Source organism: Mercurialis annua, linkage group LG1-X, assembly GCF_937616625.2.
Source record: "Mercurialis annua linkage group LG1-X, ddMerAnnu1.2, whole genome shotgun sequence".
NCBI classification, from domain to species: Eukaryota; Viridiplantae; Streptophyta; class Magnoliopsida; order Malpighiales; family Euphorbiaceae; genus Mercurialis; species Mercurialis annua.
Genome location: NC_065570.1, coordinates 42,795,197 through 42,864,387, shown reverse-complemented (window position 1 = coordinate 42,864,387; position 69,191 = coordinate 42,795,197). Strand labels below are relative to the sequence as shown.

At 37.9% G+C, this 69,191-nt stretch overlaps 5 protein-coding genes across 5 annotated transcripts in view; 3 read left to right on the top strand and 2 right to left on the bottom strand.

Annotated features, from left to right (window-relative positions):
• Positions 1–438, top strand: part of LOC130015052 (uncharacterized) — a 712-nt gene extending 274 nt beyond the window's left edge. Inside the window, exons 2-3 of the mRNA XM_056104481.1 lie at positions 44–188; positions 271–438. Coding sequence (XP_055960456.1) covers positions 44–188; positions 271–438 — 313 coding nt within the window. The remainder of the gene's footprint in view (positions 1–43; positions 189–270) is intronic.
• A 12,893-nt stretch (positions 439–13,331) lies between these two features.
• On the bottom strand, positions 13,332–14,369 carry LOC126670259 (uncharacterized). Its single transcript, XM_050363953.1, has one exon. The coding sequence runs from the start codon at positions 14,367–14,369 to the stop codon at positions 13,332–13,334; it is 1,038 nt and encodes a 345-aa protein (XP_050219910.1).
• Positions 14,370–16,709: 2,340 nt separating this feature from the next.
• On the top strand, positions 16,710–17,627 carry LOC126665333 (NAC domain-containing protein 41-like). The gene has a single exon (XM_050358104.2). It carries the CDS (start codon positions 16,710–16,712, stop codon positions 17,625–17,627), a length of 918 nt encoding a protein of 305 aa, XP_050214061.1.
• A 4,819-nt stretch (positions 17,628–22,446) lies between these two features.
• Positions 22,447–23,546, top strand: LOC126665334 (protein VACUOLELESS GAMETOPHYTES-like). Its single transcript, XM_050358105.1, has one exon. It carries the CDS (start codon positions 22,447–22,449, stop codon positions 23,344–23,346), a length of 900 nt encoding a protein of 299 aa, XP_050214062.1. The 3' UTR covers positions 23,347–23,546.
• A 3,117-nt stretch (positions 23,547–26,663) lies between these two features.
• On the bottom strand, positions 26,664–28,674 carry LOC126665332 (polyubiquitin-like). Its single transcript, XM_050358103.1, has 2 exons — positions 28,568–28,674; positions 26,664–28,035 (listed from the first exon to the last, which is right to left on the bottom strand). Exon 2 carries the CDS (start codon positions 28,033–28,035, stop codon positions 26,890–26,892), a length of 1,146 nt encoding a protein of 381 aa, XP_050214060.1. The 5' UTR covers positions 28,568–28,674; the 3' UTR covers positions 26,664–26,889.
• Positions 28,675–69,191: the final 40,517 nt, after the last annotated feature.

The window sequence follows — 69,191 nt, the reverse complement described above, 5'->3', positions numbered from 1 at the left end:
TTATTTAAAAAATGTGAAAACTAAGTGTTTTTGTAATGTGCAGAGAAAGATTACTGGATAGCAGGAACGACAGCGGGACAGCATCTAGGGCGATCTTGCCCATTTTCCGATCTAGATGGTTTGCTGAGGGTTCCTCGTGGAAGAAAATTACAGCAGAGCATAAGGGATTCTACTTCGAGGAGTTCAAGGTTGTTAAATATTTAAAATTTTAAATTTATGTTTAACTTTCTTTTTGATTTCTAATTATATTTATTTTTTAATGGTTTGCAGAAGGGTTTTTGCTGGGACCCGACCTACCCTGAGGATCTGATTAGAGGGGTCTTCAACCGACATGCGGGCAATCGGTATAAAGATACTCTCCACACCATGAAGCCGGATAAAAAAGAGGGCAGTGTTAGTGCTGATACTTGGGCGTCATGGAAGCGAGACTGGGTGTAATATCCAAAAATATTTAAGCATTTAATTGGACTACGTGTCCAGTCCTGTTTCGCCAGGATGGCGATATTGGAAATAATTTTCGAGAAACTTAATATTATTTTTCAATTCTAAAGTTAGAATTGGAATTAGAAGGAAAAATGTCAAGAAAAGCTCGAAATAAGGTATAGGGACTAAAGTGGTAATTTAGCCACTACGACTTAAAATGGAAATTATTTCGCCAAGGTCCGCGAAATGTTTTATAATATATGTGGTAAAAGTTTCGGGTCAATCGGAGACCTTTTGAAATTTGGACGCGGATGCGTTTGGGCTAAACTGCAACTTTTGAGAAGTTTAAGGGCTAAAGTGTAAATTAGCCAATTAAGCCTCGAGAATAGAAATTAAAGGATTATTGACGGAAAATAATAATTTTGGGTTAGTATTATTTATTTGAATATAAATAATACATAAGTAATTAAGTTAAAAAGGATAATTTAACCGTTAGGTTAAATTAGAAAGTTTAAAAGAGATGTGGTTTGAGTTAAAGAAATGAAGGATCAAAGTGGCTAATTAGCCAAGATATATTAAGGAAACCAAATGAATCAAGAAAGGAAGAAGAAGGAGCAGAAGGTTACAGAAAAGAGAAAGGAAATGGCGATCGATTCGTTCCGCCGCCGTTTCGCCGTTTCTCGTCCAATCGAGTGATTCTTGCGCCGATGGATTATGAATCCAATTCCCTATCATCTTTAAGATTCAAATCGAGGTAAGCTTGACGTTTTGATTTAGGGTTTTGAGCGGTTTTACCGTTTTAATGATTTTGAGTTTGAATTCGACGTTTTAAGCTTAAATCTTGAGTTTTGATGTTATTAAACGTTGCGGGATCGAATTAGGACGTTAGGCACGTCGGAAATGGCTCGGGGAATGAACCCCGGGGCTGCACATCGACAGCCGTTTGCTGCACGAACGTGCAGTACACGTTCGTGTAGCATACTGAACGAACGTGCAGTACACGTTCGTGTAGTAGACTGCACGAACGTGTAGCACACGTTCGTGTAGTACACTACACGAACGTGGAGCACACGAACGTGCAGCGTACTACTGCACAACTTGCAGTACACTGCTGCACGAACGTGCAGTCCTTCGCCAAAGGGGGATTTTCGAATCGGGCCTTCTGGGCCCTGACGCGACGCGGAAACTTGATTTCAGACAGTTTCAAGTCGCATAAACAATCACGATTTGATTGATTATCAAAACGTAAACTAGGACGTTTAAAAGAGAAAGTTGAGAGTCGTATTTGAGATACGATCGTGATAACCTAAGTTTATAACTTAGGGTTTTGATACTAAACCTACGTTTACGGATTTAACGTATAGGTAACTTAATTAAGTAACTGACGTACCGACAAGCTACCAAGCCAGTTAGCTGGAGTGGTTACGTAATTGGACAACGCATGGAGCTTATGCTTGCGGGATTATAATAGTGCAGCTTCGGATAGCGGTCACTGTGAGTGGCAATTTACTTTCGCGTGTTATTATTATTAAAGCTATTTTCATATATTATGAATATTATTATTAATCTATCGCATTTAAATGATTTGCTCGTATAAGATGTTATGTTTGGTAAATTTGATTATATGAATGCTGTTATATTCATTGTTTTGAATATAAATATTTAGTGTGCGATCCGAAGAAATCAACTACCTATTGGGTGTCAATAGCTGTGTGATCACCAGTATTTGAGTCAGTCTAGCGTGTCTAGATTGTCTATGAGATTATGAGATGCGCGCATATGATATGAATGCGATACGCGTGAGAACTCGGTTACGGTGTAACCTGAGCCCCGTATCTAGTGGGTTGGACCCACCAGTGAGTTGGACTCACACTTGGAGATTAAGAGATTGGTCGCGGCTGACGTGGTTGAGTGTAAACACTCCCGGGTCGGACCATTTGGATCAGTTTGATTTGAATATTCCGAGTAAGATAAATTAAGAGTTTAAGATTAGGATTTCGGTCGGATCTGCTATTTGCAAATATGATGTTATTTTCATATTATATTGGAATAATTATGCATATGTTTGAGTATGCGATGTGTATTTTCATAATACCGATAATAAGTTGCATACTCACTCAGTATTTTCCCAAATACTGACCCCTCACTTTGATGTTTGCAGGTAGACAGAGTCGGATTAGACAAACCATCTCCACTGTGCCAGAAGTCATTGGACTTGCACAAGTATAGGTTCCTAAAGCTGCAGTAGTCAGTAGGTGTCAATATTAGATAGACATTTTGACTTCAAACAATATTTTATATTGTAAACGCTAGCATAATATTTAAATATTTATAAATGCTTTATCCGAAAGAGTTTTTCCGAAAATGTCTTATATATAATATTATATTTTTAAATGTGAAAAATTATTAGTGGTTTTAGGCTTGCTACGGGTTTTGGAGCTACCACTCCCATTCCCTAGCGCCGGTCTCGGCTCAATAAATTGGGTCGTGACACTGGGATACTGCTGAGGCTAAGAAAAAGTCCGATATAGCACGAGCTAATCGGATGAGTGAGCCGTCCGGATCTGGCACCGGACCTGTTCGACATACCGCAGGATCGCGATCGGCTACGAGGCATAAGACAGGTATGGTATGTTTTTAATATTAATAATCGTGTTAAATATTTTGTTTATCTATTAATTAATTTTTTTCATTTCATATGATAGACTGAGGAGCTTGGTCGAGAGCCCACTTTGGCTGAGTTGCATGTACGGTTGCACCTGACCAAAGCTGATCGGACTGTCTTTGTTGACAAGAGATCAAAGGATAAAAATGTAAGTTTATTTTAACCTTAAGTGACTGTTTAATATGACATATATATAACTTTAATTATATAGACGTTGTTTATAGGATGTTTACGTGTTTGTTGTGGGTGTTGTGATTGCTGTTACTTATAGTTGAACAGAGTGTCTGTAGTTTTTGCAGGATGTCCCTGAAAAATGGGTGATGATCAAATTATAGACAAAATGCTGCCCAATTTTAGTTAGAAATGTAGGTTTAACTAATCTATAAATTTGTATTTTTTAAATCTCAGGACCGTTTTCAGGCAGAGCTTGCTGCAGCAACACAGTCTCAGGCAGCTGGAGAAGGGAGTTCGTCGACTCCAGAGCCGATCGACGAGAACGAGCTGTTTTTGTCTCTCAAGGCAATCAAGAAGCAGCGAGTTTACGGTATTGGATCGGCTTCAGCATCCTACGTCGGCCAGAGCAGCGCTAGCCGATTGCGCCGCGGCGGATCATCCCAGCAGGGGAACGTTAGTACTGAGGACATAGAGCAGCGTATTGCTAGGGAGGTTGAGGAGCGGCTCGAGCAGCGGATTCGTACTGTGGAGGCGGGTTTTGAAGAGCGGGTCGAGCAGCGAATCCGTACTGTGGAGGCGGGTTTCGACGAGCGGATCCGTACTGAGCTTGCGCGGTTGATGACTACACTCCCACCCGAGTTACGCCCGCAGTTCCCACCACCCCCACCCCCTCCTGCTGATGACACCACCAGTTTAGAGTAGGCTTGTGATACACTTGGACATATTTATGCTTTTTGTTCGTATACTTTAACATATGTATTCATGTTTTTGTATACTTTTTGACGTTTATATATATATATATATATATATATATATATATATATATATATATATATATATATTACGGATTTGGTTATATATATTTATTGTTTCTTATGTATGTGAATGGTATATTTAACAGGTCTAACGAATAACAGAAAAAATATGAAAATACGCCGTAAAAAAATAAAATTTTGCAAAAAATAGGTAATTTAGCGACTAATTTTTTAAACTTTAGCGACGGATGGGTCCGTCGCTAAGTTAACATGACACGACTGTTTCTTGCAATTGGCGACGGACAATTCCGTCGCCAATTGCAAGAAACGACGATGGAATTAGCGACGGAAGAGCCGTCGCTAAATTGGCGACGGAAACTTCCGTCGCTACGTCGTCGGAAATTGGTCGGCTGGCCGACCAATTTACCGACCGTTTGTCTCCAACTTACCGACGGAATATTCGGTCGGTAAGTTGGCGACAGATGGTGTCTTGGGTCGCTATTACAATTAGCGACCCAAAATCTACCGACGGACGCCGTCCGTCGGTAATCCGTCGCTAATTGTAATTAGCGACGGATCTCAGGTGTTTAGCGACGGAAATATCCGTCGCCAAACACCTGTTTTCTAGTAGTGTTCCATCAATAATTGGAATGACGTTTCCGTGTTTCTCGAAATTATTGCGGATATTGCCGCCGGTACAAATATGCTGTGAAAATCACAGTAGGCCTCCATCTCGCATCTGCCTTCCCACAACTTCCCCCACGAAGGCTCAGGTGAAACAACAACATTTCCAAAATCATTCAATTTTTGTGTGTGCCGACCAACAAATATATGTCCGGCTTGTGATTTATCCATGCAAGGATGGATTGGGCTATTTTGAAAAGCTCGTTTTTTTCCATACCAAACTTCGCAAAAAGGATACTCATATTTCTGCACAACTTGAATTGTCGAAGAATTTCGACGTCTTGACGAACTCATACCTATATATTACACAATGCAATAATTCAAATAACATCAAATTTTAAAAAACTTATATCGTTGAAATAACTTCAAATTTTAAAAGAGCAACTACTAAGATTTTATAAAATTCACATGTTAGGAAAATTAGTACAAGTCGAAGCATTATGGCCGGCGATACTACATCTACTGCAAAAATTAGGGTCTCTGTCCTCTCTATAGGTCTGGTCCATATCATTTCTAATCCTTTGGTTTACCGGCCGTCCCTTCTTTCTTATCAACTTAATGTCTGGAATAAATGGCACCTCCCGAGAACCAATCCACATCTCGTCTGCAGGTAATTGATTAAATTGAGTATTCCACGCTTGTATGGCATTCTTGGTTTGGTACCGCCACCCTACGTAGTTGTGAGGGTTATAATTTTCTTGATGAATGACTGCCATAGCATGGGAGCAGGGGATCTGGCGGTGTTGGAACTTTCTGCACGTGCACTTCATCATTTGAAGGTTGACCTTCTGAATATTTCCTCCCTTTCTTCGAAAATTGTCTTTCTTAGTAATCACTCTATAAGTCAGGGTGTCCGGGTTATATTTCTTGAGTTTATGTGTGCGGGCCTTTAATGTTGTATTTTTCATATGCGTGTTGCAGATCGGAGTGAACATGACACGCCTTGGGCGATTATCCTTTTATACATTTCCCAACGCTTGACGAACATATCGCTGAGCCTGTCAAAGATAGCCTCTATCATCGCTGTGATTGGAAGCCCCCTTATATTCTTTGGAGTCGCATTAATGGACTCGGCGTAGTTCGTCGTCATTACACCGTTCCATTGCGCCTTAATGTCCCAACACAAAGCCCACTATTCTTTCTTAAGATATCTCTCATCGGTCAAATAAGCATACCCCGTCGGAGATCTTATTGCCATAGTGGCCATGTATTGCTTGTACTTTTTCTCTTGAAAAATCCGACCTACACGTTAATATGAGGTATTTGTTAGTGCAAAATTTATACAATTTTTTTGTTCAATAACCAGAAATGTTGACGAGTAACAGCAAAATACCTGCTTTCTCAGCCAGCATCTTCATATCATTATTTCTGATATGAGTGTGGAAATTAGCCATTAAATGCCGAATACAGAAAAAATGATCAATCCCTTCCCATTCCGGACGCTTCAAAATCGATATTAATCCGGGTGCACGATCTGAAACAATGGCCACCTTTCGGTCGCGAATGATTTGATCTCCAAGATGATTCAAAAAATATTCAAAACTCTCACTAGATTCGGATTCAACTATTGCAAACGCCACTAGCATTATGTGGTTGTTGCCATCTACCGCCGACGCTATCAACATATGCAATTTGTATTTACCATATAAGTGCGTCCCGCCGATGAATAGAACTGGTTTGCAAAATGGAAATCCGTCAACCATCGGAAAGAAGGTCCAAAACATTCTTTTGAAAATTCTAAATTGCACCCCACCGCAATCAGTTAGGCGACCTGTTGGAAATGGATATAGTTAGGATATAATGTAAATTTAATATGTAATTAAATTTATAAAAGTGATTTATTTTCATACCTTCACCATGCCAGAAGGATCCAGGATTCACGAGGACCACATTATCCATGAATTTCGTGATTTGCGTGTAGTTATATTCCTAGTCCCCGTAGACGCTGCTAATTGCTCTCTCCTTTTCATACCACACCCGCTTATATGGAAGGGCAAGTCCTAAGGATTCTAAAATCCCTGTCATAAGCGTCTTAATCCGAATATCACGCTGCCCCAACACTTGACTCTTAATAAAATCGGCAATTTGAATAATTCCAAAATTTCTGTGGTTACGAGTTGACGCTAGCATATCACATTTGTGTGGCCCGATATATTTCATCAACGTCCATGTGTTGGTTTTCTGGAGCAGGGTGGCACGCAGCCACCAATTGCACATTTTTTGATGCTTGCAAACTAGGACCAGTGTTGTTTTTGTTGTCCGGTGACTCTGAAACTCTCGTCCATTATCAACCGAATAAGTAATGGCACATGTTCGCACAGCCAATCGACTCGAGTAAATCATCCCGGTTCGAAATTTCATCCCACGCTGCCATTCAATGTTCGGCGCTTCCCATGTCTCGTCCACATCAAAGTCACTGAGATCGACACATCGTATGTGTTGCGGAAGTTGAGACTGGTATTGTGTAATATTACTTGGTTCTTCAACGATTGGACTATCCTCCATATCCTCTTCCTCACTATCATAGTGCTCGTCTTCTTCCTCTTCCACACTACCTCTCTCAGACTCACTAGAACATAAATCTAGTTGCATCGAAATTTCATTAGAAGCCGAAATATGATACTCCACGTAGAACTCTAACACAATCAACGTCGGCATTTGAGCTGTCTGGTTCAGAATCACAAATACGTGTTGGTCATCTTGCACTTCGAACAACGAGTATGAACATATCTCGTACCTTTCAACATGAGGTAGCCGAAAATAAATTTTCGTGACCTCCGGAGGGCTCACACTAGTAGATACTGCCGTTCTACAGATTTCGGCCAACTCCCCAAAATTTATTCTTCCATTAATCGGCACATGAACATATCTACCCCCCAAATATTCAAGTCCACGGGGGGAGTTTATGATGCTACCATCACACCATATCACAAATAATATACTGTTTGACGCCATTACTACAAACATGCGTAATAAATTAATATTAAAGTAATTTATACAAATGTAAATTTTTAGGATTAATTCATATTTTTTTATATAAAAAATGATAAATTTAATTCACTTAGATATATTTATAAAGTAATATTTTTAACAATTTATAAACAATTCATTTAATAATTTAAATTAATTTATTTAACTATTTAGAAAATCGTACATATTTAGCCACACTATTATACATTTTATCAAGTATTTATGCATAATGTTCATTCTATAATGTTTTTGTATTTTATATTCATACATATCGTTTTAATATTTTAAATCTAAATCTAATAATATAAATTTTAAATCTAATATTAACTAAATTCTAAATCAAATATTAACTAAATTCTAAATCTAATAATACACATTTTAATATTTATTAATAAAAAAAATTAGCTATCAAAAAGTAATACGGACTTACCTCTTGTAGTCCTCGCAAAATAATAATAATAAGACTTTAAGCTCCAAAATAAAATTCAACGCCAAAATAATCCGGTTAACCTCCAAAAATAATCCGCCAAACTAATTACCCAAATCCGCCCATTATATATAACATTTTTTTTAAGTGTGTTGAGTTGTGTGGTGAAACAATTCAACCCCCCCCCCCCCCCTTTAAATAGGGGATGCCGCCCGCAATGGCTCTTTGCGGGCGGCTTAAATTCCCTGCCATGTGGCAGGGAATGTTGACAACTGGCCCGCAATGAACCTTTGCGGGCCAGGGTGATTAACTGGCCCGCAAAGGCTCATTGCGGGCCAGATTTCTGCCCGCAATAAGCCTTTGCGGGCAGCGTGGGCCCCAGGCACAAAAATATAATTTTTGTGTTTTGGGGCACAAAACCAGGAATTCTAATATTATGGAGGCACTTTTTTGTCAAAAACCCTTTTATTTTTACCATGATCTATAAAAATTGTCATATAAAATCATCACCTTTAAAGAGAATTCAAATCTATCACCATTTTAAAGTCCGATAGTTTTTGTTGACTAGGCTAGCGAAAAATGACGTGACTGAAAATTATTGTAAAAGTTAATTATATATTAAATCACCAACTTATTTACGTGGAAATAATTTGACATTCGAATCTTTAAATTTATAATCAGGTGTCTGATTTGATACTTTAATAAGTTCCGTCAAAATTACGTCACACATATATGTTCAATATCGTACTCATCTAGGGATTTGGAGTCCAAGTGGGATTAGTGTCACACTAATAGTTTTAATTCAGAGGTTAAAACAAAAAGAATTAATGTCAAAAAATACTCTTAAGTTAAAGTTCAATCTAGGGTAATCTACATAAACCCTCTAAAAGTGCTATAATGTTATGTGTTTACTTCAGCATTTTAATTTTAGAAGAAATCTCCCAAAAAAAAGAAATTTTTTCACAAATTTCCGATAACCCAAAATTAACTAAAATTAAGAGAAAGTTGGACAATTATACCCCCAACACTTATGTTCCATCCTTCTCAATATACCACTGTAGCACAGAGGAAAGAAAAGACAACGCACATGAAATTGTTATAAACTTAACGATAATATAGATAATGCTTGTAGACTAAACTAATGAATATTTAGTGAACACTTAATAATGCAATAAGAGAGCAAATATTTGGGAGGATTTTACTACTTTTGTAAGTATATTTTCACTTGTAAATTTTACATGGAATGGAACCTATTTATAGGCAATTTCACCCACCATGTAATTAATGCATTTGCATGCATGTCAAATATGGAGGGTTGAAATATTTTCACCTAATTAGATAGGTAACTTTGAATTTGTCATCCATAATATTCACACACTATTCATAACACTCCCCCTTGGATGACAAAATGTTTATTCTAAATTACGCTATGTCGTACTGCCTCATTAAAAACCTCACTAAAGAAAAACCCAATGGGATAAAAACTTTAGTTAGGAAAAAAGAGTACAGTGTGTAATTTATCCCCCTCATTGCAACAGAGATAATCCTTCATGTATTTCGCAGATGGCGCATTCCAATATTATGAACATGTTTTCTAAATATTGCTGTAGGAAGTGCCTTCGTGAAGAGATCAGATGAATTATTATTTGATTGAACATACTGGATGTCAATTTCTTGATTCTTTATAAGTTCTTGAGTGTATGAAAAGAATCTTGGAGGTATATGTTTGGTTCTGTCACTCTTGACGTATCCTTCCTTGATTTGTGCTATACATGCAGCATTATCTTCATATAGAACAGTTGGACTCTTATGGACTGGAAGACCACAAGATTCTTGAATGTGTTGTGTTATTGATCTGAGCCACACACATTCCCTACTTGCTTCATGTAATGCAATAAGTTCAGCATGATTTGAGGAAGTGGCTACAATTGTTTGTTTCTGTGACCGCCAAGAAATTGCAGTACCTCCACTTGTAAATACATATCCAGTTTGAGACTTAACCTTATGAGGATCAGACAAATAACCTGCATTTGCATAACCAATCAATTCTAGATTTGAATCGTTAGAATAAAATAAACCAAGATCAGTGCTTCCACGAAGATAACGTAATATATGTTTGATTCCATTCCAATGTCTCTTCGTGGGAGCTGAACTGAATCTTGCTAATAAATTGACAGAAAAGGATATGTCAGGACGAGTGCAATTAGCGAGATACATAAGTGCTCCGATTGCACTGAGATATGGTACTTCAGGACCAAGAATATCCTCATTTTCTCCACAAGGACGAAATGGATCAGTTTCAACATTCAGTGATCGATTAACCATATGAGTACTTAAAGGATTTGCTTTATCCATACCAAAACGTTTTAAGATCTTTTCTATATAATTTGACTGATGCACTAATATGCCATTGTGCATATGTTCAATTTGTAAACCAAGACAATATTTGGTTTTTCCAAGATCTTTCATTTCAAATTCTTCTTTTAAGTACACACTTGCTTCATTGATCTCACTGTCTGTTCCAATAATATTTAAATCATCAACATAGACGGCTATAATCACAAATCCCGATGTTGATTTCTTGATAAAAACACATGGGCAAATAAGGTTATTCACATAGCCTTTATTTATCAAATAATCGCTTAAACAATTATACCACATGCGCCCTGACTGTTTTAACCCATACAAAGATCTTTGCAATTTGATTGAATACATTTCTTTGGGTTTTCTATTTAATGCTTCAGGCATTTTAAATCCTTCAGGGACCTTAATATAAATATCGCTATCTAGCGATCCATACAAGTATGCTGTTACAACATCCATGAGACGCATTTCTAATTTCTTAGAAACTGCAAGACTGATCAAATATCGAAATGTAATTGCATCCATGACAGGAGAATATGTTTCATCATAATCAATTACAGGTCTTTGAGAAAAGCCTTGAGCAACAAGTCTAGCTTTATATCTTGTGATTTCATTTTTCTCATTTCGTTTTCGTACAAAGACCCATTTGTAACCTACCGGGTTCACATCTTTAGGTGTGAGGACAACAGGTCCAAACACACTTCTCTTGTTAAGAGATTCTAATTCAACTTGCATAGCGTCTTTCCATTTATCCCAATCATGTCTATTTTGACATTCAATAACCGATCTCGGTTCGGGATCCTCATTTCCATTTATGATATCACATGCAACAGCATAAGAGAAAATTTCGTCAATATTTTTCATTGTGTCTCGATTCCAAACAATCTTTGTATTATTGTAATTAATCGAGATTTCTTTGTTATTCTCATTTGTGTCCTCTTCTAGGGTACTGCCTTGATTAATTACATTCATATCCTCTTCTGGGGCATTGCCTTGGTTAACCTCATTTATTTCTTCTTCTGGAGTATTTTCTTTATCTTGTGTTTCTTCAGGAACACCTTTCTCTTTGCTAGCATGATCGAGATTTTCTGCTCCTTTTCTTTTCCTAGGATTTTTATTTCTTGAACCGATCGGTCTTCCACGCTTTCGGCGTGTCTTTGATTCATGAGCGACTTTATTTTCAGAATTCTCTTTTGGAATCTCAACTCTAGCAGGGGCATTAACTGCTGGTATATATGATTTAGTCACTCTTTTTGTATCTGTAAATGCATCAGGTAATTGATTTGCAACAGCTTGCAAATGCACAATCTTTTGAACTTCTGTTTCACATTGTTTTGTGCAAGGATCAAGATGCAATAATGAAGGTTCACACCATGCAATATTTTTATCTGATTGTTTATTTTCTCCCCCTAATGGTGGGAACTCTTCTTCATTAAAATGACAATCGGCGAAACGTGCTGTAAAAACATCACCTGTTAAAGGTTCAAGATACCTAATTATGGATGCGGACACATAACCAACGTATATTCCCAATCTTCTTTAAGGACCCATTTTTGTGCGTTGTGGTGGTGCAATTGGCACGTATACAGCACAACCAAAAACCCTAAGATGGGCAATATCTGGTTCTTGACCAAATGCTAATTGTAATGGGGAGTATTTATGATATGCACTAGGTCTAACACGAATTAATGATGCAGCATGTAATATAGCATGTCCCCATATAGATATAGGTAGCTTAGTTCTCATCATTAATGGTCTAGCAATAAGCTGAAGGCGCTTAATTAGAGATTCAGCTAAACCATTCTGTGTATGTACGTGTGCAACAGGATGCTCAACTGTGATTCCAACAGACATGCAATAATCATTGAATGTTTGAGATGTGAATTCACCAGCATTATCAAGTCTTACCCTTTTAATTGTGTAATCAGGGAATTGAACACGCAATTTAATAATTTGGGCAAGAAATCTTGCAAATGCAACATTGCGAGTTGATAATAAACAAACATGTGACCATCTGCTGGATGCGTCAATCAATACCATAAAGTATCTGAATGGTCCACATGGTGGATGAATTGGCCCACATATATCACCTTGAATTCTTTCAAGAAATAAAGGTGATTCATTCTCAATTTTAGCCGGTGAAGGTCTCACAATTAATTTTCCAATAAAACAAGCTGTACATGACATATTACTTACTTGGGGAATTTTCTCACCTTTCAGTGGATGTCCTCGTGCACTGTCAATTATTCTCCGCATCATTATTGATCCTGGATGACCCAATCTTTCATGCCATAATTTTAGTATTGAAGCATCACAATACTTTTTCTTTTCAGCGATATGTGATTTGACCACATTTATATATGTATAATATAAACCAGAAGAAAATGTGGGTAATTTTTCAATTACATGCTTCTTACCTGAAACATTTGTTGTAATATGAAGATATTCCATATTATCATCATTTTTTGTCTCAATATGGAATTTATTCAGACGAATATCTTTAAAACTCAACAAGTTTCTTTGAGACTTGGGGGAAAATAATGCTTCATTAATGGTAAGTACAGTTCCCCCTTGTAATAGAACAGTAGCTCTTCCGGAGCCTTCAATTAATTTTACCTTACCAGATATTGTACTGACATTTGTCTGACATCTTTTAAGATTTGAAAAATATTTTCGGTGTTTGAGTATAGTGTGGGTTGTCGCACTATCCACAAGACATATTTCTTCATTACTGAACTTGGACGAAACAACATGCTGAGAATTATCCATATGCTTCTTAATTCAAACAAAGAAAAATTTATCATAAGAAATTATAGAATAACACAACAATACATAAGTAAATAATAAAAACATTACAATACATGCTGGATTAGTTTTCATTATTATTGTTCTCAAGAAAATCGGAAACATCTAAATGTGTCATGTCTATAGAGTCATTATGCATTAGACTGTGGTCAAAATCATCATCAGAAACAAAATTTGTTTCTATATTCTTTCCATTTTCCTTGAGGGAAGCTTGGTAAAGCTCAACAAGATGTTTGGGCGTACGACAGGTACGCGACCAATGCCCAGTCATGCCACATCGATAACATTTATTATCGACATTTTTCACTTGATGTTTGTATTGTCCACTGTTCCTGTTTTCTTGTTTCTCCTCCTTCTTATCCCACTTATGGTGGTGATTCTTATGCTTAAAGGAGTTATTATAACCGACATGGTTGTAATTATTTCCACCTCGACCGTAACCATGACCACGACCACGACCACGGCCACGACCACGACCACGAGGAGATCTATATGCGCTCGCATTTACTTCAGGAAATGGAGCAGAACCAGTGGGTCGTGCCGCATGATTTTTCATTAACAGCTCGTTATTCTGCTCAGCCACTAGAAGGTAAGAAATCAGCTCTGAATATTTCTTAAACCCTTTCTCACGATACTGCTGCTGGAGTACCACATTAGATGCATGAAAAGTGGAGAATGTTTTTTCTAATAAATCTTCATCAGTAATTGTTTCTCCACACAATTTTAGCTTTGAGCTAATTCGGAATATTGCAGAATTGTATTCACTAACACTTTTAAAATCCTGCAATCTTAAATGCATCCAGTCATAACGAGCTTTTAGAAGAATTACAGTCTTCTGATGGTCGAAGCGTTCTTTTAAACTATTCCAGAGAACAAGTGGATTATCTTCACTGAGATATTCATTTTTTAATCTTTCATCAAGATGATGGCGAAGGAAGATCATTGCTTTTGCACGATCTTGAGTAGAGGCATTATTTCCCTCTTTAATAGCGTCCTCATGACCAGAGGCTTGCAGATGTATTTTTGCATCTAGTATCCATGACAGATAATTTTTTCCAGATACATCAAGTGCCGTAAATTCAAGCTTTGTAAGGTTTGACATGATTAAACTATCACATGAAAAATAAATATAATTAGAACTAATATTTATTTATGCGATAAAAACATAGAAATAATAATCATTTATTTTCAAGAGTAAACAAACAAGTACAACCATCATATTTTTGGCTTATAAATATGCATAATCAACAATTATTACAGCAATTAGTAAAGGTAGAACAATAAATACAAAAATACCTAAATATAAATAAAATTCTTTTCACAGAAGATTAAATATACCAATGAGTATTAAATTAAGTAACATAATAATAATAATCCAAAATAGCTTCATTTTTGAATTTTTGAAGATTAAGAGATGAAAAATTGTGTAGTGAAAATAAATAGTAAAGTGAGTATATATAAAGAAAAATATAGCCGTTTTATTACCGTTATATAGCCGTTTGTTACCGTTATGTAGCCGTTAGGTTATTTTATATATTTTTTTTGAATAAAATTATTTAGATGAAGACAACAATGAATTAAATTAATTATGATATAAAAATATTTATATTTATACTAATAGTGTCAACTAAATAAAATCGTTTATAGCAAGGGGATTACCACTCAAGCATCAACGATTAAAATTAAATTATCAAAGGATTATTTATAGGAGGTTTAGCCTTCCATATAAAAATTAATAACATAGATATAAATATAATAAATTAAATATTAAGTAAATAAAATTTGTAGGAGGTATAACCTTCCATTAATTAAATAATTAGACAAGTATTAAAGTTAGAGATTTACTTTTGGAATACTTTACCGAATTTTCTTGAATTAGGGAATCGTAAACTGATAGAACGATCGTGCTGATAACGTGTTATAAACTTAACGATAATATAGATAATGCTTGTAGACTAAACTAATGAATATTTAGTGAACACTTAATAATGCAATAAGAGAGCAAATATTTGGGAGGATTTTACTACTTTTATAAGTATATTTTCACTTGTAAATTTTACATGGAATGGAACCTATTTATAGGCAATTTCACCCACCATGTAATTAATGCATTTACATGCATGTCAAATATGGAGGGTTGAAATATTTTCACCTAATTAGATAGGTAACTTTGAATTTGTCATCCATAATATTCACACACTATTCATAACAGAAATGAAATAGTTCCCATACCCTTTTTATATTTTCTTTCAAAAAACGCACATGATGAAGACAACGGAGCTCAAGTTGATCTTATTGCCAAGTTCTAAGAAGACGTTGCCTCTATTAGAGGAGAATTAATATGTACAAATTTTGTTTTCTAATTTAATGATTTTAACTTTTAAGTTCTTATAGTTTTGTGGTTTTGTGGTTTTATAATTATTTATTTATTTTTCAATATTAGCGCTTTTGTTCAATTGTTAACGTGGTAGACTGGATCTACCTAAGAATCTCTCACAAACATGACTGTTTTATATAATTTTTAATTAATGTAAATACAAATTTAATAAAATATTATTAATTGTAAAGAAATTATTGTCTAATTAGTTAATCTAAACTTAAAATTATCTAAAAAATTGAATATCAAATTCCTCTAAAAATTCATATGCAGTACTAAAAATATATAATATAATAATAAAACATAAATAAGCAAAACATTAATATCACTTATATATTATTGAAACTTATAAATTTTTCTTTTGCATGAAAAATAGTATAACACTTTGTGTTCCAAAACCTCTATATAAAAAGCGAAATAAGTAGGACGTCATATTTATGCACTAACCAAATACATACTTTTATTAATTAACCAAAAGATCGTTGGAGATATAAAAACATAAATATAAGACAGAATTTTACAAAAAATAACAAAATATTTTGTAAATATTTAATATTTTAAAGTAGGTAATTATCATGTTAAATTTTTATTTTACTTTATTTTTATTAGTTTGGAGATTACGAATTTATTTTGACATTTTTAGTTTCAAGAAAATACTATTTATATGTATAAATACGTGGGCATACGACTAGTAGGAGTGTAAGTTACCGGACTAACAATTCAAAAAAAAAAAAATTAAATCTTCTTGATGTAATTTAAAGATATAAAATATAAAGTGGTAGCATAATTAAAAGGTTCTTAAAACACGTGGCATTTTAAAGGAATGAATGGATTGGGGGGTAAAAATGTTTCCTTAAAGAAAACAAGTGAGTGTAATTAATGCTTAGACGCGGGAAGTGTAGTTTAAGCGCGCCAGAGAATGGCGGTGAAAATATGACCGTTAGGAAGGAATAGGTAACCCTAACTGATTTTCTTATAAATTACACTCTGTTTTCTTCTCCGCCTCTAATTCACTCTTCTCCGCCTCTAATTTCGACTCTTATCTAAATTTCCAAGAAAGAAAGTATGAAGTGGTTTAGTGGGTGTCCCCCTGGGATCAGGTTTTGTCCCAAGGACGACGAACTGTTCTGCCATTATCTCTACGGCAAAATCAAGGGTCTTGCTTTCTCCCCTCTCGAACTCTCTCTCGTTCAACACTGCGACTTGTACGGGGATCACGACCCCTGGACTATTTGGGAGAATTTCGGCGGGGAGTCCTCCACATTTATGGACGATCTTTTCTTCTTCACGCAGCTCAAGAAAAAAAGCAGCGCCAAACGATTCGGTCGAACCGTCGGCCGCAATGGAACTTGGAGCGGGGAGGGTAAGGGAGACGAATTTGAGTTGGGCAACGTGAAAGGGCTCAAGAAGCGCTTTCATTACGACAACTCGACGGTGGCCGAACAGGATGGGCGCTGGATCATGCACGAGTACAGCCTTCCGGAAGAAAGCGCCAACTGGGTACTGTGTCTACTGCGGAAAAATGACGCGGAAAAGAAGAAGAGAAAGCGGGATCAAAGTGTGAAACAGAGGAAGCCATCCAAGAGACAGGCCCTTTCTGAAGAAGTGGAAGCGATGGCGTTGAACATGCGTTCAGAAACTGGGCCGAGGAGCACTAATGCTTCAGATGGTTGTGCTAATGGTTCAGATAGTTGTGCCTTACAGCTCTGCCCCAGTAGCTCGTTTGGTTACAATTCGGCTCAAGCTGAAATTGGTGATGAGGCGTATCTGCAGCAACAGAAGTCAGCATTGGCCATGGAAGCCATGTGGATGCAGTCGGCTAATGCATCATACGAGCAGATGAGCCCAGTGGGGCCTTCTTCTTCTTCTTATTGTTATGGCGGAGATGATATGTTGAAGTTGGGTGGGGATGAAGATGGCATGTGGCACTTGCTTGATGATTTTTGGGAACAGAACATTGGCATAGACGATCTATTGGACTGATACTGAGTTAGATGGTTTTGGATTATTAGCTGTAGTTATATATTGTGAAGCATTGTTGTTACTTTACTTACAAGTCCTAACTTAGGACTCACTTAGCCTTTTCAATTAGTGTATTATGCATTAGTCTTGTTGTTATAGCATTTTTTGAGTAGTAGATGTATATGTTTAAATGTGTTTGGGTAGTTCAGATAGCATGTAATCAGAATTAGTTTGGAATATGTGATTCATACAAATAATATATAGTTTTGTTTCCACAATCACAATCCCTGTAGTTTAATGCCCATATGTTCACGTTGAGAAATTGTAATTATGTTGGTAGCTATGTTGTGTTTGATGGTGTTTGATTGTGTTTTCTTATTTATTTATTTATTTTCTCCTCAACATTCTAATCTATTCTTATTACCACTTAAATGAGGCTAAGAAAACCAAGAGCTGAGTCACCAGCATAATTTGATAAACATATTAGCAATTCCCGGAACTTCATTGTGTTATATGCAGTTGTTTGTGATGAACAATGCAGCCTTCATAGCGGGGTCTATGACAATAGAATTTGTGAATTTCGGTGCTCAGACTATGCAGGTTATGCTTGTCAAAAATAGCTTGTCACTTCTCTCTAGTCTTTCAGTTTGCAGAAATGTGCTTGAGAGTGATATTTCTGGGAAGCATTGTGCACCCAGCAAATCAAGTATTTTGCAACAGCTTAAGAGTTGGCATAATAATGATGGTGATCGATGAGACTGTTGGTTCGGTTTCGGACTTTGTTGGTAGAACCTGTTCTGAGGCAAAAGAGGAGGAGGCTGATTTTGATGAAGATGAGGTGTTTGAGAATAGACCTGCAAGAAGTTGAATAAAGGATTTTTAATATTAGTTCTTGTAGTGATTTTTTTTTTTTTTGCCAAAGGTTCTTGTAGTGATTTGGAATGTGGATTTATGAAACTTTATTATGCAGGCTAAATAAGACCATGGCCGGAGAAATTGAAGTGAAGATGCCCTACTGATAGACAAGCTCTTTGGGTCAATCATCTTTTTATAGCACTACACAAGGTATCATTCAACTTAAATTCAACTTATCAGAACTCACCGAGAACTTTAGTTATACCCTTTTTACTGTATGCGTTACGTCCATTGACCCTTTTTGACTGTATGAAAGAATAAAGAATCCATGTTGGTAAGATTCTTTTACATTTTAGAATTTCATATGATGTTCCAATTAGAATTTATTGTTGGGTGTTTTGCATTTCTTTTCTTGTCATTGATAGATTTTGAGACTTCTAGTTGAGTTTGTACTATAAAGTTCCCCTTTTATGTGATCTGAATATGAAGTGCTGTGATCATTATAAGAGTTCCAGAATCAGGTGATCTGGTCTGTATGTAACATGATTCAACCAGAAGCAAGCAAAGGTAATAAATTTGTGACTTCAAACCTGTTTGCGTATTTTGATGATTCATCCAACTCTTTTGACCTATAAAGATCACACGAAAGCAACTTCTGACCTGTCCTAAATGAACTATGAGTCAGCTTCTAACACATGAGGAATCTCCATATATGTTTAGCTGCACTTGACTGTTTGTAACCCGACCAGGATGTTACTGCTTTAATGAACTTGAATGTGAATTTCAAAAATGTTAGAATTTTTTGTTTCAGATAAACATAATTTGATGTGACGGTTATTAGTAAGGTTTTCTGTTTGTTCTTGGTGATTTTGGGTGCTAGTCTACTTGATTCTTCTAGCTGCTAAATAGTACTAACATTTAGACACTTCCAGCATTTTCTTTGGTTCAAATGTTATGCTCTTGAACACACATGATAAGGTTAATTGATGGTTGGCTTGTTTTGCTCTATAAGAAAAATGTTCTCCATTCCAAAGTTTACTTATGGATCAAGCGGCTGATGTCTGAGCAAATATTATCACATCTGGTTGATTTCATTTTAGGCTTTACCCGGTGCTGAGAAATCAGAGACTGATTCTGCAGCTATGAACTTGAGTTTACCAGATGACTCTTTCCCTTAATGCTACTAAAAATTATGACTCCTTGTCCTATCAGCAAGTTTGTTCTTATTTAGTTCCCTATATGTCAAATGCGTGTCTCCATTCTCTTTCATCTGAAAATTTCAGAATTTTGTTTTCTCATTACTTATTTCAATCAGACGACTTCATGTTTGGTAGTTGTTTCAGTAATTTTCAGATGAACAAGCTATGAGTTACCAGGGTGATTATCTTAATCAGGATATTGAGCTATGCGCAGAAATATATATCTCTCGACCAGAACATGCTAAAATATCAGAGATTTGCATATCAGAAACCTAATTCCAGAAAGGTTCAGGGAACTAGGGAAGCAGGCAAGGGCTCTTCCCATCAGGGCAAGGCTTTAAATATGCGTGAAGATTTCTTCACCAATGAGGCTAAGAAAACCAAGAGCTGAGTCACCATTGAAGACAGCACGGCCCCTTACTACGAGCTTTTGCTTTGCCGTCCATTTTTGTGTCAGTAAGTTTCCTTTTACCCTTTGGTGAAATGTTTGTGATGATTATATGAATGGAGCTTTCAATTTTAATCACTTGTTCTTGTTAATTAGTAAGTCTTGTTTTTGGTAGCAGAACCTCCTAAAGCCTTGAAGATGAGACTGAGTTTTGTATAGCTTAGGAATGGTGACTTAGTTTATGCTTTCAGAATCAACTTTTTTCTTTATACAATCAAACGTTATCCATTCTGCTCATTCAGGATACTTCTTAGGGCGTGTTTTCAAGGGGATTTTTTCCTTGTATTTCATGGTCATGATTTCAGTAAACATGACCTCCTATTTCAAAACTTCCTATCATGTGCCACTTTAGAGTCCATTGATTGGATGAGACTTAGATATCGATTATGCATCCGTTGGTGTTCTAACTTAAAGATTTCGTTCTTCTATATTTTGCTGCAGGTTCTTGCCCAGTAATTGCAATGGGGCAGGGTATGTGCCTACCAAATGGGGCCTGTAAATGTGAAAATGGTTATATGCTCTTTCTTTCTTTAAAATTTTTACATTTTCTGAATAGTTTTTCTCCTACATAACTGAACTAAGTTAATTAGGTTAGCTTAGGTGAACCGAATTCACCAAGATAATACATGGAAGTGCTCTCATCCATTTGTGTTTAGTCGTTGTTACAGTCAAAAAGGGTAATTTCTGTTTGTATTACATCTCGTGACTCTGGTTACTTGTCCAAGATAACTCATGCCATTGGTACCTAGATTGCACGCTAGAATGTTCTAAATGTGTGTATATGAGTAAATTTATTAAACATTTTAGCAAACCACTGAACTTCATAGCGTTAAATGCAGCTGTTTGTGATGAATAATGCAGCCTTCATGGTGGGGTCTGTGGCAATGCAGTTTGTGAATTTCGGTGCTCAGACTATGCAGGTTATGCTTGTCAAAGTAGCTTGTCACTTCTCTCTAGTCTTTCAGTTTGCAGAAATGTGCTTGAGAGTGATATTTCTGGGAAGCATTGTGCACCCAGCAAATCAAGTATTTTTGCAACAGCTAGAAGAGGTGGCTGTAATGTCCAACTACCACTGATCCTAGGTGGTGCTCGAAAGTTATTTAACATCTTTGGCAGTAGCTACAGTGACACAGTTGCTTAAAGGCTGGCCTGCTGGGTAAGTTTACTATGTCTCGACATGAATATTGCCTTTACAGTGATGTTCTGCTGATTCATCTTCTACTTCTATTTCTCCCTTTCCTTCTATATTTGATGTCTCTGAACTGTCTATTTCGATAGCTTTAATGGGGTCTGTTGCTTTCAGATGCTCGACGGATATAGAGCTGGACCTGAATAAGAATAGGAGTGACTGTAATCAAAACCATTAGAGTAGGCAAAGTATTACATTGAATATTTCATACATCTTTGTTTCCTCTGTTTCGTCTGTGTTTTTGCTATGGTTTTTATTAATTTATCAGTTGGACAGAGAAGAGTAGATCATTTAGTATATAGAATATTACCAGCCAGTGGCAGCCGAGTGATAAAGTCATCTAGTGTAGTATGTTCCACGTAAACAAAAATAATGAAACTAAGAATGTTTATTAAATGTAATAAGCTAATTAAGTATGTTTTGTGTGGCCAACTATTTTATATGGTGAAATTGTGCAGGATGGTAATCTTAGACCGTCAAGATGAAACACAGCAGAGAGGCCTCCTGAGTATTTAAGAACTGCTCTCTTGAATTTAATTAATTTTCGTGTCAAATTGACTTGGATTTTGATTTAATAAATTCTAAATTGTTGGCCCAGAAATTGTAATATACAGTATTGGTTGACCATCTGTTCTGAGTGGAAAGCACATTCCTTCTAGCCATGTAAGTATTTACATTTTAAAAATGCATTAATTGGCTAAATTCATATTAGAATCAAATGGCTATTGATTATCAAGCATATATGATTCAGGCCCTTGATTTAATACAAATGCTGAAAAATTCTTTCCTGGAAGGAAAGCTCTCCAATGATCATGGGACTGGGCGCGTCTCAATGTTTACAATATGTAATGTAAATCATACGGTAACCAACCAACAGTAATCTTTTAACTGACTTAGTAGCAAGAAAAGCCATTGACAGCATTATATATGAGACAAAAGAAGGTAGCTTTTTCATCATGTCTTGATGTGCTTCTGCCAATAACTTAGAAATTTCTTAATTTATACGAAAACGTCTTCACCTTTCACCTTTACATCATTAGGACCCCGTATTAGTTATAGCGTCAGCATTATTAAGTCAACTGATCAAAGTAGTTGAGCTTCTTAACTCATTCAACACCATTGATTCTTCTCAGTTTTCATCAACAAAGAATGGGAAGACTAAAGCATGATCCATGTATCCACCATTTTAGCCACCCTCATCCTCTACATCTATCAAACCTTCATACGCTAACTCATTGTTCTGCTTGTCATCTTCAATCTTCCGACTGGATGTATTCTTGCAACCCTTGCAACTTCACTCTCCATCTATCATGCACTCACCTTCCTTCTTTGATCACCCATCCATCTCATCCTCTTCATACACTTACCCTCTTTCCATCACCCGATGCTGCTTTTAACTGTGATGCTTGCGGCTGCAACAGCCATGGCTTCAGCTACCATTGCAGCCATTGTGATTTTGATATACACACTACTTGTGCTCAAAACCCGCTTTTCGTAACCAACCGTTATCATCCTCATCTACTTCAGCTCACCTTTCACCCTCCTTATCAAACTGAAGGTTTCTCCTGTGATTTATGTCAAGGATTAGGATCTAATCATTGGCTATATCGATGTGCTACCTGCGAGTTCGATGCCCACATGGACTGTGCAATGGGTATCGTCTCATCGCCTTTGAGTCGACCTCAGCCTCAGCTTCAGCATCATAACTCCTTTCCTGGAACTGAGAGTCATCAATATCAACAGTATGGAAATGCAGTAATGAGTCCACCTGCAGGGCAGAGTGTTTATCTACATAGCCAAAGTATGGGAGCTATGCAAGGTGGCTATCAACAGCCGGCTGTAGTGAATAACAATACTAACGTTGTTATGGATGCAATGGTTCAAGGATTCGTCGAAGGAGCAGCCCAACAGGTTGGTCAGAGCTTTGTGCAAGGTCTTATGGGTGATGGTGGTGGTGGTGATAATACTATAAGTGCCTGTAATTCGTCTTTCAGTATAGGATCTTCAATTCTAAGTGGTGCTTTTGGTGATTCTAGTTCTGAAAGTTAGATGATTCAAACGGTTATCTTCCAATTCAACAGACCTGATAAAAGAAATAAGGTTTATTCTATGTTTTGCATGTAGCAGTATAAATGCAGCATTTAATCATTCTTGTAAGTTTTAATACTCAAAATTGGTACATACCAGAAAATAATAGGAGTTGATCAACGTTGATGTAAAATTGCAACAAACATTGCATTTCGATGTCTCATCGAATTATTAACTGCATTCTCATAGCCATTTTACAGTAAATATGAAGCAAAGTGCATCTTGTTCCCCTCCACCTGCAAAATTATATTTACTTTATTGTCTTAGTCATTATGTAAATAAAGTAGTTGAAACGGTGCGAGCGGTCCCAAAAAAGGTGTCTACACTAGTCTATAACTCTCTTATGTGGTTATTGTCCATTATTTGAGATCGAAATAGGTAATTTCATCAAACAGATAAATATTGTTTGAAGAAAGAACACTGCATCGAACAACTAAACCAAACATCAACTGCAACTAATTTCACATTTCTTCATATCATGCCAATTTATAGATTCTATCTGTCACTAATACAATGGACATTGTTAGAATGACAAAGCAGCAGTTGTATTTCTGTTTCTAAGGATGGTTAGAACACGATACCTAATCAGAATTGTCAACCAATAGTATTTTCTCTGGATGAAAAGGTCCATTCTCACTGTGGAAAACCTTGCCATCCCTTCTAGTCCTGTTTTTAATCTCTTTCAGTTTCACAATGACATTGACATGATATCTTATTATAACGCCTCCTTCGGGTCAAGAATCCGTGCATTTCGAGGAGAATATCAATAATGTGACATCTGCATGCTACGCAGGACACAATGGCTTAAAATAGTACCTTCAGTTCAAAAGTATGTATAGCTGTTTGCTTACAGTTGATAGACAATATTATACAGAGAACTCGGCGTCTTTTCTGGCAAGCCAGGAAGTTGCCTGCATACTAGTTGCTATATTTGCTAAAATTATTTAATGCAACTGCAATCATAACATTAAACAGAAAGATCAGAGATATGATTTGCCCTTAATTATTTGGTGCATTTTTTGAAACTATCTTTTCTGTTCTTTTTAAGTGAGGCGGAAACAATTAAGAGAAAACATGGAACCAGAAAAGAAATTAATGTAAATAATTCACTTATTCATGTACATGCTGAATAAACCATGGGAAATTATTAGATCATACCTATACGTATTGAAGGCTTCACACCTGCAAGTCAGCATTATTAAGACACTCATTATTCAAAGGAAAGGTTTACTTCTTTTTTATTCTAGATGGTACGGTACAAACAATTAAAAGCAGGATGATTGAAAAGAGAACCAGATCAGAGTCTCAAACTGAGAGGAATAATAATTTTAACATTTACCAATTTATGTAAGTTCCAATGAAGCACGTTCGTAGACAATGCTAAGATTGTTTTTCTCATTAAAAAGTACATCATAACCAAACTAGACACTTGATCAGTGCTGCAGCAAAACCACCAATGCCAGCATGTGTATCAAAATTCTGAAAGTAATTAGATATGAGTTGCTAAATGTCTTAAATTATGCCTGAATTCATATGCTAAAATCTAAATGTAGCAACAGAATGAAAAAGCTCACCACTCTGAATCCTGGTGCAGTATATATGATTGGTGGGTTTTCTCCACACAGCAATTGGTAGAAATTAATCGATTCCTTTGTGGAAGCGATTGATCCTTTTGGAATGCAGCATACAATTCTTTGTTGTTCTGCAGTCTTAGTATCCAAAATGAAGATAAAAGACTGTAATATTAAGGAATTAAAGATCACTGTAACTTGTCCATTCCACAAGGCATCTTGAGCAATGAGCAATGTCGAATGATCTTGAAGGAAATTACAGCTGATGGTTGCTAAGTATACCAAGCATGCCTGGAACACCTCTGTCTAAGGTAAACTGCACTTGCGCCTCATGTATATCTGTTGGCGCAATGGACATTGTCAAGATGTTGTAGTTCAAAAGTAATGCTCCAAAAATTGCAACCTGGGGAGTGCATATACCAATACCTTGGATATCAGTTACTCATAATTCTACAGCTCAAGCAAAAGAGCAGGAAACAAAGTGCAGACTGTGAACACGCATAAAACTTGTTTTTCTGCCAATCTCTTTGCATAATATATGAATGGCCTTTTTAAATTATGCCCCCGTACCATTGAGATGAAGCATATAATTCTTACATGTTGTGGAATATCAACCTAAAGAAACAAATAAAAGTTAGAACATGCTCCTAAGACATTAGATAGATTAATGATAATCTAAGCAATCTAAGTTCTTCAGATCTTAACCAGAATGATATATTACTTGTCCTTGTCTACCTTTTCAAGGTCCAAAAAATAAAATGAACTGAACAAGTTCAGAAACAGAGATCACCTATGAACCGGTGAAGACATGTTTTCTCATCTCCTTTTTCAGAAATACTTCCAGAAGTTTACATTTACACTATAATTTTATAAAAAGATATAGCATTTTTCAGTTATTAATTTCAATATTTTCCAGTTTAGCATACCTATAATCATGCTACATAGTTCTTCAGTCGTGCTTTAAACCTGTTTATCAATGCTAAATAAAAGATTTTTCAAAAAAAGAAGTCACCCAAGCCAAATTCAATAATACGGATTATATGAAATCTGTTCCCCTCCCCTTGAATAACAATAGAAAGAAATGGCTCGGCTTCAATCCTAGAATAACATATTCAATAATAAAAATATTAACAAGTGGAAAAGAAGAGTAAGAACCATAATACCTGCTTATCCCATATCCAACATCAAGAACAGTCTTCACTCACTTCTTCAACGAAGTTTTCAGTTGTAAACAGTATTTCCCTGGGTTATGGCAAGGACAATAATCTGTGAAATCAGAAGAGCGAAACTAGAAAAACGGAAGATTGTCGATACAACTGAAGTAAAGAAAGAGTACGGTGGGGCTCAAAGTCCCCAGGTGATACCGTTGAGTTGCTGTGTTTGGTTCTTAAAAGGAGAGGGAGGACTGAGGAGGTTCGTTCGGATGCCAAGAATGTTGGACATAGAAAGTAAGATAAGCAAGATGGTAACTTTAAGTATGCACAGAATTTTAGTAAGATGAGAGCATTCACGTTATAATTCAATATGGTATTCGAAAAGAGAGGACTGCACAATTTTGCATTTTTCAGGTGATTATAGAATATCTTTCAACACTTTACCTTCTATTTGTGAACTTCATCAATTGCTCAATGCAAGAATTAGGAAAAAAGCATTAAAATATATACGACTATGAGTACGAATATTCACAAAGCAGCAGAAACATGATCATAGAGCATAAACACAGCATTTATTGAAACCGAATTAAAATGTTATTAACAAAGCCATGAAGGCCAATATCCCGAAAATTAAAACATAACAGAAAACATAGTAGCAGATTAAAAAGAGTTCAGTTATTCAGATGATGGCCCGCAACACAAACAACCATCCCACAACAACACAAACAACCATCACGCAATGAAGAGACGTTCGAACTCCATATGACTAAAATCACAGCTTAAAGTCCACCACGAAGACGCAAGACAAGGTGCAGGGTAGACTCCTTCTGGATGTTGTAATCTGCCAAGGTTCTGCCATCCTCCAACTGCTTCCCTGCAAAAATAAGCCTCTGTTGATCTGGTGGAATCCCCTCCTTGTCCTGAATCTTAGCCTTCACATTATCGATGGTGTCGGAGCTTTCAACCTCCAAGGTGATAGTCTTCCCAGTCAAAGTCTTCACAAAGATCTGCATACCACCACGGAGACGAAGCACCAAATGGAGAGTAGATTCCTTCTGAATGTTGTAATCGGCAAGGGTGCGACCATCCTCCAGCTGTTTGCCGGCAAAGATCAGCCTCTGCTGGTCAGGGGGAATACCCTCCTTGTCTTGGATCTTGGCCTTGACGTTGTCAATCGTGTCTGAGCTCTCAACTTCCAAGGTGATGGTCTTGCCAGTGAGGGTCTTAACAAATATCTGCATACCACCTCTCAGACGGAGAACCAAGTGCAGGGTGGATTCCTTCTGAATATTGTAGTCGGCAAGAGTGCGCCCATCCTCGAGCTGTTTACCAGCAAAAATCAATCTCTGTTGATCTGGGGGAATGCCCTCCTTATCTTGGATCTTTGCTTTGACATTGTCAATGGTATCGGAGCTCTCCACTTCCAAGGTAATCGTCTTGCCTGTTAGGGTCTTCACAAATATCTGCATACCACCCCTAAGACGGAGGACCAAGTGAAGGGTGGACTCCTTCTGAATATTATAGTCAGCGAGAGTACGTCCATCCTCGAGTTGTTTGCCTGCGAAGATCAGCCTTTGCTGGTCTGGGGGGATGCCCTCCTTATCTTGGATTTTGGCTTTGACGTTGTCAATGGTATCAGAGCTCTCTACCTCGAGGGTGATTGTCTTGCCGGTGAGAGTCTTAACAAAAATTTGCATACCACCTCTGAGACGAAGGACCAAGTGAAGGGTGGATTCCTTCTGGATGTTGTAGTCAGCAAGAGTGCGGCCATCCTCGAGCTGTTTTCCGGCAAAGATAAGTCTCTGTTGATCTGGGGGAATCCCTTCCTTGTCTTGTATCTTAGCTTTGACGTTGTCAATGGTATCTGAGCTTTCCACCTCGAGGGTGATGGTCTTGCCAGTAAGGGTCTTAACAAAGATTTGCATCTGACATGAACAAAAAGAAAGATCAGACAAAGGCCATAATTTTTCAGAACACACACCCATAATAACATGGTTTAACATGAAAATTTAGATAAATAAAATACACAGAAACTCTCAAATTTCAGTGTCAAACTCCAATTTAATCTGATTAAACCAGCAATGGAGACAAGAATTATTTTATTGACTAGACTGGATAAAAGCTTTATCCTTGAATGTCAGAAAAGCAATTAAGGAAAATAAAAAGCTGTCAAACACACCAATATTCAGAATCAAGAGTGATAGTTTAGCAATATAAGGATTAAATTTGAACAGAAGTAGATCAAATAAAAAGAAATCCATATCAAATCAAAAGAAGCCCTTTGAGATGAATTCAAATTAGACCTAAAAACAGCAGCGAAAAATCCTAATCTCAATTGACAATTCAAACCCGCCGATTTACAACCAAAATAAATCCAAGGTTATCACAGCCACAAACATAAACATATGATCACAGATTGGTAAAATTAATTAACAAAATACGACAAGAAAGGCATACCTTGAGAGAGTTAGGGTTTGTAGATTTGAATTGATTTGAATTGAATTGAATTGTGAGATGATAAGAGTCGAGCCTCCCCTATTTATACTAACATATGACCTAATCAAATGACGAAACTACCCTCAGTATTCAAGAATTAGTTGCCGTGCGTGCTACTTGGATATCACGCGCTTATTTGATTGAATTAAGAAGATTTTTGTGTTGGCTTCAGGAAAGTTCAGGTTGTGACATCACGCGTGAGGTATGAGACAATGAAATCTAATTAATTATGGATTGCTTAACCTGGTTGCCAAAACAACCACCAACTGCCAACAAATTAGTCTAAGCGGGTGTTTGATTCAGCTTTTTAGTGGAATTTTTAGCTTTTACTTTTCAAAAAACTCCACTAAAATGTTTAGTGAGAATTTTTTAAAAGCTTTTTGAAGCTTTTTGAACCTCTAACAGCTACTTTTTGAAAAGTTCCATTTTAGAAATTTTTGCCAACAGTTGATAGCTTTTTCAATATTTTTAATTGTTTAGACAAATCTATCCCTATTAGAATATATTATTTTTTAATATATATATATAATTTTTTAAATTATTTTTAAATACTTTAATAATTTTTAAATTATCTAATATTATTTATTTATATTAAAAAAACAATAACTTAATTATTTTTTTAAAATAAATCATAATTTTATAAAAAAAAATATTTAAATAAGTTTAAACTAAACGTTCCTTCTTATAAAAGAAATAATTTTTAATATTTTTATTGAATATTATATAATATAATATATTTATAAATTAATAAATAAAAATACAATTATGTTCTTTACGGTCATTTATATATAAACAGCAACAGCTAATCAAATCTCACCAAACACGTATGGTCTATCAGCTACCAGCCAACAGCTATCAGCTATAAGAAATAGCTGAACCAAACAGGCCCTAAAGGTGATGCTATCCGGATAGAAACTCATTTTTTTAAAATTTAATTATTTAATTAAAAAACAATTACTCTTCTAACTTTACTGTCAAATTTTTTTACCATTATCAATTTTTAATTACTATTTACTTTTACTTTTATATTTACTTTTAATAATTAATGTTTATCTCCAACTCATTTAAATTCAAAAAAAAACTACACTTTTTATATTTTAGTGATAAATTAATGGTAACTATAGAAATAATAAAGCATAATTGTTTTTTTATTATTAATTACATTAGGGTCGTACATTTGTCCATTCTTTTAATAACTTGTTATGTGTTACCTTCATGGCACTTTGTTGCTACATTGATATAATTCATATTCTAAGATTTTGTGATTACTAGATTATTCTGCTGATTTATTAAAGTACAATTACTTTTTTTGCCTTGGGCTGCCTTCAACTATCTTTTAGCCATTTGATTGATTTCACTTTTCTGGGTGCTTCTATTTTAGCACTGCAGTTCTTTTACTCTGTGTTGTTTAGGAAATTAGAGGTTTGGGAATGAAAAAACAATCTGAATATACTTCCAAGAAGTCCAACGCTTTGCACCTATTTACTGTGTTTTTGGAATTAATTTCATTAACAAAACTTCAAATTTGAACTCTTTTTAAATTTTAAAATTTAACAAGGCTTAAATCATTTTAAAGCAACAATTTCCTTTATATAGAGATTATTCCTTAAATATTCTATGTAGATATTATTCCTTTACTAACACAACCAATATACTGCAGAAGCAGAAGCTTTGTTGTGGGCTATGAATACTGCAAAAGATTGCGCAATGCGATTCCTCCAGATCGAGACAATGACGAATTAATCGCTGCCCTTTCTCAATATAAAGAATACTTGACTGAGCTGGGTGACTTGCTGCACGACATCAGATGTTTGGCCAAAAGCTTCCAAGGGATCAGTTGGTCCTTCATGCCGAGAGAAGCCAACAAGCTTACCCATCACATAGCAGCTGCAGCAAATTCATTTGAAAGAAAAATCTGGATTGAAAAGGTCCCAGAAGATTGGATGGACATTTGGAAGAACACTTAGACCTGAGTAGTTTTAGTTAATTTGTTTTTTTTTTCTTCTTTACTCCTCCTTGCAGTGCAAGGTTTTGAGTTTATTTATTAAAAAAAAAACACAGCCAAAGGTTTTGGGTTGTGTTGACAGTACATGTAGTTGAAAGTAATTTTTGTTTTCTTTTAGAAATGAAAATTGCAAATTTACAAAGAATAAGCACTGTAATTTCCATACCATACCAGATATTTAACACATTTGTGCAAAAACATAAAAACAAAAAAAATGATTAACAAATGAACCCTTTAACTATATCATGTTCTGGATAGATTTTCTTCTAGTAGATGAAGAAATTCCATATAATAGAACAAATGTAGCAGTTCAGATTGTGAGGTTTTCTTGGATGGCTTTGTATGAGCCTTAGAGAGTCTCCAGTTGCTCAAATCATACCTGCCAATCTGCATCCTTGAATGTCACATATGCGGTACATGCAGAATCAACCGACCTGCGTAAATCCAGTTGAGAGAAAGTAAAATGACCCATAATCGTAAAATGTTAATCAGAAGTTTAAAATACCGAACAAGTTCAACATGTTGAATAGGACTAGGAAAAGAGAAAAAGTCATAGACCTAAAATAATACAAATCCTCCTTATTGCTTCTAATGCAATTTATAACATCCAATGCATCAGATTCTATTACAACGTTGGAAAGCTTCAAACTCTGAATCCATATATATGAGGGCTGCCTTTAGACCAGCAGCTTCTGCAACCCTTGCTTCCTGCAAATTAGGAATAACTCCCGTAGGCACAAGAAACAAAACCACCAGAAATGTCCCTTGCTATCCAGCCCTAGCCACTAACTCCCTGGCTTTTGAACACAGCTCCATCGACGTTTATTTTCAAATAACCAGCTCTTGGCTTTCTCCAAACAACAGCTCCATCATCTTTGCAGAAAAACTGGTTACCCACAATTTGCAGCTTAGCCATCATCCATTGCGCAAGAAGCATAGAGCTCTTGGTGAAGCAAAACTAACAACTAAAATTACCACCGACTCAAAATTAACTAAACAGCAAAAATAAATAAATTAACTGGTATTTGTTTATGGAACTGTACAATGATGAATTGATGGCTAAACACCCAGAGCCGGTTTAAAACCCGCTTATCAATTTGAAGATGGTTCAACGACTTACCATGTTTATTAAAAAAAGACGGGCTTTTCATATTTATTAAAAAAAAGACCGGCTTACCAAAAAGGAGCCAGTTTTACAAGAGAAATTTAACAGTGACTATAATACTCAACCATTAGACAAAACATTCGATAGAACACCAAAACTGAAATAAAAAATTTTAATGGAGAATAGAGAATACAGAGATGAAGTTATGCACGATATTTTTGGTAGCAGTGATGATGATAGTTTGTTTAATGAAGACTGTGATAATTTGAATTTCACTAATGAAGAGAACACAAATAATGAAGTTGTAGGAGAAATCACTACTGGTATGTGTTCGCCTGGAAATATTCCGGACTCGAATCTTTGAATTTATAATCGGGATCGGTTTGAGGTTTGATACTTTAACGAAACTATGTAGATATTCACAGGGCTTATTTGGTTAAAAACACTTAACCACGTGATCTAAAAGTAATAATCTGGGAGCTATGAACTCAGGCGAGATTAATACCGGAAACTACTCCTAAATTAAAACAATCCGGAGATTGCGAGATGAAAAGCACTGGGCTTGGTTTTTGATTGATTGATTGATTTGTTGATACATAAATAATGAAGCTCTGAGCTATTTATAGCTCCTCATAATCAAGACTCCTAATTCAACTAGGACTAAAACTTTAATAGAAAATTACTCCTAATGAGCTATAAATTCCTAATAAATAGAAAATGCAATAATAATAAAAAAGGCTTTTCGTTGGGCCTGAATCCTTAATAAGCCCATATGAAACTTTACCCAGTAATTTCCTGGGCCGGTGTAAACAATGTCCCCAACAAGCCTGAAACAATTTTTTCGGGCTTGTTCTTTTTCTTCTTCTTTTGGTACTACCTGGCCCAGCACTGAGGCCCAAAACTCTGAGAAACAAATTTAAAGGGGTGCGCATCTATTGACTTCTCGGTACCCCCTTCACGCCACGTCATTGCCAGTTGTTCTCCACGATGTCACGTCTTGGTCCCACGACCTTTCGGCTCCCTCTGATTTTCTCTTTTAAGAAAAACACTATCTCATTTCTTCATTTACCAACTTTCTCTGCATTTATCAAGCTTTCTCTCCCTAAGCAATCCCCAGCTCTTCACTAAGTCTACTTTGGTAAGTTCTCATCCTCGCCCTTCTACGTTAGGATCGCCTTCTTTAAATTTTCGCCTTACAAAGGTGTTTCCTTGATTTGCAGTTATTATGGCTGCCCCAAACATGAACCTTGCTGAACAAGTATCGGCCAAGATTGACGAAGTCCAAACCAATGCCCCGAACACCGAGTTTAAGGTAATCACCGACGCTAGCGACAATCAACTTTGTGTCGGTCCAATCATAACCTCACCCAGCCATCTCTGTGACCTAGCCTCTCCCTTCTACGAAAATGCACTCCCAAGGTTCTCTTTACCCCATCAATCATCAGTGTGGGTTGGCACCACCTTCAGGAACTGGCCGATCGAGCATACAGGTTTCTCAAACTGGGTAGTCAGACTCTCCCCCCCTACTATCGTCAATTATGGATGGACATAGGGATCTTTGATCTTATAGAATTGTGCAAGGCGAGCAGGCCCATCGCCAAACATTATATCATGGGGGCATCGCTCTATTGGTCAAGCGCGATCAACTGTTTCTGTTTCAAGTCTGGGCCGATGACCATCACTCTGCTCGACCTAGCACTAATGCTGAACATCCCTATTAACGGCGAACGTATCACCCCAAACCTCTACGCCGAGTGCCCGAAGTTCAATCTGTCAAAGGCGCAGAAGAGTTACGGCCCCTTTGTAAAATTATTTATGGGCGAAGAACCGTACAAGCCTGATCAAAAGGATCATATCGCCTTCTTGGCTTTCTTTCTTGCCAAGTAAATATTATGCACTCCCTCTTTCAGAGTTACTGAAGACTGCTTCATGTTAGCTGCTGCACTCGCCGAAGGACGCCGATGCAACCTGGGCGAATTTATTCTAGCTCACCTATATCGCTCCTTAGGCGATATCGTGCCTCTTAAAGACCCCCGCACCTTCAAGTGCCCAGGTGGCCCTCTTTGGATTGCCCAACTATGGCTGGCGATGTATTTCCCAGAACTTTTCGAAGTCGGCCCACCAATCAAGGCCGAGCTGTGTGGTTTTCAACTAATCTCGGCCGGCACCCGACTTCCACACATACTTGATGTGCTTCAGGTCTTTAACAACCATGCGATAAGATCGCCGGAACTAATGTGCCCTGCTCTTCAGCTCTCATATCCCCCATCTTGGCTTTTCGCCGGATGGGACATCGAGAATATGGAAGGGGCTCTCGAAGCCGATCCTAGACTAAAGCTCGGCGGTCCTTACTGGGGAAGTGCCCTCAAATCAAGGAACTTAATAGTCGGATTGGATTATGACCGTAGTGGAATTGAACCCTACTGTCCGAATTATGTGTCTCGTCAACTAGGCTTCGCCCAAGGAATTCCCTGTCCTTTATTGATCGCCTTCAATAATCGCGGGACCCATAGAACTTCTATAGAAAAATTCACCGAGCTTCAGTACATAAACCGTCTAAACAAAGCCTATCTCCCCCTTTTATCTAAACTGTCTCGCCCCTCTGTCAATCCCATCTGTACTCCTGGATTCACCGACTGGTGGACTTCCATCGTCCAAACATATTTTGATTTATCGCCCAAAGAAATTCTTTCTCTTCATAATTCGATTTACCTCCTTTAAACAGAAAACCCACTCATGCCGATTTATTTCTTTTGCAGGCCCCAAAACGTTAATCCTTCACAGGTATTCTCGGCTATCATTTTGAAATTTCTCGTTTTGAACGCTTTTACAAATTCAAATTCGACCCTTTAGATCGCCCAGGAATGAACCTTAAAATGCAAGAACATAGGAGAGTAGCTCGGTCTAATTTTTATAAAAAATGGGATAAAATTTGGGAGGAAAAATATAAGCACCTGCCCTACCAACTATTTCTAGAAAAAGTTCGCCCTAAATTTAAGTACAAGTCTCCTCATGTACCAAAATGTAATTATGCCACAATCACACCCATTAAGAAACCCAAGTCTAGAAAAAAGAAAGCCAAAGTTGACTTAACTGATTTGGGGGTCACGTATACTGGCATCCGATGCCCACCTTACGAAGAGTCTGTGGCCGAACTGGTGCGCATCGGTTACCAGAAGATCCCAGATATTTTGAGAGTGTTTTTCGGTTACCTCTCTTGGCTCCTTTTTACTAACACTCGGTATGCTTTTTCAGTTGGTATTCCCCACTTTGAGAAAGAAGATAACTGGGAAAATGATCATGAAGAGGAGAATCCCATGGCGAAAAAATCCAAGAAGAAAAGAGCTGCCAAGACTTCCAGCAAGGAGCCGAGGGCGAAGAAAGGGCGTGCCGAATCTAAGGCAAGTCGGTCAAGGAGGTGACCGAACGCAAAGGATCTCAAATGTTTGATCCATCTCCTGCTGCCACCCCTTCCCAGAGCTGCCATTCGTCCTCCCAGGGCGATACACAAACTGGCGGCGATGTTCAATCCCGGGGCGAATCTCAGCCTCTCGAAGGTGAAGGTAACAATCAGACTTCGCTGGCTACTAGCTCCCAGACTCCTAATGCTTCGGAGATTCTGAGGCGAATAGAGACCCTGCAACTCATATCGCCCTTGGATTCAGAGTATCTGAACTTCACCGCTAAGCCTACTGCTAAAAACTCTAAGGTATGTTAAATAATTTCTTGTTGTAAACTAATCGCCTAGCAGCTTATCTTTTATTGTGGTCAAACATGGAAGATTCCCCTAAGTCCATCCGATCTGGATGATGTGGCGGCGAAGGCGGCTGCTTTCTTGGATTCTGACAGTGATGATGATCAGCCGCCCATCCTGGAGAGTGGGTTCCACGCAGAAGTGAGCAGCGGCCCTTCTGAAAACTGGGGCGATCACTTGGACATCATCTCAAAGATGAAGTCTGAGGGTACCTCCATCTTCAAATCGCCTCTAGAAGCTGAAAAGTTGAGGAAGGCTGCAACAGCACTGGCCGATGCTCCGCCAGAGGTACTTAGTGAGAAAGCTCGCGGAGCTATGGCGAAACTGTCGGCCTCTTTGCCTGCCTTCCAGAAGATTCATGATGAGTTAGCACTGGTCTAGACAAAAGCTGAAAAACTGGCGAGCCAGGAGGCCGAAGCCAAGGAGAAGCTGGAAACGCTTAAAGCTCATGTGAAGTCGGCTATTGCGACCCTCACTACTCGCCGCGATCGTGCCAAAACCCTCCAGGATCTACTGGCTGTTATCAAGCAAGAGCTAGACACTGAAGAGAAGGAGATCGGCGAGCTGGAGGTCTCCATGGATAAGAGCTTGCTTCAAGGGATCGACGTTAAAAAGAGCCGAGGCGCTCTCAAACAGAGTATTGCGAAGGTGAAGTCGCAGGTGGAGGATGCTCGCAAAGCCTTTAGCATTGTTCGGAGTGAGATAGGCGATATTTTTAGCCATTTATAGATTTTCCAAGTCCAGAACAATTTAAATATTTAGTGTTTTGTAATAGTTCCGAATTTTAGTACTCTTTGATCGGCCTGGGAGCCGTATCTTGTTTGATTTTGGCAATTTTAACGTTTATTCGGCCAGAGAGCCAAAAGTTTTACCATTATTCACAACTTGCATCATTTTAACATCTGATTATTCTCATATTATCGGTCTGTAGTTGGTCCGATACGAAATAATGTTATTTTATTAAAAAACCATTATAAAATGTTGAGAAAAACGGAGGACCCGTTGAAAAAACTCAACTAATGTGAACAGCCGAAACGTAAATGGTACTACCAAATGATCGGTGTTTACATAATGTCGCCAAGCACTCCATGAATTTTAACATTCCAGGATGCTCGGCGGAAGTTTATGAACAAAACTATTCCTCATTGGCTCCAAACAACCGTCGGTCTACGCTCTCCCAACAACTAGGGACGTATTTTTTTAGGAACTGACCGTTGATCGCCCTGTCGTGTTCTTCTCCATCAATGTTCGCCAACAAGTAAGCACCGCCTGTTAACTTGTTGACCACAATAAAGGGGCCTTCCCAATTCGGGCTCCATTTGCCAAGCCGAGTATCTTTATGGCCGATAGGCAAGACTGCCTTCCATACTATATCGCCCACCGTAAATGTCTTTCGTTTTACCCGTTTGTTGTAAGCCCTCTCGATCCTTCTTTTATGGGCTTCAAAGTGATCTAACGCCGTCAAACGTTCTTCGTCAAGGTTTAGAGAATCTATCACCATTTTATCGAAGTAATCGTCCTTGGACAATTCGCTCTGGTATCTGCAGCGAGTAGACGCGACTGTCAGCTCCATTGGCAACATTGCATCATAACCATACACCAGTCTGAAAGGCGAAGTCCTGGTGGCCGACTTCTGGCTGGTTTTATTCGCCCAAACTGCTTCTGATAAGAGCACATGCCATTGTCTCGGATTTTCTTCAATCATCTTTTGAACTATAAGCTTGATAGCTTTGTTCGTGGCTTCGGCCTGTTCGTTGGCTTGGGCGTAGTATGGCGTTGAATGTAACATTTTAATCTTCATCTGAGAAGCCCACCAAACTATATCGCCTCCCGTAAACATCGTCCCTTGATCTGTGGTTATAGATTCGGGCAACCCGTGTCGGTGGACGATGTACTCTTTGAAAAACTTGATTACAGCTTCTTGCGTCGGCGATTTCAAGGGCTTAGCTTCGACCCATTTGGTAAAATAGCAAGTGGCGATAATTACAAAAGTGTGACCGTCTGACGAGCCAGGGTATATCTTCCCTATTAGGTCGACTGCCCATCCTCTGAATGGCCATGGCTTGATGATGGAGTGCAGGTCTTCAGCCGGGACGTGCTGTATCGGGCCGAATTTCTGACAGGCTTCGCAACCTTTGGCATATCTTATGCAGTCCTGTTCCATTTTCGGCCAATAAAAGCCGTATTTATGGATGAGCCACCTCATTCTGGGGCCCGCCTGGTGAGCGCCCGCTATTCCTTCGTGTACCTCAGCCATTGCAAGCATTGCTTCTTTTGGGCCGATACATCTGAAGAGTAGCCCTTCAAAGCCCTTCTTATATAGTTCGCCGGCTAACACAGCATAATTTAGGGCAAAAGTTCTCAACCTCCTATTTGTGGGATCTGGCTCTTCGAACCATTTCAGGAGCTCGACCCTCCAATCTTGGGTGACATCCAGCTGGTAAACGCCGAATCGTTTCTCGTAGACAGTGATGCCCCATGTATGGAGATTCGGCGTCCCCCTTTCTATAGCGTCGAACTGGAGATTTACCCTGTACCCACTACCATGCTGAGCTAGGTCGTTTGTAATACTGGTATCGGCCCTCTCTGTGTATTCTATCCTTGCATCCTGAAACCCTTCGATCAGGTGCTTTGCCTTGTTGCAATATCTTATCAACAACTCGGATTCGCATTTGAATTCTCCTGTCACTTGTTTAATGACCAACAACGAATCGCCTCTGACGCTGATCGCTCTTGCCCCCAGTTCGGCAAGGATCTCAAGGCCGAAAATTAAGGCTTCGTATTCTGCCTGATTGTTGGTACATTCGAATTGGAGTTCGAATGATAGCTGGTACGATGCACCTAGGGGTGATATAATATATACTCTGGCGCCTGCCCTCTGGCCAGTCCTGGATCCATCGAACCACATCTCCCATATAGCTATGTCGCACCAACTGATTGTTCTCTCCGCGAGGGTAATGCCAGGATGATCGGCTAAGAAATCGGCCAGTACATGTCCTTTGACCGCCTTTTGGGGGACATATACCAATGTAAATTTGGACATCGCAATCGCCCATTTCCCAATCCGGTTTCTTAAGTATGGTTTCGATAGGACATACTTAATGATATCGGTCTGGGATAGCACGTACACCACTACTGGCAGCATATAGTATCGCAACTTGAAGCATGTAAAGTATAGACACAGACACATTTTTTCTATGTCGGTATAGCGAATCTCTGTGTCCGTCAGTCCTCGGCTCAGATAGTAGACTGCTCTTTCGACCCCATCGTCCTCTTGGGCGAGCATACATCCTAGGGATTCGTGTGCAGCCGATAGGTACAGTAACAATGGCTTATTCGGCTTTGGAGGGGTCATAACCGGAGGTTTTGCCAAGTACCCTTTTAAATCGTCAAACACCCCCTGTTGTTCGTCCGTCCATATCCATTCATCGGTCTCTTTTCCTCTTAGCAAAACACTCCAGCTGCGAAGTTGGCCTGCTGTGTTTGCTATGAATCTCCTGAGGAAATTGATTTGACCGATGAGCCTCTGGAGCTGCTTCTTGGTTTTGGGTGGTTCAGCATCGATGATCGCCTTGGCTTTGTTCTTGTCTATTTCTACTCCCCGCTGGTGAACCATAAAACCCAAGAAGTTTCCAGCCAAAACACCGAATGCGCATTTTAGGGGATTCATCTTCAACCCATTACGTCGTATACGTTCGAAACCTTTCCGTAGGTCGGCCAGATGGACTTTGCTGGTATTTGATTTGATCACGACGTCGTCAATGTAAACTTCAAGGCAGTCAAGGCCTCTGAACATCTTGTTCATCGCCCTCTGATATGTTGCCCCCGCGTTTTTCAAGCCGAAAGGCATCACGACCCATTCGTACGCTCCGATCGGCCCGGGGCATCGGAATGCTGTTTTGGAGATGTCCTCTTTGCTGATTGGAACTTGGTTGTACCCAGAGTGTGCGTCGAGGAAACTGAGTATCGTGTGCCCTGCTGCCCTGTCTATTAGCATATCGGCCATCGGCATCGGGTATTCGTCCTTAGGTGTGGCCAGGTTAAGGTTTCGAAAATCCACGCATACTCTTAGCTTTCCGTTTTTCTTCATCACTGGTACGATGTTAGAGAGCCATTCGGTGTACTGAGCTTCCCGAATAAACTTAGCATCTTCCAGCCGCTTAATTTCGTCCTGGATGAGGGTATCCACTTCCCTGGACATTCGCCGGGGAGGTTGCCGAAATGGCCGAAACCCACTTTTCAATGGAAGCTTATGCTCGGCGATATCAGGATCAAGGCCCGGCATCTCATCATACGACCAGGCAAAACAATCGCGAAACTCAATGAGTAGAGCGATCAGTTGTCCTCTGAATCCCTCGTCCAGTCATGCGTTGACATATATAGGCTTAGGCAATTCATCTGTTCCCAAATTAACTTCGAGAAGGTCGTCTTGTACTTGGGCGGGATCATCTTCCAGCTTCCCGGTTGCCAATCGTATGTCCCCAACTCGCAGCGATCCTGTTGGGTCTTGATCTTGGTCCTCGTAGATGCATTCGGCCGATGTAATATCATACAGCGAGGCTAACTGCCTAATCTTCTCCCTCAATTCCTTATGTCGTGCTATCATTGTGAACTTTTGAGGATGGTGGATCGGCCTTTGCCCTCGAGGGTCACTGATACTGGCCGATCTGAGTTGACAAGCAGGCGAGGAACACTCGTCTCCCCTTTTGAACTAAGGGATTGTATGTTGCGCACTTCCTCGTCATATAAACGTGCTTCGAGCATGTTATGGTCTTCGCCGAAGGGGTTGGGGTCGCCCTGCACGACTTCGGCCTCGCCGTCATCTCGCCATATGAAGAGCATCTGATGCATGGTCGATGGTATACACATGTTGGAGTGTATCCAATCTCGGCCGAGTAAGATGTTGTAGTTGCTCCGGGCATTGACCACAAAAAATCCTTCTTCGGTTTCTACTCGCCCGACCTTGATTCGGAGGGTGATGTACCCCTCGGCCGGCGTTTCGCCTCCTGCGAAATCAGTCATGTAACATCAGTCGGGTCAAGCTGATCCCGCGTTATGCCCAGTTTTTTGAGCATTTTCGCCGGTATTATGTTAACGCCAACCCCGTTATCGATAAGGATCCTGTTGATTGATACCCCGTTCAAATCGGCCTTGATGTACAGTGGCCGAATGTGCCTTGTCATCCTCGTTGGAGGTTTGCTAAGAGATACTACCGCTGTACTGTCGGCGTTGTCTCCTTCTGGAACGATGACATCGCCTTCCAACATCGCCTTCTGTCCGGGCTTACTTCTGTATGAGTCGGGGAGTGTGACCACCTTCACTCCGTATTCGTCCCTTACCACCGGGACCCAAGCTTTTAGCACTCCCTTCTTGTGCGAAACAATGACCTCGCGGTCTTTGGGCAATCTCGCTTTCAACTGGCCACCCTGGTGCGATACGAGTACGTCTTTGTAAGACGGTTTGACGCCGGAATCTTTTTCATCCGTTGTCGTGTCGGCCAGATCATCTACTCGTTTCTCACACTTTGGTACCCATATCTTCCTGACCTTGGTATTTCTCCGTTCAAGCGACTTGGTATCTATATCGGCCTGGGTCCTTACCCCCAATCTCTCAACTAAAGGTCTGTTTCCTTGCTTTTCTCTGGGAGCCGATTCTGCGCCGTGATTCGCCCGCGACTCTTGCCGCAGCCTTTGCATTCGCCTCTTTTGGGTTTTCGTCATACGAGGGGTCTCCTCCGTTGGCCGAAATATCCTTTTAAATACGTTGGTGCTAGACCTCCGCTGTTGCTCATGCCTCTGCCACTGCTCCGTAGGCGATTTTGGTTTAAAGGTCTTGGGATGTTCCCTCGTGTTCTCGCCTCCCTTGACCTTGAAACACGTACTGCATGATGGGCAAGTCATATCTGCAGTGGGCAAGCTGTGGCGCTTCCTCTTCTGTTGCTGAGACCGTCCTCTTTCTCCTTGCCACTTTGAACCATCGGTCTCCACTCTAGGCTTGGGCCTTCTAGGATTCCACTTACTCCGTATTTGTCCTTGCTCTAGGAAGCTATCAAAGTGGGGCCGAACAGTGTTGATAGAAACGTATTTTACATCGGCCTCTTTCTTTGTTGGAAACAGAAGTTTTCCCTCGTTGATCGCCTTCTGGATCACATTTCTGAAGTTTACACAGTTGTTCGTGCTGTGTCTCCAAGAGTTGTGATACTTGCAATAATCCTTGCCGACCAGTTCCTCAGGTGGAGGGATTACGTGCCCCTCGCTTAGGGCGATCTGTCCATCCTTAAACAAGGCATCAAATATGTCGTCGGCTTTGGTTAGGTCGAATGAATACTCCTTCTGTACCACCGCTGTTTTATTTTTCTTAACAAAATCAGGCTTCCGCAAGGCCGAACATTCTAGGGGCTTTGTTCCCAAAAATTCGGCCATGTTGACTTCATCTTCGGAACCACTATCCTCGCTGTCAGACACAACGGCTACGTCTAGCTGGTCTTTGTAGTAGGTTCCCTTAGATGCGCCCCTCCTCTGCTCCTTCTCTTGGAGGAGTCTCTCGTAGCTCGTCACCCTGTTCGTTAGCTCGAACAAGTCACGAAACCTATGGCCCTCGAAGTGCTCCCTCATGGCGAAGCTCATACCTCTCACCACCATCGGAACGCAATCGGCCTCAGACATTTTGGTGGAGCACCTAATCCTGAGGTTTCTGAACCGGCCGATATACTTCTCTGCCGATTCGCTTGGTAGCTGCGAGATACGGGCAAGGTCGGCCAGGGTGACATCAGGTGGTGCCCTGTAAAATTCGTCATGGAAGAGGATTTCGAGGTCTTTCCACGTATCTACGGAATTCGGCGACAGCCTGGAATACCATGTAAACGCCATTTTTGTCAAAGAGCTAGCGAACAACCAGAGCTTCCAAAAATCGTGAGCCGCCGCTTCGCCACATTGAGCCGAGAACCGGGCGACATGTTCAACCGTCGATTGCCCCTTCTCCTCGCCTGAAAATAGACTGAACTCAGGCACTTTATAACCCCTCGGGAAAGGGTATAACTTGTCGATCCAATCTGGATATGGCTTCATGTACGATGGTCGAGGCATAGGCCTGAAGTCTACCCCGAGTCTTTCTAGCATGTCCACGAGCTGCCCTTGGTTATATATATTTTGATCGCCCCCTTCTGAGAATGTTCGTTCGCCCACGTTAGGCTCTTGGGTGTTGGCTCCAGTAGCTGTTCCTTGTGGTCTGGTTTCTCCTTGAGGACTCGAAGAGCTCGCCCCCTGGTGATCGGCCCTTCCTGCGAATTCAGCCTCATTTCTTGTGAAGAGTTTGACGGAACCATACGTATATCCCATCTTGTTGGGTTGTTGCGTTGTTTCGGCTGAACCACCTGGATGACCAAAACGGTTCGGTGTTTGGTTCTGTTCGGCCCTCCTGTAACCCTGATCGGCAGTGGATTGCCCGGAAAATAATCGCCCTAGGTTCTCCATCGCCTTGTTGAGGCCGTCCAAGTTTCCCTGGATCTGCCTTTGGACCGACGTTTGGTCGGCCATGATGTTCCTCATTACTTCGGACATTTGATGCATAGCACCATCGAACATCTGCTTGTTCTCCTGTGCTATCTAGCCCCTCATGGCCGAGAAATCGGCCTGTGATAAAGATGGGCGAGAAGGAGGAAGCTGACGTGAGTAATCCATCGTGTCATCGGTCGCGTCGTCATTCTTGTCCTTAGGCAGGTTCCCCTCGGTATCCGTTGTATTCGGCACCTTGTTTGATTGGTTCACCTGTTTGTCCTTGGCCATGGTTTCAGATCTATCCGAATCAGATTCGTCTACTACGTCACCCCCCTTCAGCTGTTGTCGGCGTATAGACCGAGCGTGCCTGGAATCGTCCTTAATGTCCGTTTTTGTGCTAACCATAAACTGTTCCCCAGTGGAGTCGCCAAAAGATGTTCGAATGGAAATATTCCGGACTCGAATCTTTGAATTTATAATCGGGATCGGTTTGAGGTTTGATACTTTAACGAACCTATGTAGATATTCACAGGGCTTGTTTGGTTAAAAACACTTAACCACGTGATCTAAAAGTAATAATCTGGGAGCTATGAACTCAGGCGAGATTAATACCGGAAACTACTCCTAAATTAAAATAATCCGGAGATTGCGAGATAAAAAGCACTGGGCTTGGTTTTTGATTGATTGATTTGTTGATACATAAATAATGAAGCTCTGAGCTATTTATAGCTCCTCATAATCAAGACTCCTAATTCAACTAGGACTAAAACTTTAATAGAAACTTACTCCTAATGAGCTACAAATTCCTAATAAATAGAAAAAGCAATAATAATAAAAAAGGCTTTTCGTTGGGCCTGAATCCCTAATAAGCCCATATGAAACTTTACCCAGTAATTTACTGGGCCGGTGTAAACAGTATGTTATTTTCAAATTTTACAAATATGTATAAAGCTTATCGAGATTATGCAAAATTGAAAGGTTTTGGTATTGCACAAAGCTCAGTTCATAAGTGTCAAAACGATGAATATAAATATGTTACACTCTGCTGTGATAAGGGAAGAAAAGCGTCTGGTGCAAAATTTTCAAAAAGAATTGAATGTCTTGCCAGAATAAATGCTATTAAAAGAGATGGAGAAGTTTGGGAAGTTTCTAAAGTTATTACAACTCATAATCATGAATTACATCCTGATATGTCTTGTTTAATGGTTGGGCATAGAAATTTGACTGTTAATTTGAAAAGACAATTGGAAGCAAATTTTCAGCGGGCTGAGCTATAATTGCTTTTGAGTGAATTGTATATTGTATTGGAAGAGCAGTTTTGGTTGTTTTTAGTTCAAATTTTCAGCGGGCTGAGCTATAATTTATTTTCCGATATAATATTAAAAAAATAAATACTAATATCTCAAAAACAATACAAATTTTCCAACATAAAATTGAACTTTATTAATAATACAGAGCCTAATACATAATAGATAACTTAATAAAAACAAAGAAAACCTAAAGTTTTCATAAACAATAATAGTTATAACCTTAAAAAATTAAATAAATAGTACTAATTAGAAGCAGAGGTACTGGTATCCGGAACAACGATAATAGGAGCGTTTTTGACCATTTCTCTAATCTTTTCCTTTTTATTTTCTATGTCGTTAATAGCATCTTCAAATAATTCATAAGTTCGCAATAAAGGATCATCTCTCAGGATCAAATCCTTCAAAAGTTCATCTCCAAGACGCTTATTCAATCTTACCATCAACTCCTTAGTCTCCATTCTCAATTCAGAAAGTTGTTCCTTTGTGTCTTTGTACATTGCTTCTAAACGTGGTAGTGGTGGTGGAATAATCTAATCTCCGCTTCTTCTTCTCTTTGGCATGTATGACATTTTTATCAACCTGCAAAAATATCACCTCACAAAATAAAATTGACAAAAATTTACTAATAAATCGTATATATCATTGTGATATATATAGTAAAATTAAGATATAAAATTGAGTTTGAAAAGAGTTGAATAACTACATGATAAGTGATGGATTCCGGCACCTCGACAGCATTAATCCTGCAAAACAGTGTAGATGGCTAATCAGACGGTTTGCCCGATTAGCTCTCCGATACTTAAGTCAGTTTAGGCTTAAGAGATAATAATTGTATTTCTTATAAGTTGTGTGTTTAGGTATACCTCAAACTCCTTTTATAGTAGATGATTGTATACCTTGTAGAGTTGTAGTAGGAAAGTGATTCCTACTTTGTAGGGTTTGACCCTGATTAGGAGTAATTTTCCTTATTAAGACATGAGTCCTATTTAGGAAGATATTCCTAAATAGTCTCATCTTCCTAAGTTGGAGGTTATCTTCCTAAGTTGGAGTTTGTATCCAAATATGACAGATACTCCGAATATGCGTAGATCTTGGTGATCTTATTTGAATCCCGGGATCGACGCGTTTTGTCCGAGTCCTCAGGAATCGGTCTTTATGATGTTGAATAATGTATTCCACTCAAGGCGGATCCGGTGGATTCGGCCGCTGGTTTATCTTGATTCAGGCCTTTGGGCGGGAGTCTGGTGTCGTCTGAGAATAGATCTCATGCGACTCGGCTCCATTATAAGTAGAATATGATTCGGTATCCATCATTAGCCCCCCCGTAAGTGAGCTGAAGTCATGGTATTTATGCCTTGGAGTATTTCAGCTCCATTTGAGGCGAGTCGTTTTTGTATTTCGGCGTTCCTTTTTGCTTCTCGAGTAAGATTCCAGTTTTTCTCCCTTTTCGTCATGTGTCGTTCATCTGTTCGTTATTTGTTTTGAAGATAGGACAGGTGTTCATTCGTTCTATCTTTCTTTGTCTTTAAACTTTTGTATTTATTTCATTTTTCATCTTTTACTCTTGATCGTTTTGAAAGTAGCTTTGCCTTTATTCTTCAATCTCTAATTTTCGTGTTTTGATTTCTCTGGTAATCTTCATAGTAGTTTTGAGTATTTCCTCTTTTCTTTTGGCGAGACTTATTGTCTTATTTTTATGGTTTTATGTGGTGAATCCTCGTCGTTTAGGTGATGAATTTTCATCAACCGGCGAAACCCTTGTACTGGGCGAATCTTCTTTGTTTAGGACTAGGTCGAGTCTTTTCTTTATTTACTGCATTGCTCCTTATTTTCCATTTGGTTCGCTGTTTTTGTCTTCAAGTGGTTGATCTTTGTTGGTTGTGATTTTAAGTTTTTTATTTTTTCCTCTTTATTCTTGATGTTCATTATTCTTTGGACATATATTAATCCTTCAAACTCCCCCACAAATACACTGATCTCAAAGGGTATTTATGCCCGTTTTTGAGATCATGTCTTCAATTTATTTCGTCGATTTTTCTTGATTTTGATTCTTTTTGGGCGGATCGCCTTTCTTTTTAAGATTTGTTCCTCTGATTTGGGCGAGTTGCCTATGATTCGTTGATTTGGGCACGTATCCTTATTTCTTTTGATTTGAGCGCTTTCGCATTCCTTTTGTTTAGGCGTTTCGCCTTTCTTTTGCATTCCTCTTATTTTCCGGCGTTTCTCTTTCTTTCGTATTCCTCTATTTCTTGGCGTTTTGCTTTTCACTTTATTTTGCTTTATCTAGTTGATTCGCCTTTCGCTTTATTTTGCTTTATCTAGTTGATTCGCCTTGACATTTTGCTTTGAGTTGATTTTGATCTTTGATATTTTGCCTTTAGAGTTAATCTAAACTCTCTTTTTGGCGTTTCGCTTTTATTTTTAGAGTAAATCTATACTATGGTTTTTTGGCGCTTTGCCTTTATTTTAGAGTAAATCTATACTCTGGTTTTTTGGCGTTTCGCCTTTATTTATTCTGATTCCTTTCTGCTTTGATGCGTTGTATGAATTAAAAATAGTTCGCACCATTGGGTATGACAGACGTCTATACTTAACAATGGGCGATTGGCACCGTCAGGTATGACAAAAAGTCTATACTTGATGATGGGTCATTTGACTTCTACTTTATTCTTTCTTCTTTCCCTCTTGGGATTTTTTTTTCAATTTTCATTTTTGCCTCTTGGGCAGTTTCTTCCTTCGCCTTTTGGGATATCTTTTTCTTCCATATCTTCTTCTGCTACATATTTGGTTTTACTCCGATGTGCAAATTCAGAGGATTCGCCTTTGTCTTTCTAATTTTTCTTTTTGGATTGAATTTATGGGGCTGTTTTTACTTTTACTATTTCTTGTCTTTTGCTTTTCTTCAGGATTCAGATGAATCTATCTCTTCTTTCCCTTTTGAGGTTTTCTTCGGGATTCGAATGAATCTATCTCTTTAGGATTCGGCCGAATCTATCTCTTTTTTGCCTCATGGGGTTTTCAGGATTCGGCCGAATCTATCTCTTTAGGATTCGGCTGAATCTCTCTTTTTCCCCTCTTGGGATTTTCAGGATTCGGCCGAATGTATCTGTTTAGGATTCGGCCGAATCTCTCTTTTTAGGATTCGGCCGAATCTCTCATTAGGATTCATTCGGTCGAATCTATCTCTTTAGAATTCGGCCAAATTTATCTCTTTTTTTCCTCTTGGGGTTTTCAGGATTCGGCCTAATCTATCTGTTTAGGATTCGGCCGAGTCTATCTCTTTAGGATTCGGCCGAATCTCTATCTTTAGGATTCGGCCGAATCTCTCTCTTTAGGATTCGGCCGAATTTATCTCTTTTTTTCCCTCTTGGGGTTTTCAGGAGTCGGCCAAATCTATCTGTTTAGGATTCGGCCGAGTCTATCTCTTTTGGGTTCGGCCGAATCTCTATCTTTAGGATTCGGCCGAATCTCTTTCTTTAGGATTCGGCCGAATCTATCTCTTTAGGATTCGGCCGAATCTCTCTATTCAGGATTCGGCCGAATCTCTCTCTAGGATTCGGCTGAATCTCTCTCTCTAGGATTCGGCCTAATCTATCTCTTTAGGATTCGGCCAAATCTATCTCTTTTTTTTCCTCTTGGGGTTTTCAGGATTCGGCCGAATCTATCTGTTTAGGATTCGGCCGAGTCTATCTCTTTAGGATTCGGCCGAATCTATCTCTTTTTTCCCTCTTGGGGTTTTCAGGATTCGGGCGAATCTATCTCTTTAGGATTCGGCCGAATCGCTCTCTTCAGGATTCGGCCGAATCTCTCTTTAGGATTAGGCCGAATCTATCTCTTTATTCCCTTTTGGGGTTTTCAGGATTCGATTGAATCTTTCTCTTCAGGATTCGGCCGAATCTCTCTCTTCAGAATTCGGCCGAATCTCTCTATCTAGGATCCGGCCGAATCTATCTCTTTTTTTCCCTCTTGGGGTTTTCAGGATTCGGCCGTATCTATCTCTTTAGGATTCGACCGAATCTCTCTCTCTTTAGTATTCGGCCGAATCTATCTCTTTTTCTCCTCTTGGGGTTCCTTTTAATTTCTTCTTTTTGACCGAGTCTTATTAGGCCAAGTCTCTTCTTGGTTTTACTTTACTTTATTCTTCTTCTTCTTTTTTACTTTTTCCAATCATATAATTTATTTATCAAATTTTAATTTAAAAATATACTTGAAGTACTATAAAGTGAAATTTAAACTATAGTTTATTTTCTCTTTGATTTTGGAGTCAAAATCAATAACCGATAAGAAAAATAAATAGATTCAAGAAAGAAAGACTTATCGTGATTTAGCTCCCGTTGATAATAAGATGATATCTCTGATTCGTCAATTCCAAATATAATTTTTATCGCGGTGATTCAAATGAGATATAAACGTCTCAAGCGAGTAATTGTCTCACCCAGCAAGCAATGCTTCAAAAATATTAAGGGGTCATTCCACTTTCTTGATCACGCCCAAACCTGTATTCCTTTTTTGAACTTGGTAATTAGTGTGGACTTGTTTAATTACTTCCTTTTTCTCCTGAATTTGGCCATTAATTATGAACTTGCTTCATATTTATCAAATCCTTTCGTTCACCAGCATTCTATTTTGGCCGCCAATTTAATAATTGCTTCCTTTTTCTTGGTCAATCTCTTTCTTCACTTTTTATTCTTTCAATTTGGCCAAATACTGTAACTTATTTTTTCTTACTATTTTTGTCGAATATCTCGCCATTAATACTTCTTCACCTGCTTCTTTTTTGTTGAAATAATTGATCAACAATAATTTTATATTTCTCATTCTTTCGATCGATTAGATCTATATAATATTATTTGTTGTTGTTTTGAATTAGTCCCGTCGGATGCCATCCTTCAATGAGAATTTATTTGAGTTCAGAAAAGCTCATTCGAATTTTGAAGTTTTCAAGCTTTTCCCACAGACGGCGCCAATTGATGGATTCCGGCACCTCGACGGCATTAATCCTGCAAAACAGTCTAGATGGCTAATCAGACGGTTTGCCCGATTAGCTCTCCGATGCTTAAGTCAGTTTAGGCTTAAGAGAGAATAATTGTATTTCTTATAAGTTGTGTGTTTAGGCATACCTCAAACTCCTTTTATAGTATATGATTGTATACCTTGTATACCTTGTAGAGTTGTAGTAGGAAAGTGATTCCTACTTTGTAGGGTTTGACCCTGATTAGGAGTAATTTTCCTTATTCAGACAGGAGTCCTATTTAGGAAGATATTCCTAAATAGTCTCGTCTTCCTAAGTTGGAGGTTATCTTCCTAAGTTGGAGTTTGTATCCAAATATGACAGATACTCTGAATATGCATAGATCTTGGTGATCTTATCCGAATCCCGGGGTCGACGCTTTGTCCGAGTCCTCAGGAATCAGTCTTTATGATGTTGAATAATGTATTCCAGTCAAGGCGGATCCGGTGGATTCGGCCGCTGGTTTATCTTGATTCGGGCCTTTGGGCGGGAGTCTGGTGTCGTCTGAGAATAGTTCTCCTGCGACTCGGCTTCATTATAAGTAGAATAGGATTCGGTATCCATCAATAAGTAATGATCTAGTAATTTAATTTGTGATAGTCATTGATTTTGTGATAAGCATTTCAAATTATATCATGTAAACGGAAAAGATAAAGACTTGGAATAAAAGTTTGTGGAAGTCATATATTTAAAGTTGTCAATGGTTTACGTGGAGGAGTTAAAGTTGTTTTATACAAATAATATTATCATCACATAAAAATAAATAAGGAAAAATTGTATGAAAATTAAAAAAAATAAATTAAACTTAAGAATGAAAAAGATAAAAGAAAATGTATGTGTATAAATTGCTAATTAAATTATATTTTTCAAAATTTATATGTTTGTCCAAATAATTCTAACTCGGAGGATCTGGTTGTCAAAATTGGAGGGTCTGGTTGTTTATTTTTTGAGACGTTAAGGGCATATGTTCCAGATGTTGAGGGCTTAATTTATCTTCCAGTCAAACATTAAGAGCATAAATGACCCTTTTTCTATATATCAATTTAATTATCATATTACAATTTTTACTTAAATATAAACTAATCAAACTGAATTTAATCAAACTGAATTGATAAGAAATTTTTATAAACTAATCAAATTGAATTATTATATGACTCTTTTTCCTATATATCTTTATTAGGGGTGGGTATGGATTGGTGAACTGGTCCATGAGAATAATATATAAACCGATCCATAATAGTACGATTTTTATAATTAAAAAACTAAACCTAAACTACTAGATTGAAGATCAATTGTTAACTGCAATTTTTAAAACTTCAAAAACTACACATAAACTATTAACCATGAAATTAAAAATTAAAACTTAAACCTAAACTTTTGGAACAGTTCACCGTATTTTTTGATTTGGTTTTTAAACCTTTGCGTTTAAGGTTTGTTATATTCAAACCTTTTGAAATCGTGTAAATTAGCACGATTTGAGTGTTTCTGTGTCGTGTGTCGGTTACGGCCATTTTTTTAAAAAAAATAGTCAATTTTGAGTTACTGATCCAAATTTTTAAAAATTGGATATAACCGACACATAAACATTCAAAATGAGGTAATCTAGACGAATTCAATAGATTTAGATATAACTGAACTCAAACGTAGAGATTTTATATTTTTAAGCGATACATTTTAGTTTTAGCAAAGTTTTAAGGTTAAAAGGACTTCCTTAATTGCTTCAAATTTATATACAAAATAATATATGTTTAATACTAAATATTATATATATTTTTGTGATAACTATACTTATTAATAAGGGTTAATGTTAAAAAAATCACGAACTTTACATGTTTTTTCATTTTAATCACGTAGTTTAAATTTTCTCATTTTCATGCACGAACTACCACTTTTTCTCAAATCCATGCACGGTGTTGAGGTGGCACTTATTCATTGGTGTAAAATGACCTCCACCTCAATGAATTACGCCAATGGAGCCGTGACACCTTAGCACCGTGCATGAATTTGAGAAAAAGTGGTAGTTCGTGCATGAAAATGAAAAAAAATTTAAACTACGTGATTGAAATCAGAAAACGTGTAAAATTGATGAATTTTTCTGACATTAACCCGATTAATAATATACGTTAGTCCCGATATATAATATTAATATAAAAGATTCCTCATTAATAATATATTTTAGTCTCGATATATTAGTTTATCAAATTTATATTTTCAAGTCAGTCACTAATTTAGACGATTTCAAAAGCTTTGAATATAACTGACCTTGATATTTTTAAGTGATTAATCCTTTAAACTATAAGCTGCATTTTAGTTTTAGTAAAATTTGAAGATTAAAAGGACTTCCTAATTACATTGTATTCATTTTTATATTATCTAAATCATTTAAATTGACATTATCTATCAAATACTAGATGCTTGCTAAATGATGTATGAAACTGTTGAATTAAACCAGTCGCTATCTAAAAAAATAGTTGATCTAAAACATCGGGTCAATAATTTTATTCGGTCCAATAGATGACTTTTGATCGATTTCGTATGGTTAAAACGGAGGCCGTATTGGTTTTGGTTTTAAATTGAGTAAATTAAAATTAACTGAACTAACTAGATAATCAAATATTAAACTCTTTTTAATTTTATATACTTTAATCGGTTTTAACAGAACATATCAATATTTAAAAAGAAATCCATTTTTGATTCAATTTGTTTTTTTTAATGATCAGTTTTGTTTCAGTTAATATTTTTTTAGATTCAATTTTAAGTCTAGAAGAGTTCGACTAAATTGATTTGATTAAATATTTACTCTTACATCAAATTTATTATGCAAATTTCATAGAAAATCATTACGAAGTTCATAAATTTGACATAATTCATACTTTTATTCACTTTTTTTAAAATCAAACGATAGTCATCCATTTACGTTTACGTTAGTAATTCAGTTTCTATATGTTTTTTTTGTGTTAGTCAACTGCATCAAAAAAAACTGTGTCGTTAAACTTATTTTTAATATAAATATGAATATAAATTATTTATCTATAAAATTCAATGGTTTTATAAAAAAATACAAAAAAAGTAAATTGAGGTTATTAATTCACCATATCTCATAATAATATGATTTTTATTTAGACATACTAAAATTATAAATTTAGATATTAATTTGAATTTTATTTTATTCTAATATTTTGATTCAGTTGACTAATTTTTAGTGAACGTAAACACTAATATTATGGACGAAAACAAAAATGAAAAATTATATTGTCTGAGTTTCAAATAGGAAGGACAAAAATATAAGCTATGACATATATACGAGTCTCAAAACCATCCAACGCCTCATCTGCATAGGTACCTACGTAGTGTAGTGTCGCTCGCACATTCAACATAGCATCCGGACTCAACAAAAATATCTTCAATAGTCGGTCCATTTCCATCAGTCGGCTGGTGGGAGTGAAAAGTCAGAATACGTTTGGTGTTTCTTTCAAGAAAAGGTTATTTTTAAAATATTATTGGGAATAGATCTAGTTGGAGACAGGGGAAGAGGGAGAAGCGGATGTAAATTCTACTTGTCGAAAGTCGATTTTTAAATATTTTAATATAAAATTTTATTTGTATTTAAACGAAGAAGATGGCGAAATGTGTTAAAAAAATTATAAATATAAAATCTATAAACAATGTAAATATCAAGGATGTTTTTGAAATTTTTTTCTATGTGCTACTTCACCAGTTAACGGTGATTATGGACGGAAGGGTGTTTTTGTTCAATAATTTTTTTTTGGGGGGATGAATTGTACCCCAAAAATCAAAAAGAGTTGTCGTGTACTTTTGGAGAAACCGCAGGGGTTTTTTTTTTTATACCTTTTGCCTTTATTTTAACATAAGAAATTATTTTATTTATAAATTAAAAAAAATACCGTGAAAGATAATTTATAAAAGATAATTTTTTTAATTTTTATTTTATTTGTTATTATACTTTAATACAATTAAAATAAAACTATTTAAATTTATTAAAGTTCACATATATATGACATAATTTAAAATTTTAATTTAAAAGTTGGCTTCTTAAAAAAAATAAGGGTTGGCTTGATAGCTGGGGCTAAGTATGAGCCAGCTATCAAGTCAATTTATTCAAGTGTTTAAGATAACAATTTTAGCCGGCCCTAGTTAACAAAACAAAGCTTATCTTAATTTGATTTTCAAATAATTTGTTCTAAATCTTATTTTCAAAAGAAAAACTGATTTGGTAAGATTTTGTTCATCTTTTAATATAAGTAATTATTTATTCACCGAAAGTTATACTTGTCTTTATAATTTTATTTACACTTTAAATTACTCAAATATCCCTCAAATATTAAGGCAAAAGACCAAAATTGACCTTTCTATCCGGATAGATTCTATCCGGATAACTTTATCCTTAATCTAATTACTTTTACTGTTGCCCAATGCCATGGAGGTTGGAACAAATTCCAAAATTATTTAACTTCCCGATGTTGGGATTTTTAGAATAAAATTTTTCAAATTATATCCTAAATTAGTTCGATTAAGGAGAAATTTTTAAATAGATTCACTCCACCACGTCATCTGCGAACTGAGCCAATAATACTATAACACTTCATTAAAATAAGAGTATTTTTATAATATTATTATTTAAAAATATAAAAAATTAGCAAACAAAATTATAAAAATACCATCATTTTAATAAATATTATAATATTATTGGCTCAGTTCATGGATAACGTAGTCGTAGTGGACTGAGCTGCCTAAAAATCTATCTTAAGTAAGATATAAAAAATATATTTTAATATAATTCGGTGTAAAAATTTATTTATAACAGTTCATTGCATACCACTTTTCTTATCTGAAATAAAATTTAATTAAAATTTTGTTTTTTTTAAAGAAAAATTACTCTAAGGTATCTCACATTTGTCATAATTCACAGTTTGGTACCACTTTTCTTATCTAAAATATGATTAGTGGGATTAGCGGAAATTAGTTATAGTATTATTATTATTTTAAAATTTTACTTTTTTAAATTCAGCCTACTAGCTGCAGAGGGGTAGGTCAAACCTACACCCTCTAAAAAGTGCAATACAAGTGAAGCCAACCGAACTATAATTTGTTTGCCAACCACTAAAATCATAGATATTTGACAATAATATTGTAAATTTTATATATAAATAGTCTAGCAGTAAACTTGTAATAATATTATTTTATGAATATTAAAAAAAAACTGAAATAACAACACCCACTAAACCATGTAGTAGAAGATTTTATTTGTACTCCAATATCTACTTTAATTCAACTTATACTTTATTTTTAAAAGTAATGGATTTTGAAAGTTTAATAAACAATTATAATAATTAAAAAAAACAAATAGTTATAATTACGTACAACAAACTAATTCAAATTATCAAAACTTCTCCAACACAATTTTTATAATAACACAATACTCTCATAAATTTACACTGCTCTAATCAAATAATAAAATTTCAGCAAAATCATCATTTGTCAATGATGGAATAAGCATAAAAATAATGGTGGAATAAACATAAAAGTAGGTAAAGCGGATGTTGAATAAGGGTTGTCATGGTTTCTTGGTAATGATTTGTGATGTGAATGCATACGTTGGTAATATGAACATTGTTCTAATAGTGGATGAGTTTACTGATGTTTTTCTAGAGAAGTAACCTGGATTACCACCTGATCACAATATTAAATTCTACATTGATGTTGTTAGGGATGTCAAAATAGGTTGGCGGGTCGTGTTCGTGTCGTGTCGACCCACTCTATTGACACGATTAGGGTTAACATGAACACGACTCATTTAATTAATCGTGTTAAAATTTCCAACCCTAACACGACACGAATTTTAAACGAGTGACACGACATGATTAACACGTTAAGATAAACGGGTAACACGATTAACACAATTACACGGCTAACACGACACGACTAACACGACCCATTTAACATTTAAGAATATTTTAAATAATATAAATATAATTTTAACCTCAAATTTATCAATTAATATTCAAATTATAAGATTTTAATATAATTAACTTTATTTATATATTGATATAATTAATATAATTAACTTTATTTTTATTTTTTATATTTATATATATAACTATTTTATTTTTATATTATTACAAATAATATAATTTGTAAACGGGTTAGGTGGGTTAGATGGGTTCGCCAGTCAACCCGTGACACGACCCAGTTATTTCGTGTCATAAACAGGTTGATACGTTTTCGACACGTACCCGCTAAGCCTCAACCCGGATTCGCCAAACTTTCGGGTTAGGCGAATCGTGTTATCGTGTCATGACCCTAGATGTTGTTCCTAGTACAACTCCTATTTCGATACTACTGTATCAGATGGCTCCTGCCGAGCTTAAAGAGTTGAAAGATCAGTTAGAATAGTTGTTGGACAATGGTTTCATTAGACCGAGTACTTTTCCGTGGGGTGCTCCTGTCCTATTTGTAAAAAAGAAGAATGGTTTCTTTCGACTGTGTATAAATACAGGCAGTTGAAAAGGTTACCGTCAAGAACATATATCCTCTTCCTCGCATTGATGACTTGTTTGACCAATTGCATGGTGCATATATTGTTGATATGAGAATAAAACGAATGTGTCTAGTAAATAAATCCGGTGACAGATAAGCCAAGCACAAGAGTCTCGGGGAGGTCCACGAACCCCAGTCTTTGGTCCGATGCACGATAATTTTACCCATAAGCGAGTAAGGTTACCTAGTCGGTTAAAAGGCATTTCCTAGTTGAACTAGGTGGCGACTCCATCTTCTTAAACCATTTTCAGATCGAGAAGTCAGCCATAAGCCTTGGGCGAGTGACCCCCGAACCCCGCTCCGCTCATAGTGGCGACTCCACTAGGGATTAAAAACAACCATATTTGAAAAATAAAACGTCTTCAAAACTATTATAAAAACGGTTGCCATGGAACTAAGCTGCGCGGCTTGCGCCTTATCAATCACCGGCTTTATTTTCCATACATGTTTGCACATGTTGCATTGCATTAGAATCTTTTCTTTTCACCTGCTCTCTAGGAGTCTCTATCCAGCCTCGATAATCATAGCCGATCTCACGCTTCGACGTTGCACTCCAACGTCCAGAACATCTTATTCGGAGCAGTATTACTCATAGCCCAGTACCTCGGTCGTTTGTACTCGTGATTGAGGAGACCTATCAAAGGTATATTAGTCTATGGGACCCTTAAACCGGTAACTACTAGAACTCATCGAATCAGCCAACATGCATTCCAGCTTACACATTACCCTCTAAGAAAATACCCAACATAATGTTTGTAATTGAGCATGATGTCAATGTAATGATTCCAAATCCAATTTTTCAAAAAATTACCATTTCAGTCTCAGTTTTAAGTCCGGCCTAACAAATTTTCCAGTCTCAAATCAGATTCTAAAATATCATGTTAGTCCAAGCCTAAAAGAACGAATCCAATCGAGTAAAACTCCTTTGCTTGATCAAACTTCCAATAAACCAGTCTAGTGAAAACTCCTTTCACTAGATACAACCGCAAGACTAAATCAAATTCCAGATTTCAAAATGAACTTCTATGTTTACCCTACATGTTTCAACTCCTTCCAGAAAGGGATAAAAGATTCATTACATTGATAAATGTCGTCTATCTGCTTATAACTTCTTGAAGAGAGCTTTGCAGGAATGCTGACTCTTTTATTGCGATGCGAGGGTTCAGACTATAAATCCTAAGAATCAAACCTCGCCTGGAACACGTGTGTGGGAGAAATAAGGCTGGAAGCAACAACATGTCTCGGTGATATTGAGCTTGTCTACTTGCTAAACTGCCACGTATTACCTATTAAAGCTAACCTTTACATATCATCGGCATATCATGCATCTCATGCATCCTGAACATAAAACATCATACTAACCTTTTGTGGATGCAGCAATATACACGCACCATGCACTAACCCCTTGTCTTGCAGCCATGCTCCTGACTACTATATCCAGTACCTATGCAACATCCAGAATGTCAAGCAACCAGCCAAACAAATCAGTAAGGGTCCTACCACTCATACATCGGCGACCTAGACAATCGACAAACCAGATGACGGTCCTACCACGACCCCAACATTGGCGACCTAGATAGCGGACGAACCTGAAAGTCTTCCACGACTCCAGCATCAGTGATCCAGACAGCCAACAGACGGTTAAGAATGTCTTCTACGACTCCAGCATTAAGAGTACAAAAGCCTAGACATATTAGCAGACAGTTAAGCAACTAGTCCTCATCCATAAAACTTCAGATCAGGATCAATCCAGGAAGTACCACCTGCCATGCAGCCAATGTTCCAAGATAAACCCATAAGAGGTTACCAGTACCTTCCCAGACTTTTAAAAGCTAGCTGACAAGTGACGAGCTCATCACATTTGATAATCACTGATGATGTACATCCTGTCAAGTTTGGGGGCATAATGCTGATTAATATAGAAAGTCCATGAGTTAATTACACATTGTGATTTTCATAAGCAAAAGCTCGACCACTATATCGAAGGATAGAAATTCAGACACGGTACATAGAATGACGTAGGATTTCAGCTCAATGACCCTCAGAACAGTTAAGCGGAACAACGAAGGTTCCAACCTAACCTATAATAGCCAATTGGAACGGCGAGGGTTTCAACCAAATAAGACGACGAAGGTCTCAATTCTCTAGAGCAACAGAGTGGAGCATCAAAAATTTAAGTACAACCAAACGGAATGGCGTGATTTAATTTTTCTAGAATAAACGAAAGGGACAACATGGACCCCATCTATTAACCAGATAAAACAACAGAGGTTTCGGCTTTCCAAAACAACCAAATGGAACGGCAGAAGTTTTGAGTAATCCAAAATAGCCAAGCGAGACGGCGAGGGTTTAGTCTACCCAGGACAAGCAAAGGGGACAACATGGATCCCATCTATCCGGAACAACTAAGCGGGAGAACGGAGGTCTTAGCTTTCCAATTCAATAGAATGGAACAGTAGAGGGTTCTAACCACTTTCAAACAAACAAATAAAGCAGCAGAATTTCTGAGAAAGCTCAACTACAGACTCAATGTCCTACATCAGATTCAAGAAGAGACCAAGCCTTAGAAGCAAGAGGAATTAGCGCCCATATCGAACGCATCTCCAGCAAGACGGATACAGGGACCTATCCCAAGTCTCAGGCTCTAGGTGATCTGTTTGCAATGCTTTCCCTGCATTTGATTATTTTTGAACTTTTCATTTGATTAAAATTCCAGAGTCGATGATGAAATCAAGTTCGCCCATTTATGAAATGTCTTGCCTAATGGGCATGTTATTTTCAATCGTTTTTATATACATATGCGATAAAATCGAGCCATTCGGTAAAAGAAAGCAAACAATTTTTTTTTGAGATAATTCCGTGTCAACGGACCCTACCCTTGATGAAATGTGAGTCGATCTAACTATCTCAAAAAGGACAGCGGCCTGGTAGTAGGTTTCGGCCCATTGGCCAAAATGATTTGGCCAGAAAAAGTTTTACGAAGGGGAGGCACACGTTAAAACGAACCTTTTAGCCCGGATAGGACACCAACAACGAAGTCCACCGCCCAGCAGGAGCCCATCGGCCTATCTTGGAGCGGGACAGTCTAAGTAGTGAGAGGAGAAGTTCACTAGAAGTCTTCCCCAGATCATTGATTACGATCGAGTAGAACACTCACATAAAAAAAATAGTCAATTACAAAATCCGCAAGGACTAGTTGAAAGAAGGGTAGATCCATTGAAACAGAAAATATCTCAATTGTACCAGTGGTCGAATGAATGGATCTTTTATCGCATACGCATATCTATATTATTGACCAGCACATGTACTGATGGAATAAGCCCACAAGCGAAAGCCCAATGCACCTATCAACATATAACCCACATCGAATTAGAAGAACGAGGAATGCTCACCTATTAATACATCGGTCCCCCATCCATGAAGAGGACCGGATCCAGAAACATTTTATCATCTTGCATAGATTAGACACCAAATTATAACAATGATCTGATCCTATACAATCCCTAAATATTGCCACATCTATGGGAACACTGTTCTCAGAAAAATAAAATTCTAGTGATAGAGATGGTGAGCAACTAGAACCTTATAAACCCACAACCATACATTTAAGCAAGTTAAGATGCACACACACACACAAAAGAAGCACGATTAACAAGAGAAAAATAGATGAGACTGATGACAGCTCGCTGAGAAGATACAAGCGGAAGAGAACTACGATGCCGGTAGTGGAATGCAATGCGAGTCCGGATCTCGAGCCGAGAGAAATGGAAGGCGCCATCGTAGTTCCGGCAAAAGTAGGAGGACGAGAGGTCCAGAGAGTGTCGGTAGACCAGGGATCATGCGTTAATGTCATCACAGAGAAGGCCTACTGCGCGACCGGGGGGAGTCAGATCTGCGTAAGGGAAAACCCAAGCTACATACGAGTAATGGGAGGCGGTAGACTCCAAACGACAGGAGCAGCGGAAATTTGAGTGAACTTTGACGACGACAAAGGACAGGAAAGGACAAATACTTCCCCTTTTCATATCGTAAGAAGGAGCCTCCCATATGACCTTATATTGGGTCGGCCGTTCATCTACGAGTCAGGAGCAGTCCTCAACACAGAAACAAAAGGATAATGATCTTGACCTCTTCATGGACAATGATTATCAAAGGAAGCCAAGAGGACGCGGAAGCCAGCCACTAGGCGGCCATAGCCGAACTACTCCACATAGACGAGATATTGGAACTGCCATGTGAGGAATCGACAGCTGAACCGGTATGAGAAACGAAGCCATGGGAAGTCCACACCGGGAAAAACGTGAAAATGGGCACCAACATGAAAGAGGCGACTGAAACGGAGATCCAGAAAGTGCTCCGGGAGTTTGAAGGGACGTTCGCCATAAAAGCCTCTGACATCAAGGGCGTACATCCGGATGTAGCATGCCATGAATTAAATGTCGACACAACCATGAAATCAATTCGACAAAAGAAGCGATGACACTCGGAGAAGCAACAAAGAATCGTAGCAGAGGAAGTAGGAAAATTTCTAGGGGCGGGATTCACCAGAGAAGTAAAATACACGGACTGGCTAAGCAACGTGGTTCTAGTAAAAAAGACAAACCGGAAGAGCCGGATGTGCGTCGATTTTACCGACCTGAACAAAGCATGCCCAAAGGACTGCTTTCCCTTACCCAATACCGATTAATTAGTCGACTTCACCGCAGGGTATATGATGTACAGCTTGGCGGACATGGTGCAAGAATACAACCAAATTCCGATGAAGGAAGAAGATCAAACAAAAACAAGCTTTTTCAAGGACGAAGGAATCTACTACTACACGATGATGCCCTTCAGGCTGAAAAATACATAAGCAACATACCAACGGTTGATGAAACACATATTCAAAGACTAAATCGGAAAAACAATGGAAGTGTACGTTGATGACGTAATCGTGAAAAGCAAAAGTAAAGAAGATCACCCCAAAGACCTAAACGAAGCGCATAAAGTAAGAAGGACAGCTAGTCGATACGCGATTACGAAGGAACGCTATACCAGACGGCCATAAGCCTCCCGTGGTGCAGATGCGTATCTCGGAGAGAGGGACAATATATTCTGAGCGAGTTACATGAGGAGATATGCGGCGCACACGAGGGACAAGCAACCCTAGTAAGAAAAGCATCCCTGCAAGGATATTACTGGCCAAGCATTAAAGAAGACTCCAAAGAACTGGTAAAGAAATGCGACAAATGCCAATGGCATGGGGACAGATCCCACATTCCAACTCAGGAAACCAAGCCCGCGCAAAGCTCATGGCCATTCGTAAAATTGGGAATAGACATCATGGGACCGTTCCCAACGGCGAAGAACCTACAGAAATTCATCTTTGTGGCAATCGACCACTCCAAAAAATGGGTGGAGGTAGAAGCGGTCTCCATAATAGGCAGAAGAGTTCTTCTGGAGAGAAGTAGTATGCTTATTTGGTATCCCCAAGACGCTAGTAACGATTATGGGAGGCAATTCGACAATGCAACCTTCAGGGGTTTTTGTGAAAACCTTGGCATAAACCTATAATTTACATCAGTGGCGCATCCCCAAACAAACGAAATGACAGAAGTAACCAACAGAACGATTTGCAAAGGGTTGAAAAAGAGTTTGGACAAAGCAAAAGGCAACTAGGTGGAAGAACTGAACAGTGTAGTCTGGGCATACAGAACAACTCCAAGGAAAGGGACGGGAGAAACACCATTTCGCTTAACATACGAAGTACAAGCAATCATCCAAGTCGAAATCGGAATGCCATCAACAAGAACAAAGCACTACAATGAAGACACAAACGAAGAAGAACTAAGGCGATCCATGGACCAATTAAAAGGAAGAAGACATGCGGTCAACATCCGAGTTGAAGCTTATCGAAGTCAAACAGCTAGGTACCACCACAAAAAGATGCAACCAAGAAGTTTCAAGGCAGGAGACCTGGTCCTAAGAGATGTGGCTATAGGGAAAGGAAATACTGGCATAGAAAAGTTGGAAAGCAACTGGGAAGGACCGTATCGAGTAACCAAGACTGTCGGCAGAGGAGCATACCGCCTGGAAACACTAGATGGACAAGATGTGCCCAGATTCTGGAATGTAGAACACTTGAAATTATATCATGAATGAAAAGTAAACGTTGTCTTGAAGCTACAAAGTGCAAAAAGAAAAAAAAAATTCATACATAATACAACAATCAAACAGGGAAACAATTCCCAAAAAGACAATGGTCGCTACGCCGAGAAACATCTCTCAGAAGAAAAAAAAGGGAAAGAAAAAGAAAACAAACAACAAGATACAAGGCTTTTGGGGCATCTCCCAAGTTGCGAAAACAAAGACTGCTTGAGGAAAATTCCTCGAAAGCAAAAACATGACAACAACAAAATAAAATAGCAAGAGAAGCGACCACGAGCTGATCATTCAACAAAAAACTAATTAGAGTTGATATAAAAAAAACAACACATCCCAATAAATCAAAAAAGAAGAACAAGGCCATCGTTCAAAACAAATACATAAACTACTAAAAAGAAATTACAAACGCATCACAAAAATAATTAACCGTCGTTGGGTGTGTTCAAATATCCAAAGCCTTCAGAGAGAAAAGGCATGCTAGGATACGGCAGGCCCAAAGACTGTGATACAAAAGGAGAAGGAAAACCCACCAACAGTGGATGTAGACTCGGATGGCTAACTAGAACCGGAGCAGCAACAGTGGAAGTAAAAGGAGGATCAATAGCATGAGGTGCGGCTTGAGTTATGACCATCCAACAAACACTGAGCTTCTTCCTTTAGAGAGTGGGCATCAACAGCAAGGAAGTATCTCCGCCGGGGTGGGAGGACAGCTAATTCTTTAGAAAGGCTCCCCGGTGCAGCCTCAATAGACGAGCAATAAGGAAGATGGAATCGTCCAAACCTTCTCTCATTCCAACACGTTCAGACTTAAGACGAGCAACCTCAGCGCAAAGATCAACATTCTCCCTTCGCAGAAGGTCCCTTTCAATAAACGCCTCCTTCACCTGCAACTCCACAAAAGAGCGATCTGACTGCTCCCCCACTAGTTCACAATCCTTAGTAATGTAATGCTGCTGAGCAATACGAATGCCATACACGACGGTCAAAAGTGTCTGGACAATAGAGTCGAAGAGACCCTCATCTTTTAGACGTTGATAAAAAGATTGCGTCTCCATCATGCCAAGAAAATCACGGACCTGGCGGAAGACGCCCAGGTCATGGCGATTATAGCCAAACGGAAGGATCTGGTGAGAACCTCCATGAGGTGCAGAAGGAACAACTGTCTCCTCCCCGTCATCTTGACCTTCTTGATAAGATGTAGACGCAGTCGAGGGATCCACGGGAGAAGCATTGCTAGCAGTTGAAACAGGAGGAACAAACACCAGAAGAGTTGCGACCACTGCGGAATGAAGGGAAGAAGAAGGGAGAACCATCGGCCGACTACCGGAGGAAGCAGGACGAAGAACTCCAGTCAATTACGAAAGAATAAAGGACACAACAGGCGAAGGAGGGCGAGTATCAGGCTTCTTCTTGGGAGGAAGATTCAAACGACCACTTTGTAGACGCTTCCGAGAAACCAAAGCAGAAGCAGTAGTGGCATTTGAGTTTACCGGTAAATCTTTTAATGCAAACGGTAAGAAACGACAACAGACCAACACAAAAAAAGGAAGGGTAAATGGGAAGCTTACCAGCAACAGGAGATGCGGCAGGTAGAGAAGCATCGGCTGTAGATGTGACTGGAAAAAGGGCAAGAGGATCGGCGCGATGCCACAAATACTCACTGATATAATCAGCGTAGGTAGGGCTATGCGTCGGTCAGTTTAGTTCGGTTCGGCAGTAAGGATTCAAAAACCGACGGTACTGATTAGTTTGAAAATGGAAACCAAATTGCCAAAAAATTTAACAAAAACCGAATAGATTGTAACCGATATGTATTGGTCAGTTCGGTTCGGTACATCGGTTTGGCCTTATAAATGGGCCAATAAATGGGCCTTTTACAAAGATAGAAATTGTAAACTAAACATACAATTTACATGAAAATACATCATTACATTATGAATCTACAGTACTAAACTGCTAAATGATACACAAAATAGAGTTTGTATCATAATATCTACATCACCCTATACAAAATTATATAACTATTCCCTTATCCTATACAAAAAATGATATAAAGTTGCCGAATTTACAAAAATTCCCTTTAGGCCATTACAGAATCATAGTGCAAATATATAATACAAATTATCTGTTTCAAAATGTAAATAATTGGCAAGTCAAAAAAACAGAGTTCATGTAAAAATTCCATTTGCCAATTGAACTTCATCTCTTTTAATTGAATAAGTCATGCTTTTGTAACAGCAGGCATATATGCAGAGATCAGAGCACAATAGAAACGAGAGAAGCTGTGTAAAGACATTAAAAAGTACTTAGAACATAAAAAGTGTACTGAATTGAAAAAAAATTAAAAACCAAAGTTAAAAACTGAAATAGGAAAATAGAATTTATAATTAAAACATGGGCTGAGAAATATAATTTTCCAGTCATTTGTAAGGCGAACACAATGATATGGTGACTCTAAAAGGCGCCAATACATCATATCACTTTAATGCAAGCATTACAAAATCTGAATATGGTGGAAGCATCATTGCCCAAAAGAAAATACAAAAGAAACAAAGCAGTTTGAAAACAGTTTTTAAAGAGAGTTTAAAGTTACAAGAAGTTTAAACTTAGAAGAAGTTTAAACAAAATAATTTGCAATAAAGCTATAAGAATTGAAAAGTTTCAAACCAGCTTGAAATTATTTTCAAAATTAGAACAGATTCAAAAATGTACAAGAGTTTAAAGTTAGAAGAAGTTCATACTTTTTTGATAAGAAGAAGTCAGATTTAGATTTTTGCGTCCACCATTTGGACTTCAAATCCAGATTATCAGAAGGGTCAGGGACATGGACAATAATTGATCCATGGATCAGTTTGCATTCAGCACTCAGAAGAGACAAGCAGGGACATTGAACTCATTTGGCTTCCACCACCAGAATCCAAATCCAGAACACATGACTAACAACATCACATGTGTTCTTCAAAATCAAAAATGGGACACTTTCATCTTTGTTTCAAATTGCAGGAGGGCCAACATTTGGCAACTTTGAAAAATCAAGCCAAATAGAAATACAAGTTCAAACTTTAAAGTAAGAAAAATTTACTAGAGAATACAAAAGGAAAGAAGCGCATAACCTTGCTCAAATGCATCCAACTTCTCAATGGATTCTTCCACAATCAAGGGAGCATTGCATACTCTCAAACAGTCTTGTGTACAAATCAAAGCTTCCACCAGTTTAGGAGTCAAAGAACTCCTAAAGCTATCCAGTACTTTGTCGCCAGTGCTGAATGCTGGTTCGGATGCCATAGTAGAAATGGTAACAACAAGAATGTCGCGAGCTAGTTTAGAAAGAACTGGAAAACGTTGAGCATTATGCTTCCACCAATTTAAAATATCCACACCATCTCCATCTTCCACTAATTCCTCACTAAGGTATACTTCTAGTTCACTCCTACGAGTACTTGAAGTTCCTATTTTCTTTCTATGTCTCTTAAATCTAGCTTTCATTACCGATGGAAGCTTTTTTGAACCAGAATCAGGCACAAGAACTAGAACAGAGGGTGATGCAACACCTCCTTGAGAAGGGGATAATTGACACTGAGAACTCACCTCAATCAAATTGGTTCTGCTTCCACCAGATTCATATAAAGATACGTATTCATTGAACAACAAAGTGAGTTCATCAACAACAGACTTAAACAGAACTACCCCTTTCTCATTTCCAAACATTGTGGTTAAAGAGTACTCCATACCTTCTAACTTAACAGAAGGATCAAACACACAAGCAAAGAAAATCAACTTATTCATTTTTCAGGGTCACCCCAATACTTGTCAAACTTTACTTTCATCTTTTCACCCAGCATTTTAACCTCAAAATCCTCAATGTATATCACCCAATACACAATTCAAATCACAAATTTCTTGAAAATGCATATCAGAAGTCACATACAAAGACCCAGATATGCGTAAAGTAACATGATAGAAGTTAGATAGACAATCAAAAAACTTCCTCACAACCTCCCAATCAAGACAGTCAGGAATACTCTCATTCAAATCAGACCTAAAAGATGACTCATCCCCGTCATATTTTTCAAATGCTTTTTCAAATAAACAGGCAGTAGTGAGCATCAAATAAGTAGAGTTCCAACGAGTAGGAACATCAAGACACAGAGTCCTTTTAGTTTCAATGCCAACAAACTCAGCAGCTTCTTTAAACTTTTTTAACCTAGCAAGACTGTTCCTAATGTACCTAACACAATCTCTAACTTTCTTAATTGAAACATTCGCATCTTTTAGACAATCACTAACAACCAAATTCAATATATGTGCAATGCATCTCATATTTAATAACTTGCCCTTGGCAACCCCAGTTCCTCATTGCAGCAGTTTCTTTCTAAAAGCAGTCACATCAGTATCATTACTACTAGCATTATCCATTGTAATTGTGAACACATTTTTAAGTCCCCCAGTCCAATAAACAATTTTCTAGAGACTTAGAAATCTGTTCACCCCTATGACCACTAATAGGCATAAAAGCAATAGTTCTTTTGTGCAAAATCCACACATCATCAAGCCAATGACATGTAACATACATGTAGTTAATTCTCTGAATACTAGTCCATGTATCAGTTGTTATAGAAACCATTTGACTATGATCTTTTGAGAAAAGTTTCAATTTTAGCCTTTGTTCCTCATACAATTTAAAACAATCCCTAGTTACAGTCCACCTTGATGGTATTTTAAACCTAGGACATGCAGTTAACATCAGTTTTCTAAATTCCAATCCTTCCACAAACCTAAAAGGTAACTCATCCATAGCTATCATATAGGTTAATGCTTCCCTAACATATTCTTGACAAAACTTCCAAGACCCAACATTAACTGTACCGACACCATCATTACAAATAGGGGCAACAAGATTTAAACATAACAAAGCCTGCCTAGTGCGCTTAGCATGAGGGTTTTTAAAACATGCAAGCATATGTGCCCTCAGAGTAGAAGTACCATTCAATTTACTATGGCATTGATAAATTTTAGCACAATAAAGACACTTAGCAATAATGACTCCACCGGACTCATCATACACATGATCAAAGTGATCCCAAACAGGAGACCTACTGACCATTGGCTTCCTCTTTTTAGATTGGGGATTTGCCCCAATTGCCTCAGGCATAGGCAAAGGCCTTGTTGAGCCCTCAACAGGCAACAATGTAGTAGCTGGAGCATTAGGACTGGGAGCAATGTTGCTCCCAATCCCAACATCTTCAACTGCAGCCATCTATAAAAAATAGAAAACATTAGAAATTTAAACATAACACAAGCACAAAAGAATAAGTAAATAACATGCTATATTAAGGTTTAAAATTAAACTCTTACCACTGAATTGATTACCATCAATCCAGAGGCAGATGTGTAGTACAAATAAACAATCTCTTAAGCTTCCACCACTTGATTTATCAAACAACATACATAAAGTTCATATATATTAGCATTTAGTAAATAAAAACTAGAATCTCAAAAGTTAACAAAGAAAATTAAATTACAATAATTACCTTTCTTTTGATCTAAAGTTATAAGAGGAAATAAAACGTCACTCAAGCATGAATGCACAATATCCACCAGTCAGATGTTATAATCAAACACAAATGATAGATGTCACGACCCAATTTATTGAGCCGAGACCGGCGCTAGGGAACGGGAATGGTAGCTCCGGAACCCGTAGCAAGCCTAAAACCACTATGAATTTTTTGCGAATACAATATAATAAACGTTTCAGAAAACCTTTTTAACTTTAGTATTATAAATATCACATTACCTGTATTGCTTTCTGAAAACCATTGCGAATCATTCTTATAGAATAGGGTCTTACCGAGCGACACCTCATGTCCAGCACTGCCCTGTCTCTAATCATGATCTCGACCAACTCCACTCATGGCAATTGGTCAAGGAAATCAAACGGTTAAAATAAGATCTTTATAAATAATTAATATATAATATACTTTTATATCAAATCAGAGTTGCCCATTTAAATATACCGTTTGAATTTAAATCTCACATTACATACAGACATCTACCGACTACTGCAGCTCTACGAAGAAAACTTCCCTTGACATACTCTTTCACTATCATAGACTTCCCTTGAGGGGTCAGTATATGGGAATATACTGAGCGAGTTCATACATTTACTGATAAGTATTCTTATAAATCATAAAACAATACAATAACGTTTAAACCTCATGCAGCCAAGTATAGGATCCGACTGAAACCCTAATCCTCAAACATATTAATCATCTATCATGCAACCCAATCATTAATATCAAGTTGTGAGTCCAACTCACTGGTGGGTCCAACCCACTAGATACGGGGACTCCAGGTTATACCGTAACCGAGTGCTCACTCGTATCAAAATCATACATCAAATCTCGAATTTCATAATCATAATCAACTCACAGCTGTATCAAATCAAAACTGGTGATCAAGCAGCCCTATTGCCGCTCAATAGGTAGCACGTTCCATCGGATCAATACTGGTTTCAAATCAAGCGTATGCGCAATTCATATAAAAATTTCGCATATAAAACATGCAATTCAAACATAAAGCAATATAAAATAATTGCTTAAATAAATACTTTAAAACAAAATCATACAAACTCATTGTGACCGCTTATCCAAAAATACTCCGGTGTTCAGAAACGTCTAGCTCCTCGAGCTCCTGGTCCAGCGGCTTCTTGCCTCGCCGGATCTAAAACTATTTTAAAATAATTGAGTCACGTCAGAATCCTATTCTAAGATTGACTCTAGATTCGATACACGACATACTACTTTTATCGATTACCGTGCTTTTTACATGTACTTTCCGATAAACGGTATTTAACTCGTTTACGGATCGAATATCATTTCTAAACCAATTCACGTTTAGCTTCATTAGGTTAACGATTCACTTATTCGACAATCGATTAATTTCAACCTCGATACACAAACATGAAGCAGGGTTTCAAAACAGAAACGTCGAGGAAAAGGGCCGAGTGCACGACCGTACCTTGCAGTGCACGTTCGTGCACCTTCTGGTGGTGCACGTTTGTGCAGCACAAAGTGCACGACCCCCGTAATCCATTTTCCGGGGATTTCCGACATGCTTTCCGCGTAAAAATGCTCTAAACACGCTAATAACACTTATTCTAAGCTCGAAACATTATAATTCAATCCTAAAATCATTAAAACGAT

Excerpts from the sequence above, each read along its gene's own strand:
- LOC126670259 (XM_050363953.1), bottom strand. The coding sequence starts at position 14,369 with ATGTCAAACCTTACAAAGCTTGAATTTACGGCACTTGATGTATCTGGA.
- LOC126665333 (XM_050358104.2), top strand. The coding sequence starts at position 16,710 with ATGAAGTGGTTTAGTGGGTGTCCCCCTGGGATCAGGTTTTGTCCCAAG.
- LOC126665334 (XM_050358105.1), top strand. The coding sequence starts at position 22,447 with ATGGGAAGACTAAAGCATGATCCATGTATCCACCATTTTAGCCACCCT.
- LOC126665332 (XM_050358103.1), bottom strand. The coding sequence starts at position 28,035 with ATGCAAATCTTTGTTAAGACCCTTACTGGCAAGACCATCACCCTCGAG.